Raw genomic sequence first — 72,089 nt, 5'->3', positions numbered from 1 at the left:
CTTCTAATTGAAGCAGTTTTTCACTACTCTCAGGCATTATTTACCAATTAAAAATGAGCTCATAAAACCCAATTCTCACCTACTTTTTTTTAAACTAATATTTAATACCCCCCTCTCCCCGCCCCCAATGAGTTCAACGTACTTATTCTACTAGCTTATGATAATGAGATTTATATGTATTTTGTTGTCCAATTTATCTATAACATACAACATTGGACATTCTAAACAATCTAATGGAGATCCTAAGTACCACCTAGGCTGTGGCAGTCTAAGACCTCTCTTCCTTGTAAAATAATCCTCATTATTGGCATATTTAAAGCAATGACTATTCACATGACAGTAATTCATAAGCGATTCCAGCTGTGACATTTCTCATTAGCCGTTAGCTTCGATTGAGAACATTAAGATTCCGCTATTGCTCAGATATCTGGTGAAAATCGAAGAGAATATGGTAGCCATGGATGACATTTTCATTGAGCCAAAACATGGTTCAAACTTCAAGAGCTAAATTGTCATCATTGATGTCAAATATAGTGTCAATTTGGCTAATGCTAAAATCTTTTGATATATTTAGAAAGGTGATTTTTCATGTGGACTTTGACGTGGATTGATTATGTGACAATTTTATTTAATGTGGCATATTTGGTGGCATTCCATTAGAGAGAGGGGCATTTTTTAGCCAAATATTTAATAGAGGGGTATTTTTGAGTCAAATATTTAACGGAGGGATATTTTTGAGCCAAAAAACTAACGAAATGGTATTTTTACTCCATTTTAAATAGTTCTAGGGTATTTGTAACCCATTTCCATTTAATTTATATATTAACAGGTATTTGTCATTTGTATTTACTTGAGTCTATCATATATAAATATAGATGTATCATTTGATGTAAATATATTACTCCCTCCATTTAAAAAAGAATAACCTACTTTGACTTGACACAAAGTTTAAAAAAATAAAGAAGACTTTCAAATCTTGTGGCTTTAAATTAAATTTGTGTCAAATGTATCAAAATACCTTTTAATCTTGTGGCCTTAAATTAAATTTTGTCAAATGTATCAAAATACCCTTTAATCTTGTGGTCCTAAACATGTCATGTGGAAAGTTGAAATTAAAGTACTGCCAAAAAAAGAAAGGGGTCAAACTTTTTGAAACAGACTAAAAAGGTGAATAGGTCATTCTTTTTAAAATGGAGGAAGTATTTGAATAATTTAATTTGTATCAACAAATATAGTTTATATTTTATAGAATTGTATAAATACAAAACGCGGAACATCAGTCTGAAATAATGTAGCCTGAAAGACTCTAACTGTTTGAACGTGGAGATGATGGGACAAGTCCCCAACTAACTCCAACTATTGAATATACTGAACTACTAAAATATTGAAATGATAACTTTAGCCTCGAACTTTTTTGGACTCACTGCTAAATGTACTGCTGATAGGCTGGGCTGCTAAGTACAGTCAGGAGCCCGTGTGTCTGAACCTATGATATAAGACATCATAGCGCAAAAGAAAGAGATTACATCAGTACTTTGAATATACTTATATGTTAAGTGAGGTAGGCTAATATGCAAGGGTATATATGCATGAACAATAACTAACTGAGTAACATGAGTATGACTGATTGCGAGTACATATATAATTGAAACTGCTATAAATACTGATTATGCAATGTAGCATGTAAATCTACGTACTGTAACTGAGATCGCTAATAACTGAATTACTGAGAACTGAGTTACTGATAACTGGATGACTATTTCTAACAGTCCTAATTCTGTACAACTAAACTGAATTCTATACTGAGCTGGGTGATTGTGTCTGACAATCCTGATTTTATAGAACTAAACTGAGTTCTATACTGAGTCTGAAACTGAAACTAAAACTGTGGAAGGTAATCATCTAACCGACATTCCCCTTTTTGAATAGATTGGGGTCTAACCTGTAACTCCAGCTGGAAGGGTGTCAGTACCGTGCCATGAGTAAAGACAAGTTGAAGAGTCACCCTCATCTGGTAGGTTCCCTAAATAAGAATGGTGGTACCCTTAACTGGCAGGTAAAACACCTTATCAACCCTCAACTGGCAGGTTGATATCTCAACCTCCGCTAGCTATGTAGTTCTAAAATGCAAGGACTGCTACTAGGGATCACACCCTCTACTAGCAGGTAGGCCCCCATCCTTGGGTTTACTCGGTGCTGATTCCTACTCCCCAATGGAATAGACACTGAACTAATTTCTAGACTGTACTAGGATTGACTGAACTATTACTGATTGTACTAACTAACTAAACTAGACTGAGTTCACTGAGTTTTGTTAACTGACTGAATACATTGTTTATGATACTGAGCTGAAATGGAATGATACTGAGTTTCACTAAGTTCTATAATTGACTGAGTACTACTGTTCGTGACATTACTGAGATTGTTCTGTAACTACTGTAGCTCTAGGTAAACACCTAGATTTTTGGATATTGAATACCCTCAGGACTCGAAAGCATGGAAAGTAAAGCATGAAATGATCTTGAAAAGCATAACAATAAATACTTGTTAACAATATATTCACCTAGGCATTTTATCAAACACTTGAGATACATGAACTTGTACATAAATGGGACCACATAATGACATATCATGATTTCACTGTTCAATTTACATAGGCATTCTATCAAACACTTGGGGAGCATGATTATTTCACATGAGGATAGTCAACACATGACATCATAGATACAATAATCAATTGAAATTTCAAGGGTTTGACATGCAAATCATATAATTCACCACACATGCTAATTTAATTTCATGAAACTTGTAGTATATCATCGATTAAAACCCAAATAATCTCATGAACATGAATACAATCAAATTCAACATGAAATTCATTAAAGCAATCAACTTGTAGTTTTAAAAGAGGTTCTTGAACTCCAAGGGTGGAAGGAAACTCTTAGATGAACACCTAACATACCTTGGTAATCAAATTTGTGAAGATTCATGGCATGATCTTGAAGCTTGAACTTGAAATTGAATGCCCTAGGATTTTGTTCTTTAGAGTATTTGAGAGAAAGTTAGTGATTTTTCTCCTTTGGATGATTAATTTCGTGTTTAGGGGATGATTAGGAGTGGGAAAAATGACTTAATTAACCCTCTAGATGCGAAATTAAATAAGCAAAAACCATTCCAAGTGACGCACTGGGCGCCACGCCGCATCGATAGTCGATGCGATAACCAACACGACACGTCGATATCACGTTGGCACACTGGATTTTTCACAGAAAGCTGGTGAAAAATCCTATTCGACGCGATGGGAGATGCAACACATCGAGATCGCATTGATCCACTATTTTGAACTCCCAAACATGCCTTAAACGATATCTAGAAAATTCAAAACTCACCCGAAGTGACCTATTGATACACCTGATCATGATTCAATCCAATAAGGGTTGTAAAAATAAGATCGCTAACATAAGAAGGCTAAAAAATTGTTCTAAGTATAAACACTTAGCTGAAATCTCTAAGTTTGGAACCTCTTTTCATGCTCTAAAGGACTGAGTTAAGCTAGGATTCTGCAGGGTCGTTCTATATCTTTCCCTTGGGAATATTCATCCTCAAATGATACTAACCAAGCTAAGAATATTGATAGACTGAGTCTACATATTGAACATGCACAACTGAAGCATGATTACATGACTGAAACTACTGATATGCTGAGTTTTTATACTGAACATGCATAACTGAAGTATGACTAAATTCTGAAGACATGACACATGACTGAGTTGTTTTATGATGGTATGCATGATATGAGAATGTTAAACAACTGGAACCAATACAGAGTTTGTAAAGGTAATCTGAGAATAGAACTGAGTAAATTCAAGGAAAATTGTTACCTTGAGTTAAGTCTGAGTTTGCGGAGAAGAGGTGAGGATACTTGGTCTGCATATCTGCTTCTGCTTCCCAAGTAGCTCTCTCAATGGACTGATTCCACCAATGAACTTTGACTAGAGAAACTTCTTTGTTCCCTAGTCTGCGAACTTGGTGATCAAGAATTTTGATTGGAACTTCTTTATAAGAGAGACTATTCAAATATTTATACCCTCTATAGGGATTACAATTGCTGGGTCACCAATGCATTTCTTAAGAAAGGAGACGTGAAGCACTGGGTGCACTAAAGCTAATTCTGAAGGCAACTTGAGCTCGTAAGATACTTTTCCAAAATAGCTGAGAATTTGGTAAGGACTGACATATCGAGGACTGAGCTTCCCCTTCTTACCAAACCTTTTCACTCCCTTCATATGAGAGATTTTCAAATACATATAATCACCAATCTCAAATTTGAGATCCCCTATTCCTACATCTACATACGATTTCTGTCAGCTCTGAGCTGTCTTAAGTCTTTTCCTAATTAACTGAACTTTTTCTAAGGTATGAAATACCAAGTCAGGACCTACCACTATGGCCTCACCTACTTCAAACCAACCAATTGGAGATCTACATCTCCTTTCATAGAGTACCTTAAATGGAGCCATTTGAATGCTGGAATGATAGCTGTTGTTATATGCAAACTCAATTAAAGGCAGGTGGCCATCCCAACTACCCTTAAATTCAATGGCACACACTCTTAACATATCTTCTAAAGTCTGAATGGTTCTTTCTGCTTGACCATCTGTCTGGGAATGAAAGGCTATACTGAGGTAAACTTGGGTACCAAAATCCTTTTGGAAGGCTTTCCAATAACGAGAGGTGAACTACGTACCTCAATCTGAAATGATAGACAACGAAACTCCATGCAATCTGACCAACTCTCTAACATAGAGCTTAGCATAATCCTCAGCTAAATAAGAGGTATGAATTGGTGAGAAATGAGCTGATTTGGTCATTCTATCTACAATGACCCAAATCGAATCATGCTAATGACGAGTATGGGGAAAACCCATCATAAAATCTATGTTCAGCTGCTCCCACTTCCAAGTGGGAATACTGAACTCCTACATAGATCCACTAGGCTTCTAATGTTTCATCTTAACCTACTGACATGTCGATTACTTAGCTACAAACTCTGCAATGTCTCTCTTTATCCCACCCCACCAATAGACTTCCCACAAGTCGCAGTAGATCTTGGTGGCCCCTGGGTGTATTGAGTAGCTTGCACCATGCACTTTTGCAATAATATGCTATCTCACACCATCCACACATGGCAGATATTGTCTACCCTGGCAGCGTAACACACCATCTCCCCCTTGGGAGAAAACCTCTACTTTCTGTTATCTGACTGACTCTTTTAGCTAAACTAGACTGGGATCCCTGTCCTGCTTTTCGTTTACTTCAAAAACTAGAGATGATTCTAAACTATTCTAAACCCATACGCTACCCTACGCTGAATCAACTAAGTGGACACCTAGTCGGGCAAGAAGATGAACTTCTTAAACTAACTTTTTCTTTCCATCCTCCACGTGAGTAACACTACCCATAGATATCCTACTGAGAGAATTAGCCACTACATTGGCCTTTCTTGGATAATACAAAACACTTATGTCATAGTATTTCAACAACTCTAACCATATTCTCTGATGTAAATTCAAACATTTCTGAGAGAATACATACTGTATGCTTTTGTGATCTGTGAACACATCAACATGTACTCCATACAAGTAATGCCTCCAAATCTTTAAGGAAAACACTACAACTGCTAATAAAAGATCATAAGTGGGATAGTTCTTTTCATGGGGCTTAAGCTGTCTAGAGGTATAGGCTATGACCTTACCTTTCTATATCAAAATACACCCCAAACCAACTCTAGAAGTATCGCAATATACCACAAACCCATCTCAACCATCTGGTAAAGTTAAAACTGGGGCTGTAGTGAGTCGAGTCTTCAACTCTTGAAAACTCTTCTCACAAAAATCTGACCATTGGAACTTGGCTTTTTTTTGTGTCAATCTAGACATGGGAGATACAATAGAAAAAATCCCTTAAAAAATCATCGGTAATAGCTATCCAAACCCAAAAAACTCCTAATATCTGATGGAGAGATGGGTTTGGGCCAGTTTCCCACTGCTTCAGACTTTTGAGGATCAACTCTAATACTATCACCAAAAACTATATGACCAAATAAAGCTACTGACCTTAGCGAAAATTAGTATTTACTAAATTTGGCAAACAACTGATGGGCTATGAGGGTCTATAACACTATTTTGAGATGGTCTACATGATCATGTTCACTGCGGGAGTAGAAAAGAATATCGTCAATGAAGACTATGATGAACATGTCCAAGTAATGCTTAAACACGCAGTTTATCAAGACCATGAACATTGTTGGGGCATTAGTAAGACCAAATGACATGACTAGGAATTTAAAGTGACCATATTGAGTTCTGAAGGCTATTTTCAAAAGTCACTTTCTCTGACTCTGAGTTGATGATAGCCTGATCTGAGGTCTATCTTAGAAAAGTAACTGGCACCCTAAAGTTGGTAAAACAAGTCATAGATTCTGGGAAGGGATACTTGTTCTTGATCATGACTTTGTTCAACTGACGGTAGTCAATACATATTCTGAGAGAACTATTTTTCTTATGCAAGAATAAGACTGGTACACCCTAAAGGGATACACTGGGTATGATAAATCCCTTTTATAGGAAATCCTTTAACTGTTCTTTTGGCTCTTTGAGTTTAGCTGGTGCCATTCTGTATGGTGGAATAGAGATAGGCTGAGTATCAGGAAGAAGGTCTATTCTGAAGTTAATTTCTCACTCGAGAGGGACTCCAGGAAGATCTTTGGGAAACACATCTAGAAATTCACATGCTACTGGAACTGACTCAAGACTAGGAGTCAAAACTAGAATCCTTAACTCGAACAAGATAGTAGACACACCCTTTAGATATCATTTTCTCGCCTTTAGGTAAGAAACAAACTGACCCCTAAGTGCTGAAGTACTACCCTTCCATTCAAGGATAGGTGTAACGCCCCAATTTTCTAAATCGAAATGCTACAGGTGCTCATGACCCCAAAGGACCACAAGCTAACCCATGACTGATATTTGTACCTGTAACTGCATAATATACATATAAAATGTGGAAACATGAACAAAGAGGGCGTTAGGTTCAATCTTGAATAATAAAATATCTAAAATAAGGTGGTATCACAATACCAAAACAAAACTGAAAATACTAAAGTCTAAATATGAAAAATCTATAAATGTTTGAAAGCCTCTAAACTGTCTGAATAAGGAGTTGAAGGAACATGTCTCCAACTAACTCCCTAAATTGAAAATAAACTGAAATACTAGAATAATAAATGTAATGATCATGTCCTCAAAAGATGAGGACTCACTGCTTACTGAACTGCTACTACTAATCTGGAATCTGCACCTCAGAACCTATGGTGTAACATAAAAAGAAAGCACCATAGCGCAAATGCATCAGTATAACTAAAATACTGAGTATACGTGGGGGTAGGCTAAATGCATGGGGTTTATATGCATGAACATGCTGACTAATATGAATGTGAGAATACATATATACATACATACAAAACTGCTACTGAACTCGTAGAGATACTGACTACTTGAGTTTGAACTCTGACAACATAAGTTTCGTGATACTAAGATACTGAATGACTGATAACATAGATGACTGTATCTAACAGTCCTAATTCTGAGGAAAACTATCTGAGTTTTAAATTGTATATGAATATCTAATTCTGAGATCAGTCCTAGCTAACGAGTGATCTTTGAAACTGATAATGAGAATACTTGACTGAATCTGAGATTGAGATCAAGCATGTCTACCGGGTGACCTCTAGATCTAATAATAATCATCTAAATATGGGACCAAGCCTATCTGACGGGATGGTTTAGGAATCAATGGAACTATCTGAGTTCCTTACTAGATCGATGATAGTATCTGATAGTCCTGGTTCCTGATTTCTACTTTGAAGACTGATACTGAAACTGTTACTGTAACTGTAACTGTGACTGTGGGAGGTAGTAACCTAACCGATATGCCCTGATACTATACTAGTGGGGTCCAATATTTGACTTGATTAGAAGGGTTTCAATACCGTGCCACGGGTAGAGACCTCTACTATGGTCAAGCCTCTCTGACGGGTGAACCTGAATAGGAAATCAAGCCTAAGGCAATATAATAGTCAATTATAGCCATAATCTGATGGGTGACTCCTTTCCTGCTCTGGCTACATAGTTATGGAGTACAGAGATTACTACTAACGACTCTGCCTTTATAACGGTAAAAACTGCCATCCCTGCACTCGCTCGGTGCTAGTCCCTACTCCCAACTGAAAGACTCTAAAAAGATTAACTGCGCTAAACTGACTAACTAAACTAAACTGATTTATAAACTGATTAACTGAGCTGATAATATTTTCTTAGCTGAACTAAGCTGAATTCACTAAGTTTCGTTGACTGATGAAAAATCTACTTGAGATCTGAGGTTTGACTGAGAGTACTGAAACTACTAGGACTACTAAACTACTGAGATTTCTGAGTTTTTCTAAGTCACATAACTAACTGAAATCTATGGAGCATAGCTTGACTGAGAATGTCTTGAAACATGACACTAGCTCTAGGCACACAACTATAGTTTTCGGGTACAAGTACCCCGAGGACTCGATGGAAGGAAACTAACACACATAACTGACTTGATCATAAGAGTAGAGTCCACAATTCACAATATCATAAGTAAGGATTTCATAATAAGAATGATTCTCAATAAACTATCACATGATCAGGAATGCACACAATATGTATATACTTGCATGGCTTCAATAACATAGTCATTCAATATCACAACAATATCATGAGCATCTCATACAACATCTTCAATTCAGGACAATAGCGTGGGGATCACGTTGAACATAAACTTAGAACATGGAATAGTCATTTAGGACTTATTATGTCATAAAAGCATGATTTCTATTCCCTTAGGTATTTTCACAAACACCTTACATGCACATCTTAGGCGTAGGTGGATTCATCAAGATTACAAATAGTCAACCACCAATTTCACATATTTATACATTAAATACCACCATATCCTCACACAAAATATACAAAGATCCCATCTTAGGCATCATCAAACTCCAACCATATGAATATCAACCACCAACAACATAAACATCATAATACATAATTTAGAAGATGGTTCTTGAGCTTCATGGATGAAAGGAGTCCATAAATCAACTCACGCATACCTTAGTAGGAAGATTCTTGATAATTGACGGAGGAATTTCCTTGAAATTAGATCTTCAAGCTTAATTATGCAACCCTAATTGTTTTTCTCTTTTAGTGCTCTTGGATGATGAACTTAAAATGTTAGTAGGGTTATAATATAATTAGGAGCTATATATTTTGTATGGTTAAGTTTAGGGACGTGTAAGAAGTGTTAAAAGACTTAATTACCCTCAAAATAACTCAAAGCGGAGTGTTTAAGTCACTTGAAACCATAAGATATCCGCGACATATGATATCGCCTATATCTACATAGGCGCCGCATATGCTATCACTTATATTTCCATAGGTGCTCTAGTGGCCATATGCGATTGGTTAGGCGACGCACTATACTTCACAAAGCCATAACTCCTAGCTCGGGTGTCAGATTTTGATGAAATTGGTATCGTTAGAAAGCTAATTCGACTCTATATAATTTGGTGGATAGAAATATGCAGAAATACCACATTAACAATGAATTATACTCATTCAAATATGACCCTTATGAAATCGAACACTAAAACTTGATGGATTCAAAAACTCTTAGCTTGTATTACCTTAAGTGACTCATATGAACATGCTTAATGCATCATAAGCTATCTTATCACTAGGATACTCATTGTAAGTCATGTACTCAAGTATGAATCACAGGATAAGAAATTTCATATGTAGGAAAAATGGTTTGTTTCCTAGCTTAGAAACATCGGGGTATTACAATAAGTTTATTCGAAAACTAAGAATAGACAATTCCATTTCTACAGTCAACTGAAGCATAGCATGAGTGAAGCTAATCCATGTTGAGAATGAAATCAAAATTTGTCATCTCTAGCTTTACTAAGTTTGCTGATGTAACTTTCTGAGATACCATAACTAGATAATTCCTGTATACCCATCAGGATATGATAGATTTACCCACTCGGGTAGAGATTGAGAAGGGTTCTGCTAGGATTTCATAACTGGCTCCAAAATCAACAACTATATAAGGAGTTATAAAGAACAAAGAAGCTCCTGGATCTAACAAAGCATAAATATTTAAATGAAAAATCTGTAACGTACCAGTGACCACATCAGGATAACTTTCCTAATCTTATTAAGACTTAAGTGTAAAAAGCCTATTTAGTCATTGCCCACTTGCGGCACTGGAAACGGCACCCTGCTGAGTTGGGTGATCGAACTGAGATGAAGGACGATTGCACTGACCTTAAAAACCCAACTGAGGACAATCTATGATTCTATGGCCTGTCTTTATAAATCCAAAATACTACCCACTACCATCCCTACATACATCCTGATGGTTTTTGCCATATTTCTAGCAAGGAGAATTTATTTGGCCACTCTTTGTCCTTGATGTTCTGACCCTCTTATTCTTTCTACCTTTTTCTTTGTGCCTTTCCTCCTTACTCTGTAGAGCATAAGACATAAGCCTAGATAGGATAATAAATAATTGATTATTCTGAGAAACTACTGAATAAGCTAAGGCAGTAAAAGTAGTCTTGAGCTCAGAGTAAGAGACATTCTCATTTAGGGGATCTACCTAAACGGGTGGAGGTTCTGGTTGATTTCTAGTTCTTCTTCTGTTAGTCTTTAAGAGAGTCATATTCTGTAAACGAAAGGGAAAATTGGATTATACAGAGAGTTTAACTTGATCTCATGCTCACTCGCATGACATAAATACTGAAAGAATGGAAACTTTTTCTTAAAACGTCTCATTGCCTCTTGTCAATAAGTGTGGTGCGCTGCACACCTATGGACAAGAATCTACTAGACGTGGATTTCAGACTCCCTAGGACTCTGTTGAACCTTAGGCTCTAATATCAAGTTTTTAATGACCCAGGTTTGCACCTCGGATGCCACAAGGTGCTCATGACCCCGAAGGACCACAACTAACCCATGAATGACACCTGCTGTGAGCACTAATTAATAATACTAAAATAATACAGAAAATAGGCTAAAATTTCATAAATTTCATAATCTAAAAACAAATACTAAATACTGATAAATAAATACTAAAAACTAAATATCTGTTTGAAATAATCTAGCTTGAAAGCCTCTAACTATTTGAACGTGGAGTTGATGAGACAAGTCCCTAACTATCTCCGACTATTGAATATACTGAACTACTTAAATACTGAAATGATAAATCTATCCTCGAACTATGAGGACTCACCACTAAATCTGCTGCTGATAGGCTTGGTTGCTAAGTACGGTCAGGAGCCTGTGCGTCTGAACCTATGATATATGACACCATAGCTCAAAAAAAAGAGTATGCGTCAGTACTTTGAATGTAATAGTATGCTAAGTGAGGTAGGCTGGTATGCAAGGGTTCATATGCATGAATAATAACTGACTGAATAACATGATTATGACTGAATGAGAGTACATATATAACTAAAACTGCTGTAAATACTGATTGTGGAATGTTGCATGTAAATCTAATTTACTGTAATTGAGATCACTGATAACTGAACTACTGAGAACTGAGTTACTAATAATTGGGTGACTATTTCTGACAGTCCTGATTCTGTAGAACTAAACTGAGTTTGGGGGAAATTCCCACATTTTGACTCAATTTAAAATTTTTAGGATAAGAATAAGTGAGATATTTGAGTTGGTTCTATTGTTGATTGCATGATGCAAGTGGTTTTTTTTGTATAAGATGTTTATTTGTGGAATTACTACTTTGAGACTCTTAGGCTCAAGTTTTTGACTCTTAAAATTTTTGGCTTAAATTTGAATTCATGCTATTGTTTGGTTGGGAGTCTATGATGATTCTATTGATTCAAGCATGTGACATGTGTGATGTGATTTTATTATATATTCCTTGTTGCATGTAATGTATAGAACTTGCCCGATGTGTATGCGAAGTAAAATAAAGAGTGTGAGTTTAGCAGATGATTTAGGCATTTCTTTGATAGCCTTATTTTATACCTTCTATTTGTCCTACCCATTATGCATTATCCTAGTTAAACCCCATTGACTCTTTAGCTTATTTTCTTTGGTAGCCTCATAAGTAGCCTAATCCCTTCTTTGATAGACCATAATTTGATCCAAAAAAAACTCCTAAGTGCTTTAATGAAAAATTGATTTGCTAAGGAGTTTGAGAAATTAAAGAAGAGAAAGGTGAAATTGATGCTCCAAGGCAAGAGTTATTAGTGTTTATAATTGAATTATGGTAGATTAATGTGATATAAATGATGTTATAAATATTGCCATAATAGAAAAGTAAGATAAAAATTAATTCTTGTGGTAGTAAACTATACGTCCACCAAGTGTTTGTGAAAATGCTTAAAAGAGATGGGATAAAAAAATAGAAGGTATGGGTGGATGAAAAAGTGTAATTTGGTTATTGGATATTGGTTTTAAATGTATGATGTAGTGTATAAAAGAGCTTAGAGAGGTTAATCACTATTTCCAAATAGTTCCCACCCATCCCTTAGCCTACATTACAACCAGAAAAAGCCCTAATTGATCCTAAACTTTACATTCGACTATTAGTGGAGCACTACACTAAGGGAAAGCCTATGGTTCATTGTATGTAACTTGTGAATTCTTTGTGAGAGTGAATGTAACTTGATTCCTATACCCATTATGTTATGAATTTCATAATTGTGAGTGATTATGGGTAACTCTCATGTTGTGAGGGGCACATGTTTGATGAATGTGGATTATTTTTATGATGTTCTTGATTGAACGATATGTATGATATTGCTACTTGTGGAGTCCATTCTTAAGGATAGGATGTTTTGGGAGTAGGATTCTTGAGCTTTCAATTGTGTATAACATGCTTAGTGTTGTGAACTTGCATTCCGTGTAGTCATTATAGTGCTAGCTTGAGTGTCTTACATGAAATAGAGGTTTGGAGTATCTTCATCTCATGGTGTTTATAGTTAAGAGTTGTTCAAGGACGAACAAGGCTTTAAGTGTGGGGTGGTGATGTTGGGTGTATATATGTATTCTAGCGTTAATATTCTTGCCTTTTTAGCCTTGCTTTGAGGATGATTCTTATGCTATATGTATTGATAATGATATAAATGAGAATTTATGTGTCCAAGTATGTGTTTACAATGTTCAATGGTGTTTTCACATGAGTTTTGATTCAATTTGAGCATTTAGAGTTAAACCGAGAAAACTAGTGTAACTAACTTGAGCTAGGTGTTTTTCTAGTCTATTATGTTGGGTTCTAATGTGTATTAATGAGTTCCTAAGGTTTTTATTATGTATTTATATGTGAAAAAACCTAGTTATAATGTTCAAGGGCTAATTGGATCAAGAAAAGAGTCAAAACAATGAGTTAACGCTCAATGTAAAATTAGCCTATGCTTAGCTCGTGTTTCTAGTCCATCATTGAGGATGTTGTGTTGTTTTGAGCTCTAAATTGTTGTGTTTAATGTTATATTATGCTTTTTTAATTTATTATGATGTTATATGAAGGATATAAAAGCTTCAAATCAAGTGGAAACAACTTAAAAGGGCTCGTAAATGACCACGGAAACACTAGATGGAAGCTGGATGTAATTTTGGACCCCTGAAAAGTATTGAGCGCGTGATGACTGTAGGAGAGTCTGATGGACTCATGAAAAATATCAATGAATTAAAGATATAACCAAATTTTTTAAACATAGGCACGTGTAGCCTATAATTGGGTTTAAGGAGGCTCCATGATGCATTGAAATAGTGATAAGCTACTGGAATTTGACAGATTTTTTGACAATTGTGAACTGGCATGTCACCGCGATGCGGAGGCCACCAAAATCGGGATAATTCTGCCCATCTGAAGGAAAACAGCGTGTAAACCCAATCCAAGTCGGTTTATAACTTGTATTCTATAAATATAACGTCCCAAATTCCGTTTTAAACATCTTGGGACATCTTGGAACACCCTAGATCACTTGGGACATCATTGGAGGCTACCACAACTTCTTTTTAGGTTTTATCATTCTTAAATTTAGTATTTTGTTATGGTTTGTATCATCATTCCAAGGGATTGGATGATGAATATTTTGCTAATTGTGCTACGTGACTGAACTGGATTGAGTTCACTGAGTTCTATTAACTAACTGAATACACTTTTCATGATACTGAGCTGAGCTAGACTGATACTGAGTTTCCCTGAGTTCTTTAACTGACTAAGTACTACTGTTTGTGACATTATTGAGACTATTCTATAAATACTGTAGCTCTAGGTAAATTGTTAGATTTTTAGGTATTGAATATCCCCAAGACTCGAAAGTATGGAAGGTAAATCATGGCATGATCATGAAAAGCATAACAATAAATACTTGTTAACAATACATACACCTAGGTATTTTGTCAAACACTTGAGATACATAAACTTGTACATGAATGGGACCACATGATGACATATCATGATTTCACAATTCAATTTACATAGGCATTCTATCAAACACTTGGGGAGCATGGTTATTTCACATGAGGATAGTCAACACATGACATCATGGGTACAATGATCAATTGAAATTTCAAGGGTTTGATATGCAAATCATATAATTCACCACACATGCTAATTTAATTTCATGAAACTTGTAGTAAATTATGGACTAAAACCCAAATAATATCATGAACATGAATAGAATTAAATTCAATATGAAATTCATGAAAGCAATCAACTTATAGTTTTAAAAGAGGTTCTTGAACTCCAAGGGTGGAAGGAAACCCTTAGATGAACACCTAATATACCTTCGTAATCAAATTCGTGAAGATTGATGGCGTGTTTTTGAAGCTTGAACTTGAAATTGAATGTCCTAGGATTTTGTTCTTGAGAGTATTTGAGAGAAAGTGAGTGATTTTGCTCTTTTGGATAATTAATTTCGTGTTTTGGGGCTGATTAAGAATGGAAAAAATGACTTAATTACCCCTATGGACGCAGAATTAAATGAGCAAAAATCGTGTCCAGTGATGCACTGGGCGCCGCATCGATGGTCGATGCGATAGCTAACACGATGCATCGATACCACGTTGGCTCACTAGAATTTGCACTGAAGGCTGGTGAAAAATCCTGGTCGATACGATGGGTGACGCGATACATCGAGATTGCGTTAATCCACTATTTTAGACTCCCAAACATACCTTAAAGGACTTCTGAAAAGTACAAAACTCACCTGAAGTGACCTATTGACATACCTGATCATGATTCAATCCAAAGATCGATAATCTAAGGTCATAAGGGTTGTAAAAATAAGATTGCCAACTTAAAAAGGCTAAAAAATAGTTCTAAGTATAAACACTTAGCTGAATCTAAGTCTGAAACCTTTTTTAATGCTCTAAAGGACAGAGTTAAGCTAGGATTCTGTAGGGTCTTACAATATCTCCCCCTTGGGAACATTTGTCCTCGAATAAGACTGACTAATACTGATAGACTGAGTCCACATATTGAACATGCACAAATGAAGCATGATTACATGACTGAAACTAATGATATGCTGAGTTTTCATACTGAACATGCATAACTGAAGCATGACTGAATTCTGAAGACATGACACATGACTGAGTTATTTCATGATGGTATGCATGTTTAACTCCTCGAGAGTACACTTTGGATGCTATACCGTGCTTATGACCCCAAAGGACCACAAGCTAACCCATGACTGATATCTGCTGTGAGCACTAAAACATGATATTGTAGTAAATGCGGAATAATAGGCTGAAATTCCATAAGGTTCAAAATCTGTAAATACTGATAACGTGTATCAACTTAAATAATAATCTATAAAATTAAACACTGTCTGAAAACTAGGCTAAAAAGCCTCTAAATAAAATTGTCTGAAAGTGGAGTTGATGTGATAATCCCCCAACTAACTCCATCTACTGAAATACTGAGTCTACTAAAATAATAAAATAAAAAAACATCCTTGAACGATGAGGACTCACTTCTAATCTATTTCTGCTAGCTGAATCTGAATCTATCTATGTGCAGTCGGGAACCTGAGCGTCCAAACCTATGATATGAGACATCGTAGAGCAAAGAAAGAGTATCGTCAGTACGTGGAATGTACTGGTATACTAGATAAGGTAAGGCTGAATGCTAGGGTTCATATACATGAACAATAACTAACTGTATGATATGGAGTAACTGAATGTGAGAGTACATGGATAACTGATACTACTATAAATACTGAGTATACACTAATGTGTATAAAAATAAATACTATGGCTAATCTTTTTTGAAGCTAAGTCCTAAATTCTGATACCGAGTAACTGATATCTGAAGTTGCTGATACTATTTGACTGTATCTGACAATTCTGATTTTGTAGAATTGAACTAAGTTCTATTCTAAAGACTGAAACTGAGACTGTGGGAGGTAATCATTTATCGACATGCCCTAAATAAGATAAATGAATTGGGATCCAACTTGTGACCCCAGTCAAAGGGTGTCAGTACTGTGCCACGGGTAAAGACACTGAAGAGTTACCCTCATTTGGAAGGTACTCTAATGAGAATGGTGGAACCCTCATCTGACAGGTTAAAACACCTCATCAACCCTCAATTGGTAGGTTTGATGTCTCAACCTGTGCTGGCTACATAGTTCTGGAATGCAAGGATTGCTTCTTCAGATCACATCCTCTTTTGGTAGGTGAGTCCCCACCTTGGGTTCACTCGGTGCTGAATCCTACTCCAACTGAAAGACACTGAATTAAGTATACTGAACTGGACTGAATAGATACTGAGTTTACTGAATTTTCCTGAGTTCTATAATAGACTAAGCTTTATAACTAACTGAGAGTACTACTGATCTTGACAAGACTGAGACTCTTCTGTAACTGACACTAGCTCTAGGTAAACAGCTAAATTGTCGGGTATTAAATACCCCCAGGACTAAATAGCATGAAAAATAAAGCATAATATACTCATAAAGATCATAACAATGTATACTTGTCTATAGTTCACTCATAGAGGCATTTAATCAAACACTTGTAATGCATCTACTTATACTTGAATGGGGAATACATGCTATCATGTTATAATTGAACTATTTCATTCACATAGGTATTTTATCAAACACATGGGGAGCATGCTTAGGTTATAAAATAATCAAAACATATAGTTATCATTGCTACATCAATCAACTTGCAAATTGAAGGGTTTATCATGAAGATCATGCAATTCAACATATACAATGATTAATTTCATAAAAGCATGTAATTTAATCATGGACTAAGACCCAACAATAACATGAACATAAATTCAATTCAATTCAAGCATGGAAGTCTATAATTCAACAATCTTGTATTTTGAAAATGGATTCGTGGACTCTATGGGTGAAAAAAACCCATAGATGAAGACCTAACATACCTTAATTTGTGAGTTTCTTGAAATTCTTGGTGAATCCTTTGAGATTGCTCTTGTTTTCTTGAATCTAGGGTTTGTAGTTTTGAGAGAAAATGCTTTTAATTTGGGGACAAATTGAGTGAGTAATGAATTAAAACATTTTTAGGGATTAAATCCCGTATTTGGGCATGTTAAAATCACGGGAAAAGACTATTTTAACCCTGGACAAAAAATTTAATTTCCGTCAAAATTTTTTGAAATAGGCACTTGGTGCGACGCGGAGCTATCGCATCGTGTCTCTAAAAATTGCCAACTAGAAAAATGCATGGTGGCGCTACGCGGTGGTATCGCATTGCCACTTTGGTTGAGACTTGGAAGTTCACCGCGATGCAGTGGAATTGCGTTGGTACATTGGAAATGGACAATGTGAAAATAAGTTGTGGCGCAATGCACCGATATCGTGGTACCTCACTAGAAACTGACAATTGCCATTTTGACATACTCCGTGATGCGCTACTGGCCTGAATGACTATGTTCAACGACTGAAACTTTAAATATCCATAACTTCTTACCTAGTTATCGGATTTAGGCAAATTTTATATCATTGGAAAGATAGCTTAATTTCCTACGCATTGACAGGCTCTAAACTAAAAAATACTGAATGTTTCAACAATTTTATATTGGATAACTCATGAACTAAGAGTTAAGTTAAGCTTGAGAAATGCAGGGTATTATAATATCTCCCCCTTGGAAACATTCATCCTCGAATGAGACTGATTAAGTTGAGACAATGATACACTGAATTTACACACTGATCATGCATATTTGATGCATGATTACATGAATAAACTACTGACAAATTGAGCTTTTACACTGAACATGCATATTTGATGTATGGAATACATAACTGAAGCTACTAATAAGCTGGGTTTTCATACTGAACATGCATATCTGATACATGAGTACATGACTGAACTGATTCATGAATGCATGACTGAATATGCAATGGTAATAGATACCAAGTCATAATTATAGCTTAACATGGAACTGAGTAAAGCTAAGGAAGATTGTTACCTTAACCAAGATCTGAGTTTGTGGAGAAGAGGTGAGAATACTTGGTCCACATATTTTCTTCTGCTTCCCAAGTAGCTCCCTCAAAGGATTGATTCCACCAAAGAACTTTGACTAAGGGAACTTTTTGTTGTTCCTTTGTCTGCGAACCTAATGATAGAGGATCTAGACTGGAACCTCTTCAAAAGAGAGATCATTCTGAATGTTTACATCCTCTAAGGGAACTATGACTGCTAGGTCACCAATACACTTCTTTATCAAGGAGACATGGAATACTGGATGTACTGAAGCTAGATCTGAAGGCAACTCACGTTTGTAAGTTACCTTTCTGAAATGACTGAAAATACTGTGAGGATTGATGTATCGAGGATGAGATTTCCCTTATTGTCGAACCTCTTTACTCCCTTCATGGGAGAGATTTTCAAGAAGATAGAATCACTGATCTTAACTCGAGATCATTTACTGGACACACATAAACGGGAATATGAAAACAAAACTAAGCCTGAAATGTTATACATGAACTGAACGGATTCCTTGAATACATGGTTTACGGTTGAGATTGGGACTTGAGTGTCAACTTGGGAGTACCCACTACTCCAAACTAGATTCATTATGTGAAAAGATTATGGAAGGCTTAGGTTATAAGAACTCAGAGGTTTATATTGTATCTCCCCCTTGGGACATTATGTCCCCCAAAGAATGCTGACTTGGCTAGGATTCTGAGGAAATTAAGACGATGCATGAGGCATCTACGAACTAAATCATGACTGAATATCTGAGATCTGAAACTGAGGCATGATACATAAATTGGCCTGAAATCATAATTACTAGGATGCTCCATCTTGGAATGGGCATATTCATGAGACTTCTGATAGGGAGACTAGGCAGAAAGATGGGAAAACCATACAAACTTGTCTGCCTGACTACTAAACTGAATTCTTGGCTTTATGGAATAACTCATTCTGAGAACTTATACTCAACTGGGGCATTTCTTAACACTCTTTCTATACAGTTCTACTGACTTTAGGGATCAAAAAAATATTAGCATGGTCTGAATAAGACATCTAAATAGGGAATATATGAGGCAACACCTACGAAATATCATCTAATATAGAGTGACTAAGCCTTATGCACTAAAACTATAAATTTTTAAGCTTAGAAATATTCCTCAAATACTATCTCAACTATACTCTCCATCTTAGTACAACACTTCACCTGAGGCTACTGAAAATGTCCACATAGGCGTTGAGTATGAATGCATAAACATATTAACTTATCTGATTAACTGAATGACTGATAGCTGGATGATGGTCATGTAAGATTGAACTGCACTTAACTTGAATAACTGGACTAAAACTCTAAAGTACTATACATCTGAGGTAAGGACTGACTGAGGAACATGAGGTAACTGAGAAAGAATTTATGGAAATGGTATTATCTAGGAATGTAAGACTAAGCACATGGAATGATTCTGAAATACTGAGATACTGACAACTGAATAACTGATAACCGTACACGTTGGTCAAGAAAACCTAGAACTGGATTGAGTTTGGAACTGAATGCTGAATTGAAGACACTATAAAGCATGAGTATATGAGTCATGAGCTGGATGACCTGAGTTTGGAGTTTCTATTTTCATGGAACATAATTCAAAATATTGAGTGAACGGGAACTCCTTAAACTAGGAACTATAAGCGTACATGATATTCGTTGATGTGCACGAATATAGGCTTGGATCATAAAGCTGACATGTACTGCATGAGTAGATATCATGATAGCTGAAGTGCAAAACTTTGCACTGAGGTAAGGATGGGTTGGGCATCAACCTCTCCTACTGCTTTTCTATACATACTGGCATTACTACTAAAATCTGAAAGCTTCACTTGGTTGCCTGTACTAACATCTCCTCCTTAGCTTAAAGCCATTATTCTAAGACCGTAAGGCACTTAATAAACTCTAAATCAAACTACAACCACTTTACTCTAGAATTTGAGATATGACAATACTCGTAAACACTAATCTCATTCTAAAGGACTACTCCTGATAATGTAAGATCCACTGCTAGTACTTCCTGCTGATAAATGATTCTTAGCTTTCTATTGCTCTAAAAATCACCATATAGCAACCTCAACACTAACTAAATTAGAATTCTCAACTTCTTTTTCTACTAGTTCAATCTAGAGATTTAAACTTAGACCAACTAAAATTGAGGTACTACCCCTTCATTTAATGATTGTTCCATCAGGAAACTAAAATTGAATGACTCCATTACTAAAATTAAATAAAGGATTTTTCTAACATACTGTAACCGAGTCATTTCTGTACACTCTTCTGGCTAGAATAGATTTACCTACTAAAGTAAGCGCTAAGAAAGGTCCTGTTAATATTTTCTAGTATGACTTAAAGTTGACTGCTATGCAAGGAGTTACAAAAGATAGAAAAGATCCTGAATCTAATAAGGCATGAATATGTAAATGGAAGATCTGTAATGTACTAATAACCACATCAGGAGAATTTTCCTGATCTTGTTTGGACTGAAGTACATAAAGCCTATTTAGGTGTTGCCTGTTGGTGGCGCTGGAAGCGGCTCCTTACTGATTTAGGAGACCTGACTGAGCTGAAGAATGATTATACTGATCCTGAGAACCTAACTGAGGAAAATCTCTAACTCTGTGGCCTAGTTTGTCACACCCAAAATAAACATCACTGCCATCTCTGCAGACACCCTTATGGTTTTTTCCATATGTCTAACAAAGAGGATTTGTTCGAGCACTACTGACACTACAATGAGATTTTGAGCCTGGATCCCTATCATAGTTACTATTTTTGAACTTAGGTACTGGAGCACTGGCTGAGGAAGGAGATGGAACTTAAGATTTTGGATGAAACTGGGAATGGTTACCGCCTTCTGACTTAGGCTAATTGAAATTGAAGCTACATGTTCTAGCTCTCTTGTTCTCCCTCTCTCTCTCTCTCTGTGATATTAGTCTCTTCTATCTGCTTAGCATAGACCATGGTCCTGGATATGTCTATCTCCTTAATCAACATCATTGTTCTGCACTCTTTAACCACACTATCTGATACCCCAGATACGAACTTGCTCATTCTGGACCTACTGTCTTCTACTACACGGGGAGCATATCTGGCTAACTGAGTAAACTTGAGAGAATACTCTTTTACACTCATACTACCTTTTTTGAGATTTATAAACTCTAATACCTTGGTTTTTCTTAGATCGAAGGAAAAAATCTCTCTAGAAAAGTAGTAGAAAACTCTTCCCACTCTATGGGCTCTGCATCTGCGCCCCTGTCTACCTTTCACTACTTAAACAATGTATGGGGTACGTCTTGTAGCTGATAGGTAGCTTACTCAGCACTCTTACTGGAAGTCACTCCCATGATATCCATGACTTTCTGAACCTGATCGAGAAACTTCTATGGATCCTTTTCTAACTTAGATCCTGGGAGTAAGGGAGGATTTATTTGGGTGAAGTCCCGAATCCTAGCTGCAGTAGTATTAGCCACTGGATTGGCCAAAACAACAGTTGTCCATTCATTTTGGACAGCTACTGAATTACCCAGAGTAGTGAATGCAGCTCTGAATTCTACATGAAAGACATGCTCATCGAGGGATCTGCCTGAATGGGCTGAGGTGCTTACTGATTTCTAGTTTTTTTTTGTTAGTCCTTTTGGGAGGCATGTTCTATAAACAAAAGGAAGTAACGAATTAGACTTGAGATTTTAACTTGAGCTCATGCTCACTCGCATGACATGAATACTAAAAGAAGGGAAACTTTTACTAAAACATCTTATAACCTTCTGTTCATAAGTGTGGTAAGCTACACACCCATGCACAAGACTTTACTAGATGTGACTTTCAGACTTTCTAGGACTCTTTTAAACCTTAGGCTATGATACCAAGTTTGTAATCCCCCGAGAGTACACTCTGGATGCTACACGGTGCTTACGGCCCCGAAGGACCACAAGTTAACCCATGACTAATATCTGCTATGAGTACTGAAACATGATACTATAGTAAATATGGAATAATAAGCTGAAATAACATAAGGTTCAAAATCTATAAATATTGATAATGTGTATCAACTAAAATAATAATCTGTAAAATTGAACACTATCTGAAAACTAGTTTGAAAAGCCTCTAACTGAAACTATTTGAAAGTGGAGTTGATGGGACAATCCCCCAACTAACTCCATCTACTGAAATAATGAATCTACTGAAATAATAAAATAAAAGAACATTCTCAAATGATAACAAATCACTGGTAATCTACTATTGTTGGATAAATCTGAATCTATCTATGTGCGGTCAGGAACCTGAGCGTTTGAACCTATGATATGAGATATCATAGCATAAAGAAAGAGTATGCGTCAGTAAGTGGAATGTAATGGTATGCTAGATGAGGTAAGGCTGAATGCAAGGGTTCATATGCATGAACAATAACTTACTACATGATATAGAGTAACTAAATATGAGAGTACATAGATAACTGATACTACTGTAAATACTGAGTATGCACTAATGTGCATATAAATAAATACTGTGGCTAAGCTTTTCTGAAGCTAAGTCCTGAGTAATTGATATCTGAAGTTACTGATAACTGATTTATGGATACTGGTTGACTGTATCTAATAGTCCTGATTCTGTAAAACTAAACTAAGTTCTATTTTGAAGACTAAAACTGAGACTGTAGGAGGTAATCATCTAACCGACATGCTCCAAATAAGATAACTGATTTGGGGTCCAACCTATGAACCCAGTTGGAAGGGTATCAGTACCGTACCATGGGTAAAGACTAAAGAGTTACCCTCATCTGGAAGGTACTCTAATGAGAATGATTGACCCCTCATCTGACAGGTAAAAAGCTTCATCAACCCTCAACTAGCAGGTTTGATGTCTCAACCTATGCTGTCTATGTATTTCTGGAATGCAAGGATTGCTTCTAAAGATCACACCCTCTTCTGGTAGGTGATCCCCCATCCTTGGGTTCACTCAGTGTTGAATCCTACTCCCAACTGAAAGACACTGAAATGACTATACTGAAATGGACAAAACTGATACTGATTTTACTAAATTTTCTTGAGTTTTGTAACTGACTGGGAGTACTAGAATTGTGACAGGATTGAGACTATTCTATAACTGGCACTGGCTCTAGATAAAAAGCTAAATTGTCGGGTATTTAATACCCCCAGGACTCGATAGCGTGAAAAATAAAGCATAATATACTCTTGAAAATCAAAACAATGTTTACTTGTCCATAGTTCACTCATAGAGGCATTTAATCAAACACTTGTAATGCATCTACTTATACATAAATGGGGAATACATTCAATCATGTTATAATGGCACTATTTCATTCACATAGGCATTTTATCAAACACATAGGGAGCATGCTTAGGTTATACAATAATAAAAACATATAGTTATCATGGCTACATCAATCAACTTGCAAATTGAAGGGTTTATTATAAAGATCATGCAATTCATCACATACAATGATTAATTTCATAAAAACATGTAATTTAATCATGCACTAAAACCCAACAATAACATGAACATGAATTCAATTAAATTAAAGCATGGAAGTCCATAATTCAACAATCTTGTATTTTGAAAATGGATTCGTGTACTCTATGGGTGAAAGGAACCCATAGATGAACACCTAACATACCTTAATTTGTGAGTTTCTTGAAGTTCTTGGTGAATCCTTTGAGATTGCTCTTGTTTTCTTGAAGCTAGGGTTTGTAGTTTTGAGAGAGAAAACTTTTAATTTGGAGATAAATTGAGTGAGTAATGACTTAAAAACATTTTTAGGCATTAAATCCTGTATTTGGGCATGTTAAAATTATGGAAAAAGACTATTTTAACCCTGGACAAAACCTTTAGTTGCCGTTGAAATTTTTCGAAATAGGCACCTGTCACGATGCGACACTATCGCGCCATATCTCTAAAAATTGCCAACTGGGAAAATGCATGGTGGCGTGATGTGGTGGTATCGCATTTCCACTTTGGTTGGGACCTGAAAGTTCACCGCGACCCAGTGGAATCACGTTGGTACACTAGAAATGGACAATTGTGAAAATAAGTTGTGGCGTGACGCACCGGTATTGTGGTACCTCACTGGAAATTGACAATTGCCATTTTGACATACTCCGCGATGTGCTACTGGCCTGAATGATGGTGTTTAATGACTGGAACTTAAAATAGCAATAACTTCTTACCCGGTTATCAGATTTAGGTGAATTTTATATCGTTGGAAAGATAACTGAAGTTCCTACTCATTAACAAGTTCAAAACTAAAAAATACTGAGCGTTTCAAAAATTTTATATTAAATAACTCATGAACTGAGAGTTAAGTTAATTTTGTGAAATATAGGGTATTACAGCTTAATATAAGGATGTTATGCAACTGGAACCGATACAGAGTTTGTAAAGGTAATCTAAGCATGGAACTGAGTAAATTCAAGAAAAACTATTACCTTAAGCTGAATCTGAGTTTGCTAAAAAGATGTGAGGATACTTGGTCCTCATATCTGCTTCTGCTTCCCAAGTAGCTCCCTCAACGGACTGATTCGGCCAAAGAACTTTGACTAGAGGAACTTCTTTGTTCCCTGGTCTGCGAACCTGATGATCAAGAATTTTGACTGAAACTTCTTCATAAGAGAGACTATTTTGAACATCTATACCCTCTACAGGGATTAGAACTGCTGGGTCAGTAATGCATTTCTTAAGCAAGGAGACGTGAAACACTGGGTGCATTGAAGCTAAGTCTGAAGGCAACTCGAGCTCGTAAGCTACCTTTTCCAAATGGTTGAGAATTAGGTAAGGATCGACATAGAGGGGACTGAGCTTACCCTTCTTGCCAAACCTCTTCACTCCCTTCATAGGAGAGATTTTCAAGTACACATAATCACTAATGTCAAACTCGAGATCCTTTCTACGTATATATGCATACAATTTCTGTCGGTTATGAGCTATCTTAAGCCATTCCCTGATTAACTAAACTTTTTCTAAGGTATCAAATACCAAGTTAGGCCCTACCACTATGGCCTCACCCACTTAAAACCAACCAATGAGAGATCTATATCTCCTTCTATAGAGCGCCTCAAAAGGAGCCATCTGAATACTGGAATGATAGTTGTTGCTATATGCGAACATAATCAAAGGCAAGTGGTCATCCCAACTACCCTTAAAGTCAATGGCACAGGCTCTTAACATATCTTCTAAAGTATGAATGGTCCTTTCTGCTTGACCATCTGTCTAGGGATGAAATGTTGTACTGAGGTGAACTGGGTACCAAAACCCTTTTGGAAGGCTTTCCAAAAATAAGAGGTGAACTGTGTACCTCTATCTAAAATGATGGACAGCAGAACTCTGTGAAATCTGACCAACTCTCTAACATAGACCTTGGTGTAATCCTCGGCTAAATAAGAGGTATGAACTGGTAAGAAATGAGCTGATTTCGTCATCCTATCCACAATGACCCAAATTGAATAATGTTGATGATGAGTATGGGGTAAACCTTTCACAAAATCCATGTTCACCTCCTCCCACTTCTAAGAGGGAATACTAAACTCCTGCATAGCTCACTAGGCTTCTAATGTTTTATCTTAACCTGCTGACATGTCGAGTACTTAGCTACAAACTCTATAATGTCTCTCTTCATCCCACTCCACCAATAGACTTCCCGCAAGTCACGGTACATCTTGGTGGTGCCCGGGTGAATCGAGTAGCATGCACCATGCACTTATATAAGAACCGCTATCTCACACCACCTACACATGGAACACATAGTCTACCATGGCAGCGTAACACACCATCTCCCCCTTGGAAGAAAACCTCTACTTTCTGATCTCTGACTGACTCTTTTAGATAAACTAGACTGGGATCCCTATCCTACTTTTCTTTTACTTCAAAAACAAGAGATGATTCCAAACTATTCTAAACCCATATGCCACCCTCTATTGAATCGACTAAGTGGAAACCTAGTTGGGCAAGAAGATGAACTTTCTTAACTAACTTCTTCTTTCCATCCTCTATATAAGTAACACTACCCATAGATATCCTATTGATAGCATTAGCCACTACATTGGCCATGTCGGAATGATACAAAACACTTATGTCATAGTCTTTCAACAACTCTAACAACCTTCTCTGAGGCAAATTCAAATGTTTTTGAGAGAATTCATACTATAAGTTTTTGTGATCTGTGAACACATCAACATGTACTCCATATAAGTAATGCCTCTGAATCTTTAAGGCAAATACTATAGCTGCTTACTTAAAATCATGAGTGGGATGGTTCTTTTCATGGAGATTAAGATGTCTAGAGGAATAGGCTATGACCTTACCTCTCTGTATCAAAACACACCCCAAACTAACTCTAGAAGCATCACAATATACCACAAACCCATTTAAACTATCTGGTAAAGTAAAAACTGGGGCTGTAGTGATTCGAGTCTTCAACTCCTGAAAACTCTTCTCATAAGAATCTGACCATGGGAACTTGGCTTACTTCTATGTCAATCTAGACATGGGGGATGTAATAAAGGAAAATCCCTCAACAAACCATCGATAATAGCCATCCAAACTCAAGAAAGTCCTGATATCTGATGGAGAGATAGGGCTGGGCTAATTTCTCACTACTTCAGTCTTTTGAGGATCAAATCTAATGCCATCACCGAAAACTATATGACCAAGAAAAGCTCCTGACCTTAGCCAAAATTAGAATTTACTGAATCAGGCGAACAACTGATGGGCTCTGAGGGTTTACAACATTTTTTTAGATGGTCAGCATAATCATGTTCACTACGGGAGTAGACAAGAATATCGTTAATGAATACTATGATAAACATGTCCAAGTAATACTTGAACACGCGATTTATAAAGACCATGAAAGTTGTTTGGGAATTGGTAAGACCAAATGACATGACTAGGAATTCAAAGTGACCATACCGAGTTCTGAAGGCTGTTTTTGGAATGTCACATTCTCTGACTCTGAGCTGATGATAGCCTAATCTGAGGTCTATCTTAGAAAATTAATTAGCACCCTGAAGTTGGTCAAACAAGTCATCAATTCTGGGATGTGGATACTTCTTATTGACCGTGACTTTGTTCAACTAACGGTATTCAATACACATTCTGAGTGAATCATCTTTCTTATGCACGAAAAAGACTGGTGCACCCCAAGGGGATACACTGGGTTTGATAAATCCCTTATCTAGGAGATCCTTTAACTGTTCTTTTAGCTCTCTAAGTTTAGCTGATGCCATTCTATATGGCGGAATAGAGATAGGATGGGTTTTGAGAAGAAGGTCTATTTCAAGGTCAATTTCCCACTTGAGAGGGACTCCAGGAAGATCTTTGAGAAACACATCTGGAAATTTACATGCTACTGGAACTGACTCAAGACTAGGAGTCTCGAAACTAGAATCCTTAACTTAAAAAAGATGTTAGACACACCCTTTAGATATCATTTTTCTCTCCCTTTGATAAGAAATAAGCTGACCCCTAAGTGCTAAAGTACTACCCCTCCATTAAAGGATAGGTTCATTTGGAAACTAAAAATAGACAATTTTGTTTCTGTAGTCAACTAAAGCATAACATGAGTGGATCCAAATCAAAATCCATCATCTCTAGCTCTACTAAGTCTGCTGATGTAACTTTCTGAGATACCATAACTAGACAGTTCCTGTATACCCATCGGGCTATGATAGATTTACCCACTAGGGTAGATATTGAGAAGGGATCTACTAGGATGACTCCAAAATAAACATCTATTTAAGGAGTTACAAAGGACAAAGAAGCTCCTGGATCTAGTAAAGCATAAACATATAAATGGAAAATCTGTAATTTACCAATGACCACATCAAGAGAACTTTCCTGATCTTGTCAAGACTGAAATGCATAAAGCCTGTTTAGGCATTGCCCACTGGTGGCACTAGAATTGGAACCCTACTAATTTGGGCAACTGGACTGAGCTGAAGGATAATTGTACTGACCCTGAGAACCTGACTGAGGACAATCTCTGATTCTATTACCTAGCTTGCCACATTCGAAACACAACCCACTACCAGCCCTACACACGTCCTGATAGTTTTTTCCATATTTTTGGCTAGGATGATTTTCTTGGCCACTCTTTGTCCTTGACGTTCTAGCCCTCTTATTCTCTTTTATTTTCTCTACACTTCTCCTTTTCACTCTGCAGAGCATGAGCCATAAGCCTAGATAGGATGATAGCCAGTTTATTGTTTTGAGAAACTACTAAATAAGCTAAGGCAGTGACAGCAGTCCTGAGTTTGGAGGGAGAAACATTCTCATTTAGGAGATGTACCTAAATGGGCGAAAGTGTTGGCTGATTTCCATTTCTTTTTTCGTTAGCCTTTTTAGGAGGCATATTCTATAAACAGAAGGGAAACTTAGATTATACAGAGAGTTTAACTTGATCTCATGCCCACTTGTACGACATGAATACTGATAGAAGGGAAATTTTTTCTAAAAATGTCTCATAGCCTCTTATCCATAAGTGTGGCCCACTACACACCCATGCACAAGACTCTACTAGATGTGGATTTTAGACTCCCTAGAACTCTATTGAACCTTAGGCTCTGATACCAAGTTTGTAATGCCCCAGGTCTGCTCCCTAGATGTCACACGGTGCTCATGACCCCGAAGGACCATAATCTAACCTATGACTGGCACCTGTTGTGACCACTGAATAATAATACTAAAATAATACAGAAAATAGGTTGAAATGACATAAGGTTCATGATCTAAAAATAAATAATGAATACTAATTAATAAATACCAAAAGTTAAACATCTATCTGAAATAATCTTGCTTGAAAACCTCAAACTGTCTGAACGTGGAGTTGATGGGATAAGTCCACAACTAACTCCAACTACTGAATATACAAAACTATTGAAATACTAAAATTATAACTCTATCCTCGAACTATAAGAACTCACCACTAAATCTGTTGCTGATAGGATGGGCTGCTAAGTACGGTCAGGAGCCCGTGTATCTAAACCTATGATATAAGACATCATAGTGTAAAATAAAGAGTATGTGTCAGTACTTTGAATGTACTGGTAAGCTAAGTATGTTAGGCTAATATGTAAGGGTTCATATGCATGAACAATAACTGACTGAGTAACATGTGTATAACTGAATGAGAGTACATATATAATTGAAATTACTGTAAATACTGATTATACAATGTTGCATTAAATCTAATTTACTGTATTTGAGATCACTGAATACTGAAATACTGAGAACTGAGTTACTAATAACTGGGTGACTATTTCTGACAGTCCTAATTCTGTATAACTAAACTGAGTTCTATACTGAGCTGGGTGACTGTGTCTGACAGTCCTAATTCTATAGAAATGAACTGAGTTCTATACTGAGTTTGAAACTAAAACTTAAACTGTGAAGGTAATCATCTAACCAAAATATCCCTCTTTGAATAGATTAGGGTCCAACCTGTAACCCCAGCTGAAAGGGTGTTAGTACCGTGCCACGGGTAAAGATAAGCTAAAGAGTCACCCTCATCTGGCAGGTACCATGAATGAGAATGGTGGTACCCTAACCTGGAAGGTAAAACACCTTATCAACCCTTAACTGGCAGGTTGATATCTCAACCTACACTGGCTACGTAGTTCTAGAATGCAAGGACTGCTACTAAGGATCACACCCTCTACTGGAAAGTGAGCGTTTATCCTTTGGTTCACTCGATGCTAATTCCTACTCCTAACTAAACTAATTTCTAGATTGTACTAGGCTTGACTGAACTGTTACTAATCTTGCTAACTGACTGAACTAGACTGAGTTCACTGAGTTTTGTTAACTAACTAAATACATTGTTCGTGATACTGAGCTGAGCTGGACTGATACTGAGTTTCACTAAGTTCTGCAACTGACTGAGTACTTTTATTTGTGACATTACTGAGACTGTTCTATAACTACTATAGCTCTAGGTAAACAATTATATTTTTGGGTATTAAATACCCCCAGGACTCGAAAGCATGGAAATTAAAGCATGGCATGATCTTGAAAAACATAACAATAAATACTTGTTAACAATACATTCACCTAGTCATTTTGTCAAACAATTGAGATACATGAACTTGTATATGAATGGGACCATATGCTGATATATCATGATTTCACTATTCAATTTACATAGGCATTCTATCAAACACTTGGAGAGCATAGTTATTTCACATAAGTATAGTCAACACATGACATCATGGATATAATAATCAATTGAAATTTCAAGGGTTTGACATGCAAATCATATAATTCACCACACATTCTAATTTAATTTCATGAAATTTGTAGTAAACCATAGATTAAAACCCATATAATATCATGAACATGAATACAATTAATTCAACATGAAATTCATGAAAACAATTAAATTATAGTTTTAAAAGAGGTTCTTGAACTCCAAGGGTGGATGGAAACCCTTAGATGAACACCTAATATACCTTCATAATCAAATTCGTGAAGATTGATGGCGTGTTCTTGGAGCTTGAACTTGAAATTGGATTCTCTAGGTTTTTGTTCTTGAGAGTATTTGAGAGAAAGTGAGTGATTTTGCTCTTTTGGATGATTAATTTCGTGTTTTGGGGCTGATAAGAAGTAGGGAAATGACTTAATTACCCCTCTGGATGCGAAATTAAATGTGCAGAGATCGTTCCCAATGACGCTCTGGGTGTCACATCGATGGTCGATGTGATAACCAATGTGACGCGTTGATATCACATTGGCTCACTAGAATTTGCACTGAAGGCTAGTGAAAAATCCAGTTCGACGCGATGGGCGATATGACGCATTAAGATCGCATTGATCCACTATTTTGGACTCCCAAACATGCCTTAAACTACATCCAAAAAATCCAAAACTCACCCAATGTGACCTATTAACACACCTGATCATGATTCAATCCAAAGATCGACATTCTAAGGTCATAAGGGTTTTAAAAATCAGATTGCCAACTTAAGAAGGCTAAAAAATAGTACTAAGAATAAATACTTAGCTGAAATCTCTTAGTCTGAAACCTCTTTTCATGCTCTAAAGGACTGAGTTAAGCTAGGATTCTGTGGGTCTTACATATGTAAAGTTGCCCAACATCACAATTTCTTTGGCTATAACCTCCTTATAACTATTTTAGTGTCATTTTGATAGTCTAGGGTTAGAGTCATATCTTATGTTAACTTAGTAAGGTATTCAATTCATCAATTGTATTCAAGAGAGCCCTTCACTCTGGTTCTTGTCCCATTCGATTAACCTCGTATATGAACTTTTTAAATTTCTTCTTATAAACTTGAGTAAATCATAAACCCTATGAAATCATGAAATGTTATGATCCCTTTTGAGACATATATGAAGTTCACGAATTTAATGGTGAATCAATTTTGAAAGTTCTAACCCATGAAGTTCCTTTTTTCTTAAAACCCCCTTTCTTTTTATATTTTTCAAGGAAGCATTTTGTGCTACCTTTCATAAATTGTCTAAGTACTATAATATTCCCACAACATTTATAAAGTTTATTTATGTTATGAACTCATGAATTTACTAGTATGATGTGAGGGCACTAATTTTATATGAACCTTTACAAATCTATTGGATGGTTTTATAATATGGACTTAAAAGAATTAGATGGTTAATTGAGAAGTTGTGAGTAAAAGGAACCTACTATTGGAAACTATGTTTACGGACGTAGGCATGGTTCATTCTATAATTTCTATGACTTCTCATATTCCCTCAGTGAGAATGATTTGGCATACCTTGATGATGTTATATACAGAAGGATACTAATTCATGCGATATATATGATTGGAGCTCAGTTGATCAGGTTTTGATCAGACCAATATAGCTCATGGCGTATTATGTATTGATGTTGGTTATACCATCCAATTCAATAGCTAATTAATGATGCTAACTTGTATTTTACCTTCATAATTGATGATTTATGTATATATTGTTCCATGTCCCTTTGTTATGAGTCTCTTGTTTCAGTTTCATACATGTATACTATGTTATGTTTCCCTTCCCAATTTTAGATACCAATACATTTCATGCATTGACGTCTCTTGTGTTGTGTCAATTCATGATGCAAGTTCAAGAATGTGCACACATGGCGCAACCCATCACTAAATTCATCTACTCCTGTTGGTAAGCCCTACTTTAATATGTTTAGCTCAATTCAATTATTAAGGTATGTTTGGGCCTTGTTCGAGTGAACATTGATTTGTTTTCTTAATGGCTTCATACACAAATATATATTGTAAAAGTTACATATATAACGATATATTTACCAGTATTTACAAAAAATTCCATCCTTTTTTAAAATTTTGTAAAATCAAAACTTTTGACCATTGAAGATACAAGTTAATTAACTTATATACATACTACGGATACATATTTTAATCAAACTAACTAGCACATTTTAAGGGATGTAACGGATAACCTAGCATTAAAACAACAATTAATCTAACTAATTATGATAAAAACAAAATAAAATTCCATGATTTATGGTAATTAGATTGTTATTTCACCATTCTAATAAAAAACCTATCACATAATCTATTTTGAAATAGCATAAACTTCCTATGGATTGTTCAAAAGTTTGGATGACCTCTACTTTTTTTTGATTTGTTAATTTTGTTGGTGTATTTGAAATTACTATTTCAGTGCTGTTACATCATTTCGGTGACTGGGTTGATGAAACCAATTATGTGGGATATAAGAGTGATGGAATTATGATCAGTGAACATGTAACTTAGAAAAAATTGATTGCAACAATTGCCAGAGAATTGGAAATAGACAAAACCAGGAAAAAAATTGAGGCTAGTTAGATTGTTGAAGGAAATGCTTGTCCGTTGTTAATTCATAACAAAATGAGTGTGGATCTGTATATCAAAATTAAGAAAACTGAGCGTGGTTTTGGAACCTATCCACTCATCATCACTACATTAGATATGTCTGGAAGTGAAATTTTGTTTGATGGAAACGTCGGAGCAGTAATGTGTTTGAAAAGTCCATCATAAAAAGTTGCGGAATTAATTAGTTACAAATATGATTCTTATGCTCCTTAGCCTTTGTTGGATAAGAAAGGGAACAAGATCATTACTTACTGCAAACATAGCGATGTTAAGGTTGGACAAATCTATAAGGATAAGGGTACTCTGATTTCTGTTATGACAAGGTTTACAATTAAGAATTCCTTTAATTTCTATGCTAAAAGATTGGACAAGAAAAGGTATGTTATGGTTTTTTATGTATCAATTGTGGTTAATAATCTGCACCTTAATTGAATTTTGTATCTAATTTTTGTCGATTATTGTTTAACATAAATTTTTGACAACAAATTAATAAAGTCGAGATACATTTTTTTATGCTAAAGATATATTTTTCTCATCTTGCATCTTGGTTTATATATTTATGTTTAATGATGTATCTCATTGTGTTTTAGTTTAATCTATATCAACATATGAAGCAAACATAATATTTTTATACTAGATACATGTTGTACAATTTTTTGTGGTTTATGTATCTATTAATCTGTTTTTGGCAGTAAGTGAAGGAAAAAAGTTTGAAGTTTTGTTTTAATTGATTCAGCTATGTCCTACGATGTTGTTAAGAGGATTGTGTTTGGATATATAAAGCATCATATCGGCGGGGGACTAAAATTTTAAAAGTTAGAACTTTCTCAAATATCCACACATGCTCGTTGAAAGATCGAGTTTTTACTCAACTTAAAGCTACAGTTGGGTTTGATAGTGGTTTTGCTTCTCCAAAACATGTCAATTACAAGAGAATACACACTCCGAATGATATAATTGAAGATATTAAAAATGCTTTTGGTGTAGACATTAACTCTTAGAAGGCTTGGAGGGCTAAAGAACGTGCGATTGAGATGATAAGTGAGAAACCCGCGGATGGTTAACGACAAATGGATAGATATGTATACATTTTAAATTATGTATATCCAGGTTCACATATTAGAATGCATAAAGCAGAGGATAATAAATTCATGTATTTTTTCATTGCATTGCAACCTTTGAAGATTGGATTCAAGTATTGCAGGCCTGTAGTTGTTGGTGGTGGTGCGCAATTGAGTGGAGCTTATAAAGGTACATTTGTTTCCGCAAGCACACTTGATGGAGAAGTTAATTCAATTTTACTTTTATGTATAGTTATTCTGTGATGTCATTCATTCAAATAATAATCTTTATTATTTGTTATGTTTTTTTTATTTGAGAAATTGTGTACTTGTATCAGCGTCGTGAGTTTTTTTATTATCAAAATTGTAGGATGCATTCTTCCGCTAGCGTATGGTGTGGTTGACATGAAAATGAAAATTCATGGACTTGGTTTTTTGAGAATTTTAGAATTGCTTTTGGAGAGCGCGACAGTATGTGTGTTGTGTCCTACCATCATGAAAGCATAATAAAGGCTGTCAGCATTGTATATTCGAATGTGCCGCACCTTGCCTGCATTTGGCACTTGTGGAAGAATGTTTACACAAACTTCAGGAAGAGTAAAGATAGACTTAGCGATATTTACTATGCTATGGCCAAGGCATACCGTAAAGATGATTTTGATTTTTTTTAATCAAGTTGGAAAGATTGATCAGAGGATAAAGTCTTATCTTGAGGATACAGGATTAGAAAAGTGGGCATGCATGCATACACCTGTTAACAGAGGTAGGATAATGACTTCAAATATAGCAGAGTGTATAAATGGTTGTATAAATGGTAAACTTAAGCTAGTACGTGAGTTACTGATAATTGAATTTCTAAAGAAGGCTAGAAAATTGTTTGGAAAGTGTAACTGCAAGAATAGAGAAAGAGCATCTTATACAAACATATCACTTGGTAGTAGATTCGAAGGAATTCTTTAGCTAAATACTTCAAAATCTTCAAGGTTTAAGGTTAGTTTAGATACTTATTTCTGTTTGACATATTATATAATATTTGATTAATGTTAGAAGAGGCTATTTGTTTTATAATCTTGTTTTGAAAAATGTTACAGTAAATGCATCAATTATTTTGTTTGAAGTGATACAAAAATATTATACAGAAGATCGATATGTATCTATGTGTTAACATACTATGATTAATATTATAGGTTAGTGCTTCATCAACATATGTGTATTCAGTTTACGATGACGGCAAGAAGTACATAGTAGTCTTGATAGGAGGACTTGCAGTTGTGGGAGATTCCAATTGGACGAGATAACTTGTGAACATGAAATTGCAGTTCTAAAAAGCAAGCGCGTAGTTGATATGAAGCTTTATTGCTCCGAATATTACTATCCTGAAACATTAAGAAAGACGCATCAAGAATCGAAGTTTCCAATGCCCGATAATAAGGACTGGATTGTGCCACAAGAAGTTATGGACGAAGTTGTGTTACCACCAAACTACAAACATCCACTTGGAAGGCCAAAGAAAAATAGGCACAAGAAATCAAGTGAAACAATCACATCCAGTAGGAATTATTGTGGGAGATGTGGTTATGAAGGTCACAACAGACATACTTGCAACTTTTTTCCAAAGGATGAGTGACCATGTAATTGTCTAATGAATAATGTTGAAATGTTTCTTTGCTTGTTGCTGGATTTTTTATTTGTTTGATTCAACATTTTAATTGATGTTACTACTGATTTTGTTAAAATTTTTTAGGATTAACAATTACCAAAATAAACAGCTTTTATGTTCCTTTGTTAATTTGTTATATATCTATTTTTTATGATGTATTTTGGAGTTACACATCAGATAGAAATTAAGATATATTGAACTGACAATGTTATTAAATTGTATATTAGTAATTCTGCCATATTAAGTGATTGAAAAGTTGCACATTCTTATAGGATGTATCTTCCATAAATTTATAGATACAAGTTTTAATAATTTGTATCAATTGTGAAATATAATTTTTTTGCATTATTAAGATGTAGTCATATAAGTTCTGCTTTAATTTGTTATGCAGGGTATAGTCAAACATGTATTCCGATAAACAAAAAATAGTTACAGATACATAAAAATTTAATAATTTGTTGGTTACTGTCATTATATAGTAAAATATGTTTCCTTATAATAGACACATACAATATGATAGATATATCTCATATAAAATAATAGATACGAGTTTAAATAATTTGTATCACTTGTAAACTCTAATATGTCAATAGTTTTAAGAGTTAGCTCTATTAAGTTCTGCTATAAATTGTTATGCACGTTAGAGACAACATGTATTAGAAGGAACAAAAAATGCTATATATATACAATAATGCAATATTGTGATGGTTAGTACCATTATATTGTAATAAATGTTTCTTTATTTTAGATACGTACAATTGTAAAATATTTTAAAATATGTATCTAATACAATGTCTGTAAAAAGTGTAAGAAAAACATATAAAAAAACATAAATATATATTTAAATGCTTTAGCATTGCGTTATAATGGATGACAAAATATAAGTATTTAATCATTAAAGAAAATAATATATGTTTATCTAAACATCACTTTCATCATCAAAGTTTCTAACATCATCAACGCTTTTAATATCCAATTAGATAACAAATAAACAACTACTGAATATTCAAAACACGGTATGTTTCTTTTTGTGCAAGCTTTCTCCTTGGCCTTGGTGGATCGTCATTCTCACTAAAATAGTCATGCTCTGCTTTTTCAGATCCATACTTGCACAAAAGACTAGCATATATCAGATGATGTTCTTAAGAATCAATACCCAAAGATGGAATGCCTAATCCCTTGCATAGATACTCAACATAGAAAACTACAAATACACCACAATCCCTGCATAACAATTACTAATTTAATTAAAAAGACCAATATACACGTATACGATAATGAAAACAACGAAAAGAAATGTAATACTTACAAACTTCCTAAATCTTTTTGTGCTATCTCGGATACGTATTCCACTTGAAATGGATCACGTTTGATCTTTCCTTTGTAGGATGCCAATGTAGTCCAGTTAGGTGGTACCTTTTGCTTAAAAAAATCACTATACTGAAGGTAAGTCAGAATCATTACAGCCAACTTCTCAATCACTCTTGTTTTTGTTCTTTTTCGTGAAGAGGTCATTGAATCGTACACATGAATGCATTGATCCTTTAAATCAATGACTGTCAATAGCCAGTGAAAGGCACTAACACAGTTAATGGGTATAAAGAACTCATTAACCAGATGACAAGGATGGCCTGCGCGTGGACTAAACCCCTTGATGGTGTTAATCAATGACATCTCCATATCAGCAACCTCATCAGTCTTTGCAGACGCATCTTGAGTTGCAAAATCCTTACCAACGTCAGCTTTATAGTAATTTACATATGCCTTATCGATGTACACTTTGAAAAAGCAATCTGCTATAGTGTATCTGTTGATTGGAAAATTCTTGTTCTTATACTTCTTCCACAAGTGGTACATGATGACATCCACATACTATTCAAAATACAATAAAATGGAATACATATTAGAGCAGGCAACTGTAATGATTAAAACTAAAAGAGATATAGATTAAATTCTTTATATATCTAAGGTAATTAGAGGGAAAATACAGGAAATTGAAATAGAAAAAAATGAACAAGATACATATTCATATAGAATGATACATGTTTTGTTGTTATGTATCTAATACAAAATACATTCAGGCAAAAACATACCAAAAATATCTTTACTGTCAGGACATCATCAAGATTTGACAAATACAAGTTAATATTGCATGATCTTTAGCTTACACAATTATTCTAACTTAGGTAGTCAATGTAACAACCTCATGTGATAGTCTATAACACATCATCGTAGATATCACAAATTCGAAATGCATATCATACAGTCTGAAATAAATATACTAATGGAAATGTACTTTCACGATGTCACAAAGTTTGAATTTGGATGTCCATTATGAAAATATCTCATCATTCCAGCACTTGTTTTGTTGGTACATTAGGTAGAGCCAGTTATTGGATTTTGGAAAAGCAACTACGAAATCTTGTTGACAAAATCTAAGATTTAGAATGAGCAAGTTTGTGTCTGGGGTGCCAGAAAGTATGGTTAAGAAGTGCAGAACAATGATGTTAATTAAGGATATGGACATATCCAGGCTCATGGTCCATGCTCAGCAGATAGAAGAAGCTAAGAATACGAAAAAATAGAAAGCGAGAGAGAATAAGAAAGATAGAACAGATAGTTTCAATTTCACTCAACCTAAGTTAAAGGGTGGTAATTGTTCTCAATTTCTCCCAAAATCTTTGGTTCCAACTTCGTCCTCCACTAGTGCTCCGGTACCTAAGTTCAGAAACGGTAACAAGGGTAGAGCTCCAGGCTCTAAATCTCAGGGTAGTGTCAGCAGTGCTCAAACAAATCCCCTATGATATAAATGCGACAGAAATCATCAGAGTATCTGCAGGGCTGGCAGTGATGTTTATTTTGGGTGTGGAAAGCCAGGCCATATAATCAGAGATTATCCTCAGCCAGGTTCTCAGGGTCAGTATAATTGTCCCCAGCTCAGTTCGGTCACCTAAATCACCAGGGTGCCGCTTCCAGTGCCACCAGTGGGCAACGCCCAAATAGGTTTTATGCACTTCAACCTAGACAAGATCAGGAAAATTCTCCTGATGTGGTTACTAGAACGTTACAGGTCTTCCATTTATATTTTTATTCCTTGCTAGATACAGGAGCTTCTTTGTCTTTCGCAACTTCTTATATAGACATTAACTTCGGAGTCAGTCTAGAAATCCTAGAAGAGCCTTTCTAAGTTTCTACACAAGTGGGTAAATCTATCATATCCTGATGGGTATACAAGAACTATCCGATTATGATATCTCAAAAAGTTATGTCATTCTCGACATAGATTGGCACTATTCATGCTATGCCTCAGTTCATTGTAGGAACAGAATTGTTCATTTTTAGTTTCCAAATGAATCAATCCTTGAATCAAGAGGTAGTACCCCAACGCTGAAGGGTCAGTTGATTTCATAACTTAGAGTGAGAAAAATGATATCCAAGGGATGCGTTTATCATCTTGTGTGAGTGAAAGAATCTAGTTTAGAGACTCCCAATCTTGATTTAGTTTTGGTAATGAATTCTCTGATGTGTTTCCTGAAGATCTTCTTGGAGTTCTCCCATAAGGTAAATCGACTTCAAAATAGACCTTCTTCCAGACACTCAGCCTATATCTATTCCACTATATAGAATGGCACCAGATAAACTTAGAGAGTTAAAAGAATAGTTAAAGAAACTATTAGATAAGGGGTTCATCAGACCTAACATTTCCCCATAGGGTGCACCAATCTTATTCGTGCATAAGAAAGACGATTCCCTCAGATTGTGTATAGACTACCATCAGTTGAACAAACTAATAGTCAAGAATAAATACCCAATTCCTAGAATCGATGACTTGTTTGACCAACTTTTGGGCGTCAGTTACTTTTCTAAGATAGACCTCAGATCAGGCTATCATCAGCTCAGGGTTGGAGAATGTGACATTCTGAAAGTAGCTTTCCGAACTCAGTATGGTCACTTCAAATTTCTAGTCATGTCTTTGGTCTTACTAATGCCCTATCAGATTTCATGGACTTAATGAATCGCGTGTTCAAGTAGTACTTGGACATGTTCGTTATAGTCTTCATCGATGACATACTTATCTATTCCCATAGTGAGAATGATCACGCAGATCATCTTAGAATCGTACTTCAGACTCTCAAAGCTCATCAGTTGTTCACCAAATTCAGTAAGTGTGAATTTTAGCTAAGGTCAATAGCATTCCTTGGTTATATTATTTTCAGTTATGGTGTTAGAGTTGATCCTCAAAAGACTGAAGTAGTGAGTAACTGGCCTAGACCTATTTCTCCATCAAATATCAGGAGTTTCTTAGGTTTAGATAGATATTACCATCGGTTCGTTGAAGGGGTTTCATCTATTGCATCCCCCATGTCCAGATTGACTCAGAATAAAGTCAAGTTCCGATGGTCAGATTCTTACAAGAAGAGTTTTCAGGAGTTAAAGACTCGACTCACCTTATGCCTAGTTTTAACTCTACCAGATGGTTTAGATGGGTTTGTTCTGTAGTATGATGCATCCAGAGTAGGTTTAGTTTATGTCCTCATGTAGAGAGGTAAGGTTATAGCCTACACTTCTAGATAGCTTAATCCCCATTAGAAGGATTACCCTACCCATGATCTTGAGTTAGCAGCTATAGTGTTTGCCTTAAATATTTGGAGTCACTATTTATATGGGGTGCATGTGGATGTGTTCACATATCACAAGAGCCTCCAGTATGTATTTTATCATAAAGATTTGAATCTACATCAGAAGAGGTGGTTAGAATTACTAAAAGATTATAACATGAGTATTTTGTATCACCCGGGCAAGGCCAATGTAGTGGCAGATGCTCTCAGTAGGTTGTCTATGGGTAGTATGGCTCATTTTGAGAATGGTAAGAAGAAGTTAGCTCGGGAAGTTCATCAGCTTTCCTGACTAGGTGTCCACTTAGTCGATTCAACATAAGGTACTGTATGGGTGCAGAATAGTTCAGAATTATCTCTGGTTTTTGATGTAAAGGAAAAGCAGGATAGAAATCCCATCCTTATTAAGTTGAAAGAGTTAGTCAGAGGTTATAAAGTAGAGGTTTTCTCCCAAGAGGGAGATGGTGTGTTGCATTTCCAGGGTTGGCTATGCGTGCTAGGTGTAGATGACTTGAGGCAATGAATTCTTACAGAAATACACGATACGCATTACTCTATTCATCCAGGGGACACTAAGATGTATCGTAATTTATGGGAGGTCTATTGGTAGAGTAGGATGAAGAGAGATATTATGGAGTTTGTAGCTAAGTGCTCAACGTGTCAGCAGGTTAAGATTGAGCACCAGAAACCTAGTAGGTCCTTGTAGGAGTTCAATATTCCCATATGGAAATGGAAAGAAGTGAATATGGACTTTGTGATAGGATTGCCTTGTACTCATCATCAGCGTGATTCTATTTGGGTCATTGTAGACAGGATGACCAAATCAGCTCACTTCTTGCCAGTTCATACTTCCTATTTATTTGAGGACTACGCCAAACTCTATATCAGAGTGTTGTTCAAGTTACACAGAGTTCCAATTTCTATCATCTCATATAGAGGTACCTATTTTACCTCTCACTTCTGTAAAGCATTCTAAAAAGGTCTTGGTACCTAAGTTCACCTCAGTACAGCCTTCCACCCTCAGACAGATGGTCAAGCAGAAAGGACTATTCAGACTCTAAAAGATATTTTAAGTGCCTGTGTTGTTGATTTTAAAGGTAGTTTGGATGACCACTTTTCTTTTATCGAATTCATATATTATAACAGTTACTATTCCAGTATTCAGATGGCTCTGTTTAAGGCTTTTTATGATAGGATATGCAAAACTCTAATTGGTTGGTTGAGGCGGGTGAAGTCGTAGTAGTAGGGCCTGACTTAGTGTTTGATTCCTTATAGAAGGTTCAGTTGATCAGGGAAAGTCTTAGGGCTGCCCAGGGCCGATAAAAGTCATACGCAGATGTGGGGAGAAAAGATCTCAAGCTTGATATTAGTGATAATTATTCTTAAAAATTTCTCCCATGAAGGGGGTAAAGAGGTTCGGCAAGAAGGGAAAGCTCAGTCCTTGATATGTCAATCCTTACAGAATTCCTAGTCATTTCAGAAAGGTAGCTTACGAGCTTGAGTTGCCTTCATATCTAGCTTTTGTACATCCAGTGTTCCACGTCTCCTTGCTAAAGAAATGCATTGGTGACCCAGTAGTCATAGTTCCTTTATAGGGCGTAAATATTTAGAATAATCTCTCTTTTAAAGAGGTTCCAGTCTGGATCCTCGATCATTAGATTCGCAGACTGAGGAACAAAGAAGTTCCCTTGGTCAAAGTTCTTTGGTGGAATTAGTCCATTGAGAGAGCTACTTGGGAAGAAGAAGCAGATATGCGAACCCAGTATCCTCATCTCTTCTCTGCAAATTCAGATTCAACTTAAGGTAAGAGTCTTCCATAGATTTACTAAGTTCCATGTTTACTTACAGTTATAAACTTGGTATTCTTTACTGTTGCATATTCAGTCATGCATTCATTAATCAGTTTAGCCATGTACTCATGCATCAGATATGCAAATTCAGCATGAAAACTCAGCTTATCAGTAGTTTCAGTCATATATTCCATGAATTAGATATTCATGTTCTATGTAAAAACTTAGTCTATCAGTGTTTCTTAACTTAATCAGTCTCATTCGAGGATGAATGTTCCCAAGGGAGAGATATTGTAATACCTCGTATTTCCCTAGCTTAATTTAACTCTCAGTACATGAGTTATTCTATACAAATTTTTCAAAATACTCATTATTTTTTAGTTTAGAGCTTACCATTGCATGGGAAATTCAGTCAGCTTTCCAATGATATAAAATTCGCCCAAATTCGATACCCGGGTAAAGAGTTATAGCATATTTGGTAAAGCAGTGTGCCAACAGATACTTCACCGCATCGTGGAAGCCAGCCAAATGGCAGTTGTGAAATTCTAGTGTTGCTCCGCGATAATGGCGCGTAACGCCATAGACCCAGTTCACAATTGTCCTTTTTTCCAGTGAAGTTACGCGATTTCACTGCATCACGATGAGTCCCAAATTCGTATCTAGTATGACAATGTGATTCCACCACGTCGCGCCACTAGCCAATTTACCAGTTGTCAATTTCCAGTGACACGGCATGATAGCACCACATCGCGCCAAGGGCCCGGGTTGAAAAATTTTAACATAAATTAAAAGTTTCAACCAGGGTTAAACTAGTCTTTTCCCATGATTTTAAAACCCCCAGATATGGGATTTAATCCCTAAAAACATTTTAAAACCCATTATTTATTAACTTTTCCCACAAAATCAACAAGCTCTCGTTCAATTAGCAAACCCTAATCTTCAAGCAACCAAGAGCAAATCTCAAGAAACTCACCAAGAACTACAAGAACTTATCAATTCAGGTATGTTAGGTGTTCATCTATGGGTTCCTTACACCCATAGAGTCCAAGAATCCATTTTTATAACTACAAGATGATTGATTCATTATTTACATACTTGAAATTGGATTGTATTCATATTCATGATATTAATTGAGTTTCAATCCATGATTAATTATAGATTCCATGAAATTGAAATAGCATGTATGTTGAATTGCATAGTTCCCATGTTATAGTCCTTGAATTTGCAAGTTTCTGTGTTGTAGTTACAATGTTTACATACTTCCCATGATTATATGCATTAAGTTGTGCTCTCCATGTGGATAATAGAATGTCCATCTGAATTAAATAGTGTAATCATGACATGCTAGCATATGTACAAGTTTATGCTCTACAAGTGTTTGATAAAATGTCTCTATTAATGAATTATGAACAAGTGGACATTGCTATGCTTTTCAAGATTATGTTATGCTTGACTTTCATGCTATTGAGTCCTGGGAGTATTCAATACCTGAAAATCTAGTTGTTACCTAGAGCTACAATAGTTATAGAATAGTCCCAGTTATGACACGAAATAGTAGTACTAAGCCAGTTAACAGAACTCAGTGAACTCAGTCAGTTATAGAACTCAGTATTAGTCTACTTCAGCTCAGTATAATTAGTTCAGTATCTATTCAGTTAGGAGTAGGATTCAACATCGAGTGAATCCAAGGGTGGGGGCTCACCTGCCAGTAGAGGGTGTGATCCTTAGAAGCAGTCCTTATGTTCTAGAACTACGTATCCAGCGTAGGTTGAGACATCAACCTTCCAGTTGAGTGTTGATGAGGTATATCAACCTGCCAGCTGAGGGTTCCATTATTCTCATTATAGTTCCTGCTAGATGAGGGTAACTCAACAACTTATCTTTACCCATGGCACGGTACTGACACTTTTCCAACTGGGGTTACAAGTTGGACCCCAATCAATTCAGAAAGAGCCATGTCGGTTAGATGATTACCTCCCACAGTCTCAGTTCTAGTCTCAATATAGAACTCAGTTCAGTTCTATAGAATCAGGACAGTTAGATATAGTCAATCAGTGTCAGTAACTTAGTTATTAGTAATTTTAGATATCAGTTACTCACTTATCAAAACTTAGAACTCAGCTTCAATAAAAGTTCAGTTACAGTATACACGTATATGTAAAGTATTGCATACTCAGTATTTATAGCAGTTTCAGTTATCCATGTATCATTTAGTCAATTATTGTTCATGCATATAAATCCTTGAATTCAGCCTTACCTCATCTAGCATACCAGTACATTCCATGTACTGACGCATACTTTCTCTTTGCTCTATGATGTCTTATATCATAGGTTTGGATACTCAGATTCCCGACTACGCATATACAGATTCAGCCAGCAGTATCAGATTTAGTAGTGAGTCCTTACCTATTGAGGATATGTCTTTATTTCAGTAGCTTTAATATTTTAGTAGTCGGAGTTAGCTAGGGGATTGTCCCATCAACTCCACTTTTAGACAGTTCAGTTAGAGGCTTTTAATACTAGATTATCAGATATTATTCAGTTTTGCAAATTATTATTATATTGATATTCTTTATCAGTATTCAAATTTTGAACCTTATGGCATTTCAGCCTATTTTCCACATTATTACAGCATTATGATTCAGTACTCATAGCATATATCCGTCATGGGTTAGCTTGTGGTCCCTTGGGGTTATAAGCACTGTGTAGCATCCGAGGTATAGATTCGGGGTGTTACATGTTGAGATAACATCCAAAAATAGTCTTCTCAAACAAGTGTAAAACTTCTTGGCCGACAACTTCTTTAATTTCATCCTTAAATCTTAAATTGCATGAACTTACAAATCTAAGAGGATGAGTTGGAATTTCATAATAACGTAACTCAATTCCTAAAAACAAAAACAAATTACAATAAAGATAAAATTAGTTGAGATGCAACAAATCTACATTTAGACACTACAATATAGACAAAAATTCTAAGAACATCATAATTTAGATACAATTTAATACAAGATATATGTATGTAGTTATAAACTTTTATCTTTTGTAATACAACTTTCAATAACAATTATACAACACTAGATACATTTCAAGACATTAACAGTAAGTCATAGATACAAGTTAACACAACATGTATCTATGAAGTTATAACTTGTATCTCTTATAATAAGACTTTTAGTAAAATTTAAAAACAATAGATACATATCAAAGCATTAACAATAACTCACAGATACAAGTCAACATAACATGTGTCTATGTACTTATAAACCTGTATCTTTTGTTATATTAATTTCATTATAAAAAAATACAAGATACATATAAAATTGGCAATAAAGAATCAGATAAACAATGAATTTCTAAACGTATCATCCAAGTCAAAATATGTATCTCGGCCTAGTATTCAACAGATATAAAAATGCAATTACCTTAGAAAGCTCATCTCTGCAAATTGCTTTGACAATTCTTCTTCTCTTGGCGGGAGCTTTACTTGCAGAACTGTTGGATCCTCTTTTCTTAGAACCAGTTTCTTTTTTCTTGTCCTTCTTAGCATGTTTTTGCCGTAATTTCTTCACAGTTTGGGGATCGTTTCTATGTTTTAACCTATTTTCATCAAAACCAACAAAGTCATAGCCAATATTTCTAAGAACGAAGTTTACAAGTTGTTGAGATTCTTTGATACTTTCTAGCTGAGAAAACCCAAGACTAAACGAAGGTCCAGAATCTCTATTCATAATGGTAATTCAAAAAATAAAATCTAAAAAGGTATAATCAAAGAAATCACTCAACCAAAACACTCAAAATTTTAGACTACTTTACTTGCGCAAAATATTTTTTTTGAAAAAAAAAAAGTAAAAAGGGAATAGAAGAAATTGAAGCTAATTTTATGGGGGAAAATTACCTTACTTGAAATTTTTGAATTAGATGGAGAAATTAGATTAGAAACCACCCATGATTCAACGGTGTACAGAGAGGATAAATGGATTATTTTTTGGCACACAATCCACTTCTTAGTAGGAGGTTAAAACTTGTATCTCAACTTTACCAAAAAGTGGTAAATATTGGGATTTAAGTAATATTTTAGAAGTGGGGGGATTTTTAGTAGTTTAAAAACTTAAGTTGTTTATTCAAGTAATTTTCCATAAAAGTTACATATATAACGACATGTTTACCAGTATTTACAAAAAATCTCATCTTTTTTATAAATCTCATAAAATCCTAACTTTTGACCATTGAAGAAATAAGTTAATTAACTTAGATACATATTATGGATACATGTTTTAATCAAACTAACTAGCATGTTTTAAGGGATGTAACGAATAACCTAGCATTAAAAAAGAATTGTTTGGGTTGACGTAATTAACATAATCTCATCTGGTGTTTGGGTTGACGTAATCAACTCTGTGGGATATAAGAGCGATGGAATTATGATAAGTGAACATGTAACTTATGAAAAACTGATTGCAACAATTGTCGAAGAATTGGAAATAGATAAAACCAGGAAAAAAATTGAGACTCGTTACATTCTTGAAGGAAATGTTTGTCCATTGTTAATTCGTAACGAAATGTGTGTGAAGCTGTATATCAAAATTAAGAAAACTGAGCGTGGTTCTGGAATCTATCCACTCATCTTCACTACATTATATAAGTATACAAGTTAATTACTGTTGGATGGGAATGTGGGAGCAATAATGTGTTTGGAAAGTCCATCAGAAAAAGTTGTGAAATTAATTAGTTACAAACCTGATCATCTGCTCCTTTGCCTTTGTTGGATAGGAAGGGGAACAAGATCATGATTGACTGTAAACATAGTGATGTTAAGGTTGGACAAATCTATAAGGATAAGGGTACTCTAATTTCGGTTATGGCAAGATTTGCAATTGAGCATTTCTTCAATTTCTATGCTAAAAGATCAGACAAGAAAAGGTATGTTATGGTTCTTTATGTATCAGTTGTCGTTAATAATCTGCACCTTTATTTAATTTTGTATCTAAGATTTGTTGATTATTGTTTCACATAAATTTTTGACAGTAGACTAATAAAGCTAAGATATATTTTTGTATGCTAAAGATACATTTTGATCATCTTGCATCTCAGTTTATATATTTATGTTTAATTATGCATCTCGTTGTGTTTTAGTTTTATCTATATCAACATACGAAGCAAACATAATAGTTTTATATTAGATATATGTTGTACAATTTTTTGTGGTTTATGTATCTATTAATCTATTTTTTGGCAGTAAGTGAAGGAAAAATATTTGAAGTGTTTTTTTCATTGATTCAACTATGTCCTACGATTCCATTCGGAGGATTGTGTTTGGATATTTAAAGCATCATGTCAGCAGGGGACTGAACTTTTTAAAGTTAGAGCTTTCTAAAATGTCCACACATGTCCGTTAAAAGATCAAGTTTTTACTCAACTTTAAGCTATAGTTGGGTTTGTTAGTATTTTTACTGCTCTAAAACTTGTAAATTACAATAGAATACACACTTTGAATAATAATCGAAGATATTAAAAATGCTTTTGGTGTAGACATTAACTATCAGAAGACTTGGAGGGCTAAAGAACGTGTGATTGAGATGATAAGGGAGAAACATGTGGATGGTTATCGACAAATGGTTAGATATGCATACATGTTAAATTCTGTATATCCTGGTTCACATATTAGAATGCATAAAGCAGAGGATAATAAATTCATGTATTTTTTCATTGCGTTGCAACCTTTGAAGATTGGATTCGAGTATTACAGGACTGTAGTTGTTGTTGATGGTGCGCATTTGAGTAGAGCATATAAAGGTACATTTGTTTCCACAAGCATGCTTGATGGAGTAGGTAATTAAATTTTACTTTTACATATAGTTATTCTATGATGTTATTCAGATAATAATCTTTTTTATCTCTTATATTTTTTTTGTTTGATAAATTGTGTACTTGTATCAGTGTCGTGAGTTTTTTTATTATCAAAATTGTAGGACGCCTTCTTCCGATAGCGTATGGTGTGGTTGATAGTGAAAATGACAATTCATGGACTTGGTTTTTCAAAAATTTCAGAATTGCTTTTGGAGAGCGCAACTGTATGTGTGGTGTGTCCGATCGTCATGAAAGAATAATAAAGGTTGTCGACATTGTATATCTGAATGTGTCACATCTTGCCTACATTTGGCATTTGTGGAAGAATTTTTGCTCAAACTTTAGGAAGAGTAAAGATAGACTTAGCGATATTTACTAAGCTATGGACAAGGCATACCGTAAAGATGATTTTGATTTTTTTAATCAAGTTGGGAAGATTAATCAGAGGATAAAGTCTTATCTTGAGAATGCAGGATTTGAAATGTGGGCACACGTGTATGCACCTGTTAACAGAGGTAGGACGATGACTTCAAATATAGCAGAGTGTATAAATGGTAAACTGAAGTTAGCACGTGAGTTGCCGATAATCGAATTTCTAGAGCAGGCTAGAAAATTATTTGGAAAGTGGAACTGCAAGAATAGAGAAAGAGCATCTTATACAAACACGTCACTTGGTAGTAGATTCGAAGGAATTCTTCAGCTAAATACTTCAGAATCTTCAAGGCTTAAGGTTAGTTTAGATGTTTATTTTTGTTTGACATACTATATAATATTTGATTGATGGTAGAAGAGGCTATTTGTTTTATAATCTTGTTTTGAAAAATGTTACAGTAAATGCATCAATTATTTTGTTTGAAGTGATATAAAAATATTATACAAAAGATCGATATATATATATGTGTGTGTGTGTGTGTATTAACATATTACAATTAATATTGTAGGTTAGTGATTCATCAACATATGTGTATTCGGTTTACGATGACGGAAGTAAGTACATTGTATGTCTTGATAGAAGGACTTGCAGTTGTGGGAGATTCCAATTGGACGAGATAACTTGTGAACACGCGATTGCAGTTCTAAAAAGAAAGCGTGTAGTTGATATGAAGTCTTATTGCTCTGAGTTTTACTATCCTAAACATTAAGGAAGATGTATCAAGAATCGATATTTCCAATGCCCGATAAGGACTGGATTGTGCCACGAGAAGTTATGGACGAAGTTGTGTTACCACCAAAATATAAACATCCACCTGGAAGGCCTTTTCTCTTTGTATTTTTTCATATAGATCTTTTAGTATTTGTAATTCTTTTTCTAACTCAGTAATCCTATTATTTTTTATTTCTTCTATTTTTCGTATTTCATCCGTAGTTTGTTGTTTTATATTTTCTATTTCTTTTTTCCTGTCTATTTCTTCATTTTCTTTTGTTATTCTTACCATAGCTGTTAGTTTATCTTCTAATTTTAATTCTTCTTTTTCTAACATTAAATATAAATGTTCACCTATTTTCTTATATCTTCTTCCTAAATTAGAAAATACTATTCTTACTTTTAACCATACCAATTTTATTTTTATTTTTTTTGGGGGGTAGGGGGTGTACTTGGATTATATTTTTTCATAATATATAAATATAGATATAGACCAATATCTGTTAGATAAATACCAATTAACTTGGATACTGCTTCTATCATGTGTGTTGAAATGCTATGTCATAGCATTCTTTAGTTATTTGTTTTAACCTTATTAATTCTTCTATATTACTTTTAAGGTATACTATATGTTCCATATTTCTAGTTTTTATGTAGTCAAGCAGATCTTTTTCATAAGTATTTCTACCAATCTTATTTGCTCCATATCTCTCCTCCAATATTCTAAGTATTCATAATTTATCATTTTAGTCTGAGTAATACCAATCTGAATAATAATATCTACCATCAAAATCTACATTTTCTAACTCGTGTTCTATCCATTCAGTATTTAGTAACTCATCTTCAAAATCAAGTATCTTTTCCCATATGATTTTTCTTATATCTATTATTTCTATATCCTTAAGTATATACAAAATAAGTATCTTGACCCTATCTATCATTTCATCCGATAAGTAGTTAGTCATTTTATTTCATATGATGCTTATTTCAAAATATTCCCTTCAATCATATACATAAAAAAATATGATCATCTTAGATCACTATGTACTAGATTATCCTTAGATAATTATGCTCCTCTGTCACTATTAGCATGGAACGTTTGAATACTTCTTCCCTAAACATCGCCTCAACTCTGGTTACTACCCTATCACGGCTTCTCTGCCTTACTGGTTTCACCTTTAGGATGGCATAGTTCTGGGAATTTTTCTCTTTTTCTTCTTTGCTAATAAACTTCAAAACATATTATCCTTCAAATAATTCTACTATATAGTAACTAACATGAACTTATTTTATTATATCATGATTGTCAGAAATTTATGAATTTAGCTATTCATAATTATAAATGAAAATACCTATTTTTGTAGATTTGATGATTCTGGGCTTTGATTTTCCATAGCTGATTATAAAACTGAATATCTTTATTGAATATTTAAGAAAATTTTGGTTGTGTACAAGGAGGCTTGCTTTCCGTGTAGAAAGTCTTGCCTTAGATTGCCAACGGCTTTTCTATTTATAATCTACAAAATGAAAATCCTAAAACTATTCATATTCTACACTTGTCGAAAAAGTCAAAAACTAATAATGGCTATACAATAATTTACATCTTAAAAGTCAAAAAGTAAACCTAACTTTTCACTAAAATACAAAAATAATTTACATGTAGCTTTCTTCTTGTCTTCTCCTTTATCTTTTTATTGGACCGTCCTTCTTTATGTCGCTTTCTGCTTTATGTCAATTTCCTTATCTCATGTTGTCTATCTTCCAGCTGGATCCTTATCTTCTTGGTTGATTTTTCTTCGTTTATTGTATCTATTTTTATTTTGTACCTACCTTGATTAATTTTTATCCTTTATTCTAATTGGACTTCTGGGATAATATTATCTTCTCTATTACATCTCGAACATAAATGATCTGGATATTTATGACCTATTAATTTGTAATATCTTGTTAATAGCTCTTCTAAAATAAATTCCTTTTTAATTGATCTTGCAGTCGGTTGTCTTTCTGGATAGAGTAATGTCATTATCCATTTTTGGAATTCTTCCATATCTGACTGTCGTAGCTCTCTTGAATTTGAATAGATCATTTGCTAGTCTCGCGAATAGTAGCTCCATATAGGGTTTCTATTAAGATAATTATTTGCTAGCTCTTGAATAATCGTAAATATCCCAATAACTCATTTATTTGCGTAGAAATTTGGTATTTCTACCTTAGGTATTTCTGGTTGTTATCCAATATCTTCTGGTATAATCATATCTCTGGTTAATCTGATCTTTACAACCTGTATAACTAGTTTAATTTCATCATATAATATCTCTGCTGGTGCAGTATAAAACTTTATAAAAAATAGGTTTCCTTTGGTTATTTTTTTGTAAATGGTGAATGCTCTGTATATCTCTGGTATGGCTGTTAATTCGTTTCCATCTTGGGTATATACGGTATTTAGTAGTCCGTAACTAAAACAAGTTCTAACTAGGTTTGGATTGGTTTTTGGTATTGCAATTAAATTGTTGAATCCTTGTAATTTTTGGGTTATATAGTCTGTGTTTGGTTCTTGAATATTTATAGCTCTGGATTTAAGATTTAAATAAGTTCATATCTTGTGGATATTTTCTATATATGACCTGGTTATATGGTTATAGGACTTTTGTCTTGGTTAAGACTTTCTAGATATATGGTAGTTTGTGGGGGTACGAATAAAGGGTCTTTTTGTATTTTTGGTATAAATGGTTTATCAAATATTTTGTTTAGATTCAATCATTGTTTGCTAAATCCTTTTCTTGTACCTGCAGATGTAGATTGATAAAGGTTATGGGTTTTATGGAGTGTCCCAACATCTCCTTTTAGCTCTAGATTTTTGATGTCTTCTGATCGACATAGCTCTGCTTTTTCATAGTCATGCGGCTGACTTGTAGCTTTAGACTTCAGTTTACCTTCATTAGCCTTTAGCTTTTCTACCTCATTGCCTATAGTGTCCACTTTCATTGAAAGGGTAGTTAGGGTTTGAGTATTTCTTCTAGTGTATCATTTTCTATTATATCAATCTGTGTAGCTTTGTCTTGATATGTAATCTACAATAATATTCTTGTTAGTATTAATTATTTCAAATGTAAATGTAAAGTTCAATATATTTAATACCAATCTCCGTATTTCTTTTGTTGTAACTGAATTTTGTATTTTCTTAGTTAGCCACTATCGTACCTGTGTATTATTTGTTCATACAATAAATTTGTTATATACAATATATGGTTCAAATGCTAATAAACATTTATATAATGAACATAATTCTTTCCTATTTATTTCTCATTTTACTTCAATTTCATTAAATGTCCTGAATAATATCTACAATGATGTTCTATTTTTTCGTTTTCATACCTGTATTTGAGTACTCCACCATAGCTATACTCACTTGCATGTACTTCTACTATATATGTAAAATTCTTATTTTCATCTGAAAATGTAATTTAGGTAGTTTTTTACAAAGTATTTTTATTTTTTGTACTTTTTTTTATCTTCTTCACTATAGTTGTATTCTACATCCTTTTTTAATTTTTTTTTGTAATGGTTTTAAATTCTCTGCTAGTTTTGGTAAATATGCTCTTACCTGGTTTACTAATCCTAAAAATGATTGTAATTTCTTTTTTGTATCTAATTCTTCTTTTGAATTTATTATTTTTTGTACTATATTTTATTGCATCTTTACTCCGTTTTTATCTATTTGTATTCCTAAGAATTCTATCTGGTTTTTCATTATTTCTGCCTTTTTCTCACTTAGGCTTATTCCTGAATTTTTTATTATATTTGTAAATTGTTCTAATAACTTTAGGTGTTCATGTTTAGTTTTCGAATATAGTAATATATCGTCTATATATACTATACAGTTAGGTAGTTGTTTAAAATAATTATTCATAAAATGTTGATACTTACCTGGTGCATTTTTATATCCAAATAGTAACACATTCCATTCATAAAATCCTTGCAACACTGTAAATGCAATTAGCTTTTTAGATTCTTCTAGTTTTAAATGGTAAAATCCTGATTTATAATCAAATTTACTAAAATAATTATATCCTTGTATTTGTTGTATTTTAGTATTTTGTTTGGTATTGGGTAATTATATGTTATAGTTTTTGCATTTAGATTCCTATAGTCAATAACCATTATACTTTTTTCTATTTTTTGTTCACTATATTTAGTTACTATAAATGCTGGGCTAGTGTATTTGCTATTACTTTTTTTCTATATATTGTTTTTCTAATAGTTCATTTATATGCATTTCAAATTCTTTTAGATCATCAAAATTATATGTTAGTGGTTTTTGGGTTATTGTACTATCCTTATTTATTAACTCAATTTTTATAGTAGCTTTATGTTTTTTCCATCCTTTTAGTGGATCTTCATTATACAGTTGCTTTAATATATTCTTAATTATTTCTACCTTATCTATTGAAAATATGGTCATTTCTTCCTTATTTATTGAGAATATGATTAATTCTATTGTGTCTTCAGTAGTTTTTATATTTTCTAATTTTTGTGTAATGTTTTCACTTTCTTTTATCCAATATGTTTTCTTTCTTATTTTATTAATAACTCTTTTTGCTCTTACCTTTTGTTAACATAGTGTTGTAAACCACCAGTGTGTTTTAGTTATTATGTGTGGATATAGTTTATCTAAGAATGACATTCCTAAAAGCATATCTTTTGATGTTAGTTTGTAATTATAAATTTCTTTTGTTTTTAATATTTTATCCCATATTTTTATTTTTACATTCCTAGCTTTATATGTAATTAGACTTCCTTCATTATTAAATCCTTTAACTACAATTGGTGTTTTTAGCTTATCCCATTTACTTTCTGGTAAACAAATATATCTACATAAATTGACTTCTGCTCCTGTATCTATCATTGGCGTATAATATCTATTATAATATCCTTCTACTATTATCTTCATGAGTACAAATATTTTCATATTAAAGCTCGTTTTATTAACAATTTTTCTTTATTATACGTTATGGTTAATTGGGTATGTTCTATATTGTATGGTTTTACTTGTTCCAACCATTTTATTCCTAATGTTATATCTGCTTTTTGTATTGCTTCTTTTACTTCAAATTCAATTTTTATCTTTCTGACTCCTATTATAATTTCTTTCTCAGTCATATTTTTAATAATTATTAGGTATCTTGGTAAGTTTGGAAATTTATCATTATTTGTTTTAATTTTTTCAGCTTTTACTAAGTATTTCATTATATAATTATCTTCCTGTCCTGTGTTTATTATTATTAAATATTCTTTTTCATCTATTGTTCCTATTATATAATATTGAGTTAGGTTAGGTTTTGGAGTTATCTCATATGCTATTATTTTTTATGGTTCTGCTTTTTCATAAGATATTCTTCTTGATGTTCCTATTCTTTCATTTACGATTTCTAAATCTTCTTCTATATCTATATTTTGGTAGCTATAATCATTATTATCTATTATTTTTACAAATTGCTCAAAAGAGCTTTCTATTTGTATTTTATTTATTTTATTTTTTCCAGTTATTTTTTGCTTTGTTGTTAATACATATAAATTTTTACATCTTGCTGTAAATATTTTACTTCCTGGAGTTAACTCTATTCCTGATATTTTCCAATATAGTACTAATTACTTATCTATATTTTTATCTGTTATTGGTACTGAATAATTTGCACTTATTATACTTTTTTTCTATAGATTTTACGATCGTATCATCCGCTAAATATAGTTCTATTGGTGTATCTGTTGTGTCTATGCTATTATCTAGTAATCATTTTGATATATATCCTACTCATAATTGTATCATCTTATTTGTGTCTATTACACAGTCTAAATCTAAGAAGTTGTAATTTTTATTAACTATTTATTTTGGTGTCCATCTATATTCATTTTTTGGGTTGTACTTATTTTTGTAACTATATTTTGATTTTCTTATTTCTGATGTACTAGATATTATGTTTTTGTCTTCTTTTGTATCAAAAGTATTTACTTCTGTGTTTGTTTCTTCTAATTTTTTAGTAATTGCTTTTTCTTTTTCTTTAATTTCTAGATCTTCTATTTTTTCTAAAATTTCTGTATATACCCCACATTTTGGACTAGAATGAAAATCCATCATTCATATGCGTAGACATTTCAAAAGCCTCGAATCCTATGTAAATTTAGTGTGTTAATCAATTATGTAGTGTAGGAATCTATTTGAGCATGAATATAGATCATAGAAGTACCCTAACTCAAGTACAAGTTGAAAGTTTTCCTATCGTTCAAGTTTTAGTGAGAGTCAAAACTTGGGTCAACTTCAATCAATCATAACTACTTGTATATATTGAATTAGAGGACATACTCTATATCAAATGAAAGATCTTTGAATTATCTTTCCAACGATATAAATTTTGCTCAAATCTGACACCCGACCAAGAATTTATGACTTTCCAAAGTGGAGTACATCGTCTAACGTAAGGTGTGCGACGCACAACCTAAAGTATGTCATAAGGTGTGCGACGCACAACCTAATGTGTGCGATAAGGTGTGCGACGCACACCCTAATGTGTGCGATAAAGTGTGCACCACACATGTTGTAGTCCAGGTGACTTAAACAATCCATTTTTGGGGCAAAATGGTTCTTTTCCCACCCCTATATAATGCCTAAACACGGAATTAAGTCCTTATTTCATCAAAACATATTCTTTCTCTCAAAATCCTCTCAAGAACACAAGCTAGGGTTTTCATATAAGATTCAACTTCAAGCAATTGTCTCCATCAATCTTCATGTAATTAAGAAATAATGTATCCGTAGTGTTCATCCACGGATCCCTTTCATCCGTGGAGCTCAAGAACCATGTTTTAAATAATAAATTATGATCTTTATGTTGTTGTGTGATTATGTTCATGTTGATGGTTGTTAATTGTATTTTAAGATGGTATCTAAATGTGTTTCCATGAAATGTATAAGCATGTTAGTTGGAAACCCATGAATTTAGGTGGTTCAAGATTTCTAAATTTGTTAAGTACACCTATGCTCAAGATTGTGCATGTAAGGTGTTTGATAAAATGCCTAGAATGATAGAAATCATGTATTATAACTTAGAGGTGAACTATATGATAATTTCATGCTAGTCTATTATGTTCAAAGAGCTCACTTGTCATTTTTGTGCAATATATGTGTTAATGAAATGTACATGATGATTGGGGAATGTATTCATAGTGTGTCTATATGTCTTCCATGCTATGAACAAGATCATGATTTTGAAGTATCACATAAGTTATCTCCAAATTATTACAATATGAACTAAATGTTACATGTTTGCATTCCCTTATGCTTAAATGGTTACCATGCTATTGTTATGAATAGTATATGTTGTCGAAATGCCCATGATATTAGAATATGAGATTCATGACTTGATTATAAACATTCCTATTCATGTTAGATATTACGATGACCATGTACTTCATGAAATCCCTCACTCATGTATTATAGATTGTTATTGATGGTCATGTACTCAAGAAAGTCAAGTTGTGTCAGTTTCCTTCCATCGAGTCCTGGGGATACTTGTACCCGAAAAATGTAGTTGTGTGCCTAGAGCCATGTCATGTTATCATGATACTCTCAGTTGAGCCATGATCTATAGAATTCAGTCAGCCACGTGACTCAGGAAAACTCAGTAATCTCAGTAAGTTTAGTAGTCCAGTAATCTTAGTAATCTCAGTGCTAGTAACCTCAACAATCTCAGTATTCACAGTTAATCTTAGTAATTTTAGTACTCTCAACCATTCCTCGAAACTCAGTACATTCCATCAGTCATCAGAATCCAGTAAACTTAGTTTAAATTCGCTAAGCAATACCACTAGTATTAGTCTAATTAATCAGTATCAGTTCAGCTAATTAGTTCAGTTCAGTTATTCAGTTCAGCTTAGTTATTCAGTTCAGTATCCTTCAGATAGGAGTAGAAGTTAGCACCGAGTGAACCTAAGAATGGGAACTCACCTGCCAGTTCAGGGTGTGATTTTTAGCAGTCATCCTTGTGTTCCAGAACTACGTAGCTAGCGTAGGTTGAGACATCTTAACCTGTCAGATTAGGGTTGATAAGGTGGCTTAACCTGTCAGTTTAGGGTTCCCACCGTTCTTATTTGAGTACTTGCCTGATAAGGGTCACTCGCAGCTGTCCTTACCAGTGGCGCGGTATTAACACCCCTCCAGTTGGAGCAGAGACTGGACCCTAACTTAGTTATATGCGTTATTGCGGTATGTCGGTTAGACAACTACTTCCCACATTTTCAGTCCCAATCTCAGTAAAAGAACTCAGATAGTTCTTCAAATTTCAGGACTGTCAGATATAGTCAAATCAGAAATAGAACAAAACTCAGATAGTTCCTTCAAATTTATGGACTGTTAGATACAGTCACTTATGCTATTAGTTATATCAGTTCTTAGAACTCATGTTATCAGTCACATCAGTTATCAGAATTCATGATATCAGTATTCAGCTTCAGGACTGTCAAACACAGTCAACCAAACCAGTTCTTTATAATCAGAACTGTCATATACAGTTATTCTTGTATCAGTAACATAGTACTAGTCCCTCAGTATTTAGTAATACAGTATCAATTCCTCACTTATTAGTGATTTACATACTCAGTATTCAGTTTCAAGACTGTTAGGCACAGTCAATCAGACCAGTTCTTCATAATTCGAATTGTCAGAATTAGTCGTTCATATATTCAGTATCTCAGTATCAGTACACTCATGTTGTCAGTATTTAGACTCAGTAGTCAGTATCCACAAGTTCAGTTACAGTTACGTATGCATGTATGTATTCTCGCGTTCATATCAGCCAGTATTGTTCATGCACATAACTCTTTGCATTTAGCCTACCTCACTCGTATACTCAGTACATTCATACGTACTGACACATTTGCACTATGGTGCTTTCTCTTATATTACACCATAGGTTCATAGGCACGAGCTCTAGATCAGCAGTAGCATTCCAGTGTTCAGAGTTCGCAGTGAGTCCTTCTCATTCGAGGACGATATGATTATTGCTTTATTTACTACTTTAGTTCAGTTGCTAGATGGAGTTAGTTGGGGACATGTCCCACTAACTCCTTATTCAGACAGTTTAGAGGCTTTCCAGACTATAGCATGTTAGATAGTAATTTCAGATTTTTTTTTGGTATTGTTATACCATTTTCAGACATTGTTCTTATCAGATACTTTATTTAGTTGAACCTTATGGCCTATTTTTCATGTTTTCTGCATTTTATACGTATATTATGCAGTTTACAGGTACAGATATCAGTCATGGGTTTATTTATGGTCCTTCGGGGTCATGAGCACCTGTAGCATTCCGATTCAGAAAATTGGGGTGTTACAGTATAGGTGTCACTATCTTCTGAATCATAATCATTTATTTTTTTCAGTATCTATTGTATTTATTTCTAATTCATTGGTCTTTAATTCTTTATTTTTATTTGTAATGTTTCTTTAAATTGGTTTATTTCATCTAGTAGTTTTTGTTCTTTATCCTTTTCGTCTTTTTCTCTTTGTCTTTTTTCATATAGATCTTTTAGTACTTGTAATTCTTTTTCTAACTCAGTAATCCTATTATTTTTTATTTCTTCTATTTTTCGTATTTCATCCGTAGTTTGTTGTTTTATTTTTTCTATTTATTTTTTCCTGTCTATTTCTTCATTTTCTTTTGTTATTCTTACCATAGCTGTTAATTTATCTTCTAATTTTAATTCTTTTTTTTCCTAACATTAAATATAAATGTTCACCTATTTTCTTATATCTTCTTCCTAAATTAGAAAATACTATTCTTATTTTTAACCCTTCGTGATTTTCATATATTTTTTCATCTATTATAAATTCTTCTTTATTCATTTTATCTATTTGATTGTATATAAGTCATGTTGATGTATGTATTCTAGGTTATCTATTAGAGCTTCTAAATATGATATTTCTCTTTTTTGTGCTTTTATTGATTTTTGACATACTCCAACAATTAAATTATACTGTAGTCTTTCTTTTCTTATTTTTAATTCTCTTCGTTTCTTAGATAATATTTGTTTTAGTTCCTTATGTTTTGAGATTGGTCTATTTTATTCATTAGTATTTATAATAATGAATAAAAAGTTGGAATGAAGCAAAAATAGTAGATACTCTAGGTGCAAGGATAAAATTTTTACAACAATGGTATAGGAATATATGTGAAAAATATAGGGAAGAATTAAAAATGAAAAAAACATTAATAAAGAATTTAGCATGTTGCAAAGATAAAATAGCACCCCAATTTGAATGTGAAGAAAAAATATTACAAGAAAAGAAAAAGACATAAGAAATATAATAAATATAAGATATCCCAATCTAAATATAAAAAACCAAGAAAAGAAGACAAGAAAAAAGCTACATGTAAAATATTTTTGTATTTTGGTGAAAAGTTAGGTTTACTTTTTGACTTTTAAGATGTAAATTATTGTATAGCCATTTTTAGTTTTTTGACTTTTTTGATAAGTGTAGAATAGGAATAGTTTTGTTTTGTTCAAATGCTAATAAACATTTATATAATGAACATAATTCTTTCCTATTTATTTCCCATTTTACTTCTATTTTATTAAATGTTCCTGAATAATATCTACAATACTATTCTATATTTTTGTTTTCATACCTGTATTTGAGTACTCCTCCATAGCTATACTCACTTGCTTCTGCTTCTACTATGTATGTAAAATTCCTATTTTCATCTGAAAATTGTAATTTAGGTAGTTTTTTACAAAGTATTTTTATTTTTTGTACTTGTTTTTTATCTTCTTCACAATAATTATATTCTACGTCCTTTTTTAATTTCTTTTGTAATGTTTTTAAAAAGGCACAAAAAATCAAGTGAAACAATCACATCCAGTAGGAATTGTTGCGGGAGATGTGGTTATGAAGGTCACAACAGGCGTACTTGTAACTTTTTTTCAAAGGATGGGTGACCATGTAGTTGGCTAATGAATTATGTTGAAATGTTTCTCAGCTTGTTGCTGGATTTTTTATTTGTTTGATTCGACATTTTAATTGATGTTACTGTTGTTTTTGTTAATTTTTTTAGGAATGACAGTTACCGAAATAAATAGATTTTTTGTTCCTTTGTTAATTTGTTATATATATTTATTATGATGTATTTTGGAGTTACACATCATATAGAAATTAAGATATATCGAACTGACAATGTTATTAAATTGTATATTAGTAATTTTGCCATATTAAGTGATTGAAAAGTTGCACATTCTTATAGGATGTATCTTCCATAAATTTATAGGTACAAGTTTTAATAATTTGTATCAATTGTAAAATATAATTTGTCTGCATTATTAAGATGTAGTCATATAAGTTCTGCTTTAATTTGTTATGCAGGGTATAGTCAAACATGTATTCCGATTAACAAAAAACAGTTATAGATACATAAAAATTTAATAATTTGTTGGTCACTATCATTATATAGTAAAACATGTTTCCTTATAATAGATGCATACAATTTGATAGATGTATCTCATATAAAATAATAGATATAAGTTCAAATAATTTGTATCACTTGTAAACTCTAATATGTCAATAGTTTTAACAGTTAGATCTATTAAGTGCTGCAATAAATTGTTATGCACGTTAGAGATAGCATGTATTAGTAGGAACAAAAAATGTTATATATACACAATAATGCAATATTGTGATAGTTAGTACCATTATATTGTAATCTATGTTTCTTTATTTTAGATACATACAATTGTAAAATATTTTAAAATATGTATCTAATACAATGTCTGTAAAAAGTGTAAGAAAAACATATAACGAAACATAAATATATATTTAAATACTTTATCATTGTGTTATAATGGATGACAAAATATAAGTACTTAATCATTAAAGAAAGATAATATATGTTTATCTAAAATCACCTTCATCATCAAAGTTTCTAACATCATCAATATTTTTAATAGTCAACTAGCTAACAAATAAACAACTAGTGAATATGCAAAACACGATATGTTTCTTTTGGTGCGAACTTGCTCCTTGGACTTGGTGGATTGTCATTCTCACTAAAATAGTCATGCTCTGCTTTTTCAAATCCATACTTGCAAAGAGTAGCATATCTCAGACGATGGTATTGGGCATTAATAACCAAAGATGGAATGCCCAATCCCTCACTTAGATACTCAGCATAGACAGCTACAAATATTCCACAATTACTAATTTAATTAAAAACACCAATATACACGTATACGCTAATGAAACCAACCAAAAAGAAATGTAATACTTACAAACTTCCAGAATCTTGTTGTGCTACCTCAGATATGTATTCCACTTGAAATGGATCACGTTCGGTCTTTCCCTTGTAGGTTGCCAGTGCAGTACAATCAATTGGTACTTTTTGCTAAAAAAAATCATTGTACTAAAGGTAAGTCGGAATTGTTACAACCAACTTCTCAATCTCACTTGTTTCTAGTCTTTTCCATGAAGAGGCCATTGAATCGTACACATGAATGGATCGATCCTTTAAACCAATAACTGCCAATACCTAGTGAAAGGCACCATCATAGTTAATGGGTATAAGGACCTCATTAACCAGATGTCAAGGTTGTCCTGCATGTGGACTCAACCCATTTATGGTGTTAATCAATGACATCTCCATATCAGCAACCTCATCAGTCTTTACAGATGCATCTTAAGTTGCAAGATTCTTACCAACTTTAGCTTCATAGTAATTCACATGTGCCTTATCGATGAACACTTTGAAAAAGCAATCTATTGTAGTGTATCTGTTGATTGGAAAATTCTTGTTCTTGTACTTATTTTGTAAGTACTACATGATGACATCAACATGTTGTTTAAAATGCAATAAAATGGAATACATATTAGAGCAAACAACTCTAATGATTAAAATTGAAAGAGATACAAATTAAATTATTTATATATCCGAGGTAATTAGAGAAAAAATACAGGAAACTGAAATAGAAAAAAATGAACAAGATACATATTCATATAGAATGATACATGTTTTGTTGTTATCTATCTAATACAAAATACATTTAGGTAAAAACATCCCAAAAATATCTTTACTGTCAGGACATCATTAGGATTTGACAGATACAAGGTAACATTGCATGATCTTTAGCTTAAACAATTATTCTAACTTAGGCAGTCAAAGTAACAATCTCATGTGATAGTCTGTAACACATCATCATAGATATCATACAAACTAAAATGCACATCATATACTAATGAAAATGTACTTTCACGATGTCACAAAATTAGAATTTGGATATCCATTATGAAAATACCTCATCATTCCAGCACTTGTTTGGTTGGTACATCAGGTAGAACCAGTTCTTGGATTTTGGAAAAGCAACTAAGAAATCTAGTTGACAAAATCCAAGATTTGAACATTTAACCTTATAGTGATCGTTCTTATCTTTCCTGTAACATAAGAGTATAATATATTTCAAAAAAAAGTAATCAACTTTATATTATGAATGAATTTATAATAAAAAATTGTGTACTTACTTTTTCATGTGTTGCATGTAAAGGCCTTCTTTAAACCATTCTTCAAAAACTTTCATTTCTACATTTGGTGAATCCCCATTAATTTCATAACCTTCAAATGGATATTTTTTCTCTTTGTAAAAGGAAATTTTTTCTTTCCTTTTGAACTTGATCCAAAATGGGTCAAGAAAGGTGAATGGTAAATCATTGACGGCTTCCTATTCCATTTCTCAAGTGTCTTTTTAACTTCTGACATAACCTTTTTGGTGTAGGAAAGGCAGATAAAATTGCGGTGTCACTAATCATATGCTCATCAGGAGTTTTGGGTGGAGGCTTGTAAATTGTCAATGTCATATCAAGCTCTCAAACTGGAAAAATCTTATCTATTGGTTTTATTTCTTCAACCACAATCTCACTTTATTTTTCAATTTCAGCATCGTAAATATAATTTGAAACAGTAACATTATATTTCATTTTAAATCATGAGATATATATTTAAGAACTGTCATTATTTTTTTAATTGTATTAGATTCTTACTACTAAATTGATTTAACTGTACTAGATACATAAATGTTAAATTAGATATAAAAAGTAAAAAATGTATCTCTCATTGAATAAATTATGACAAGCATAAACCTATTACATGTATGTCTTAGTTAACATTTTATCGTTTCAAACATGAAACAAAGGTCATATTAATTAGAAAACACATAATGAATGTTAATTACCTTGTCTTGTTGTTCACACCTTTTGAAAGGTGATGGTACTTGATTGAATTTATCCTCCTTCATTTCAACTGATTTATCCATTTCTTTCACTGGACTGTCTGCACTAGTTGGTACCATAATATGAACAACGTCATCTGAAGGCTCACCATCTTGCCGAATCTACTGTACAATGTTTTCCTGCAGATTTTTTATCAACGAAAAAGATTATTCAATACAATATTAGTTTAAAAAATAAAAAACAATATAATTAATACTCATGCAAAGTCAGTAAACACTGAGATATATAAACAGTGTATGATATATAAAATAGTAAATATGTATCCAAGGCCACCTTCATTTCCTCTATTTTTTCCCAGATAAAATGTGGACTGATGGGATTACTATAACCTTCAAAAACAGCAACATCTTCTGAAGATTGACCCACTTTGGGGCTTTGTTTTGCAACATTTTCCTACAATGTATGGATGAGCAGCAAGAATTAATTCAATATAGTATTGATTAACTGTGTGTTGTTTTAAATTATGTTACCTTCTCCACATTTTTATTTTTCGACTACAATGACATCAAAACTTCAAAGAATCTGTCATTCATCGCACGCTCCAAATCATTCAATTTTATATCAATCTAATAAATATGCATAGTTGGTTAGTTAAAATGTATACTAACGAAAAATTTATACGACTTTAAAATATAGATCCTTACGTATGTCTTCACATATGTCTTTATGTTGGACTCTAATGAATCTAAGTCAACTTTAACCAAAAGCTCCTTCCTATTTGTGAATGTATAGTCATCAACCTATTTACTCTTTGTTCTGCATTTGTTCGATTCACCATTATTTTGTTAAGTATGAAAAAGAGCACGATATAGAAACATTTTCATTATGAAAAGACTATAACAGATGTTGATATAGAAATACCTGTCGCCTATTTTTCTTTTGAGGCCCAACTCTGACTTTGTTCTTTACTTTTTGATCTTCGTCCTACAGGAACATCTTTTCTACTCTTTGACAGAGAAGCAGATACTGTACCAGATACGTGTATCGATTCTTTCATAAAAAATTGTTGATGTGTCATACTAAAGTCATCAAAACTGTCATGATCTTTGAAAACTTGGGGTAAATTGACTTATTAACTCCTCTTGTCAGGATTTCCAGTTGATGATGGCATCGAAGATGTGCCAGGGTGATCAGATGGAAAACTAATTGTCAGAAAATCAAGTTTATCCAACTCCTCGGCCATAGGAACAATGTTGGAATATGAACACTATGTACCAAAATTTTATACAGTAAAAATGATTACGATAACAACTAAAAATAATATAATGAAATATATGAAAAAAATTCAATTAGTATCATACCTTGATAAATATTCTGATCATAAACTAATTATACTGAGGCCGGACCGCAACAACCCTCCAATTCAATACACGAGGTATGTTATTACCCTCTTTCACATCAACTTTGGTATCAACATTTGAAAATAGTTCAAACATCCACACATTAAGAACCTGAGGGATTCCACCCAACCTATAAAGCTGCTTCTCCATAAAAAATTCTTTCCTAAGTGAGGCCATCAACCTATAGAAATAAAATTTACCCCAAGGAAAGAATTAATATATTTTATCTTCAACCATTTTGAAATCAGAAAATGGAACGGGAGAAGCATTCATCTATGAGTAAATGAATGTATGGATGAAGCATAGGATTGCCATCTGAAGGGAATCCTCTTTGTTTTTAAAATTTCCCTTCAGAAAACGTTCCACTAATGCCTCCTTATCAACCCCATTTGTTAATTGAGGAAAATGCCTTCACATAAGCCAACTCGGAGAAGAATCATCATATTTGAAATCATCAACATTACCAAAACAGTTTAAGCCAGTTATCAAAGAAAATTCAGAGATGGAAAATCTAAGAATCTGGCCTTTTGACAAACACATGTATCTCTTCTTGATTTGGTTGCTTGATCTCGAGTATAAAAAGATATTTTGTTATTTGTCCAATATAATTGGAAAGAGGTATGTCGAGATAACATCAAAAATAGTCTTCTCAAATAAGTTAAAAACTTCTTGGCCGACAACTTCTTTAATTTCATCCTTAAATCTTAAATTGCATGAACTTACAAATCTAAGAGGATGAGTTGGAATTTCCTTTATAATGTAAGTCAATTCCTAAAATTATAAAAAAGCAATAATGATAAAATTAGTTGAGATGCAACAAATTTGTATTTAGACAGTACAATATATACAAAAACTATAAGAACATCATACTTTAGATACAAGTTAATACAAGATGTATTTATGTAGTTATAAACTTGTGTAATACGAATTTCAATAACAATTAAACAACACTGGTTACATTTCAAGACATTAACAGTAAGTCACAGATATAAATTAACACAACATGTATCTATTAAGTTATAACTTGTATCTCTTATAATAAGAATTTCAGTAAAATTTAAACAACAATATATACATATCAAAACATTAACAATAACTCATAGATACAAGTCAACATAACATGTATCTATGTACTTATGAACCTGTATCTTTTGTTATATTAATTTCATTATAAAAAGAAAACACAAGACACATATAAAATTAGCAACAAAGAACCAGATAAACAATGAATTTCTAAATGTATCGTCCAAGTCAATATATGTATCTCGGACTAATATTCAACAGATCTGAACATGCAATTACCTTAGGAAGCTCATCTCTACAAATTGCTTCGACAATTCTTCTTCTCTTGGCGGGAGCTTTACTTGCAGAACTGTTGGGTCCTCTTTTCTTAGAACCACTTTCTTTTTTCTTGTCCTTCTTAGCATGATTTTTTCGTAATTTTTTCATAGTTTGGGGATTTTTTTTATGTTTTGATCTATTTTCATCAAAACCAACAAATTCATAGTCAAAATTTCTAGGAACGAAGTTTACAAGTTGTTGAGATTCTTTGATACTTTCTAATTGAGAAAACCCAATACTAAAAGAAGGGCTAGAATCTCTATTCATAATGGTAATTCAAAAAATGAAGCCTAAAAAAGTATAATCGAAGAAACACTCAAAATTTCAGATAGCTTTAATTATGTGAAATATTTTTTTTGAAAAAAAAACGTAAAAAAGGAATAGAAGAAATTGAAGATGATTTCATGGGGGGAAATTACCTTAATTGAAAGTTTTGAATTGAATTAGAAATCGCCTGTCACGACCCGAACTAGGGCCTGGCCGTGACGGATATCCCGAACCAAGAAGGTCCAGGCGTCCTACTCTATCTGGTAATTATGCACAACATTCACATAATAAAAGAAGTTGCAAAAATATAATCTGATACGAAAACATGGTCATACTCTGGACTAAGTTTAACAATGAGGAATGAAATCCAAAAATCACTAAGAACATCTGGAACAGTCTGCGAAATCTCTACTACATAAAAATCTAAAGACTATCTAAAAACTGGGACAAGGCCCCCAGTAGACCAAAACTGTAATAGATGACAAAATCTGATAGGGGCAGGCCTTCTGGAATAGAGAAGGCTCACCACTGCATATACTGATCTGCTGTCTGAATTATCTACAGTTTATTTGGACCCCTAAACTGAGCCTCAGAACCTGAAACGTAGGGGAGGGGGGTCAATACAGATGTACTGGTACGCAGAGCAAATCCAAAATAATTATTTATATTCAATATATATGAGAGAAATTTAAAGAAGTTCATACACATACCATATAGTAAGAAATCACATGGGCATTTTAAAAGACTTGGCGAAATCATCTAAAATCTGTGACACTCTTTGTCTTACTTCTGCGCTAGGTGGTGTACCCTACAATCTGTAATCCCATGGGCTATATGGGATCTTCCATTAATTCGGCAGCCAAGCCCCCAACCCAAGTGTGCCGCAAGGGTCGGAGTCTCTGAGTCTACTATGCGACACAGCCGTCGCGAGCATACAATAATAATATACCCGTATCGAAAAATACGGTTTCAGGCTAAGAGTTTCTTGAACTCATTCCTTATTCAGGTAACCACCTACCCCTTTTTATGCCTATTTTTAGTTCTTTAAACATGCATGCTCTGAAAACATACTTTGAAATCTTTAACTTTGTCATGGCATAGACACATATATGGTATCGTCATACCATTGACTTGCAAATCACATTCTTTGAGCCATTTATAGTAATTTATATCTCTGTTTTCAAATCTTGAAGTTTAAGACCACCATATCAACAATTCTTTGAAGAAACTCATGTAAAACTTTGCAGTTAATTCTCTTTATCAATGATTCAATAAACAAAGGTGGTCATGTTAAAAGTCTCGATCTCATGCAATTCTTTCTCTTTAACATCACATAGTTATATGAAGAAACACCCTCTCAACAATTTGAAATCATATTCAAATACAAGGACATTGAGAAAACATCTTTCAAATCATAAAATGTGCATTTCAACTTGTATCCAATGAAACCATAAAGTTTAATCCAATACAAGAGAGGGAGTTCATAATTTATGCTCTCAAACAATGGTAAATCTCAAAACCCATACATATACATATACATGTAAATAAATTTGAGGGATAAGACCACAAGGTCAAAACAATAGTAACATTAAAACGTTCGGAGTATGTAAATTAGAACATAGTTTCCAAAACCCTTTTGAAATTCATGCATAAAATCTTAAAAATCATGCTCTAATGGTTTTAAGCCCTTGTAGTTTTTAGGGTAAACCCCACGTACCTCTATTTAGGAAATTAAAGGATGATTCTTGGTGCCCATGGCTTGGGAATTCCAAATCTTCAATCACTTTAAAAATCCACGGTTGAATCTTGAGTTGTTTGGGTTTTTTTGTTTGAAACCCTAAGGAGTATTCTTGATGGTTTTTGATGAAAATATCAATAATGAGGTCATTTGGGATTAAAATCCCATGTTTAAGTTGAAAAGAGGGTAGAAAATACCTAATGTACCCTTAATTAGACGGAATAAAAATATAACTGGGAGCCCAATTTTATGGGCCACCACAACGTGCCACAATCTCGATGGCTCACTAGAAATTAACGAATGGGATTCTTAGGATCACCGTAATGCGAAGCCATCGCGTTGTCCCATTGGTTGGGACCTGTAGCTTCAGCGCGATGTGCCACAATTGTGCTAGGCTACTGAAATTTGACAATTGCTAAATAGACCCACTCCACGATGCACCAAGCACCAAAATTATAGTGTTTTATGATTAGGGCTTAAATTAGCCATAACTTCTTGCCCGGGTATCGAATTTGGGTGAATCTTATATTGACGGAAAGTCATTAAATTTCCCACATGATCAAAAGTTGAAATTAGGTAAATTATATATGGTTTAAACTTTACTCATTTTGGAATCCAAAAATGAGACTAAGTCTCTTTGACACTATTCTAGTCTTTTAAATCTAAGAGCATATTACCACAAGCTAATGCATTGACAATTTTGTGGGGTGTTACGTTATCCCCCCTTGGGATCATTCATCCCCGAATGATGACGCAGAACACAAACAACCACGATTTAAAGTATAATAAAGCCATAAAGAAATAAGACAAGGATTGTACCTTTCATTTTGTCATTCACCGGATCAAATAATTCTGGGTATCTATCTCTCATGTCATTTTCTGATTCCTAAGTTGCTTCCTCAACTTTCTAATTTTTCCACAATACTTTGACCGAGGTTATTTCTTTTCTCCTCAGTTTCCTAACTTGGTGATCCAAGACTCTATGAGCTCTTCTTTATAGGATAAAGAGTCTGTCACTTTGATCTCCTCTACAGGCAACACTAATGAAAGGTCTCCAATATATTTCTTTAACATAGATATGTGAAATACTGAATGAACAGAACCCAAACTTGCTAGCAACTCTAACTCATACGCAACCCCACCTATACTTCTCAAAGTCTAGTATGGCCCTATATAGCAAGGACTTAGCTTATCTTTCTTCCCAAATCGCATAACTCCCTTCAAAAGAGAGACTTTGAGAAACACCCAATCACCAACCTCATACTCTAGGTCTCTTGTTCTAATAGTGGCATAGGATTTTTGTCTACTCTAGGCTATTTTAAGTCGTTCTCTAATAATTTTCATGTCCTCCATCACCTGATAAACAAGATCTGGCCCAAACAACTGAGTCTCACCTACTTCATACCACCTTATTGATGATCTACATCTTCTCCCATACAAACCTTCAAACGAAGCCATCTTAATACTTGCATGGTAGCATTATTATAATCAAACTATATTAATGGAAAGTGATCTACCCATCTACCTTTGAAGTCAATTACACAAGCCTTCAACATATACTCAAGGGTCTGAATGGTGCGTTCAGTTTGCCCATCAGTCTAAGGGTGGAAAGTGATGTGTGAGATAATGCTAACATATTTGAGGCTTTAAACTAAGAATAATTGCAATGTATTAAGAAACTTTTGTCATTTTTGATTGTTTTATGCTTGATTTTATAGTAGAATCTATTATGCTAGAGAACAAACAAGGATGGAAGTAAAGGATTTAAAATCTGAAGTAATTCAAAAAAAGTGTGGCTGACGACATTTTTGATAAATCGTCAACCATGTGATAAGTTATCAGTTTCATCGTCAGCCCCAGATAAAGAATGCACCTGAGTTGAGAGTTATGATGATATTTTGTGATAATCCATCAAGGAGCTAATAGGTCGTCAAAATTATCTTCATCCCAAGGCAGAACATGAGAGCTAAGGTAGAGACTTGACGACATTTGTGATAAGTTATCAAGAAGTTGATAGAACATCACAGTTTGTCGTCAGCCTAAAGCAGCGAGTATTAAAAGCAAAGAGGAGCTAACGACATTTGTGATAAGTCGTCAGCCTCCTGATAGGTTGTCACGAATGTCGTCACCTAATTCGACGGATTATTAAACTCTGTGATTTTGTTTCCTTATTTAGTTTGAACTATTTAAAGTCTTGTTTAGGGTTTTCTTGAGAGTTTGGAATATCTTTTGGAGACACGTATTTTGACATTTTCTCTCTCTAGTTTCTTGACTTGAACAAGCAATTATTTTGAAGAGATTATCATCATTATTTTGGGATTACTATTATAATCTAATCTGAGAATCTCTAGTTTCTATTCATCTTGTGGTAAGTTTATCTTTCAAATCATGAATATAACTAGTTGTTTCAATTATTACACCATGAGCAGCTAAATTCCTTTAACTTGAATTATGGGATCTAGGGTTAAGTCTTGATAAGGTTCTAAGTGTTCAAGATTCAAAAGGTGGTAGGACTCCTTGATAATTCTGAGGTTTTAATTATCGTCTATTGGTTGTAAATAATAGATAACACCTGCTTTGATTTGCTTGAGAAAGAAATCAAATATAATGGGAAGTGAATTATCAACAGGGACTTGGAACCACTAAAACTTCCATTTAATAATTGACGTTGTAACAAGGTTGATTAATCTGAGGTAAAATCTAGTCATGAATATAAATTCCCTAAGTCCAAGAGGATTAGGTAATTAAATGCATAAGTAGGTCGAGAGACATTTAGGCATAACTTCGGTAAAGATAACTTGTTGTCCTACCTACTATGAGAATCTTGAACCACCATTAGCATCTTTCAAGTACCAAAACCCCTAGTGAACATAATTATGGTTTTTCTATAAACTCTTGATTACAAACACTGTAACTAAAGTGACCAACAATTACTTGCTAAACTAAAAACCCCTATTTCAGGAAACATCCAGCTATCAGTTGATTAAATTGCTAACGACTTAAGTTCACACCATATTCCCTGTGGGATTCGACCCCAACCTAGTTGGGTTTTATATTGTCAACGATCACTTACATTCTCATTAGAGAGGTGTAGTTTGAGCATTATCAAAAATGGAACCGTTGCCAGGGAATACGGTAGTAAATTAAAGTCGAGTGTGCTAACTGATTGTTAGTCAAGTTTTTTAGTTTTACATTTATTTGTTGTTTTTGTTTATTGCAGGATCTTTGTAGTGTATGCCAAGCACCAGAAGTTCCATAGAACCATTATTACCACTTAATCTGAAACCACAACTAATTAGAAAAATGGCAGAACAGTAAGAGGCTGACAGATTGGCAGCCTTAGCTAGAGCTCAGGTGAATGTGCAAAATGTTGGTTAACAAGCACGACATCAAAATCCTGAGTATGAAGATTTAGGAGATGAGGAGTTGCTAAACCCTGGTAACCCAAGGCGTGCAGAGCAAGTAGCTGCACCAGTA

At 33.9% G+C, this 72,089-nt stretch overlaps 2 protein-coding genes across 2 annotated transcripts; one reads left to right on the top strand and one right to left on the bottom strand.

Moving 5' to 3' along the window:
• Window positions 1–36,925: 36,925 nt before the first annotated feature.
• Window positions 36,926–51,096, bottom strand: LOC124898986. Its single transcript, XM_047413334.1, has 4 exons — window positions 50,956–51,096; window positions 46,035–46,209; window positions 37,513–38,075; window positions 36,926–37,427 (listed from the first exon to the last, which is right to left on the bottom strand). Exons 3-4 carry the CDS (start codon window positions 38,058–38,060, stop codon window positions 37,346–37,348), a joined length of 630 nt encoding a protein of 209 aa, XP_047269290.1. The 5' UTR covers window positions 38,061–38,075; window positions 46,035–46,209; window positions 50,956–51,096; the 3' UTR covers window positions 36,926–37,345.
• LOC124898606 lies at window positions 48,842–49,601 on the top strand. Its single transcript, XM_047412240.1, has 2 exons — window positions 48,842–49,189; window positions 49,401–49,601. Exons 1-2 carry the CDS (start codon window positions 48,842–48,844, stop codon window positions 49,599–49,601), a joined length of 549 nt encoding a protein of 182 aa, XP_047268196.1.
• Window positions 51,097–72,089: the final 20,993 nt, after the last annotated feature.

This window comes from Capsicum annuum, chromosome 5 (assembly GCF_002878395.1).
Source record: "Capsicum annuum cultivar UCD-10X-F1 chromosome 5, UCD10Xv1.1, whole genome shotgun sequence".
Taxonomy (NCBI): Eukaryota; Viridiplantae; Streptophyta; class Magnoliopsida; order Solanales; family Solanaceae; genus Capsicum; species Capsicum annuum.
This window is presented reverse-complemented; position numbering and strand designations above follow the sequence as displayed.

What these genes read in the sequence shown, in the direction of transcription:
- LOC124898986 (XM_047413334.1), bottom strand. Translation starts at nt 38,060, where the DNA reads ATGTACCACTTGTGGAAGAAGTATAAGAACAAGAATTTTCCAATCAAC. An exon ending in CAAAAAGATTTAGGAAGTTT is followed by an intron (nt 37,428 to 37,512) that starts GTAAGTATTACA and finishes ATTGTTATGCAG; the next exon opens with GGATTGTGGTGTATTTGTAG.
- LOC124898606 (XM_047412240.1), top strand. Translation starts at nt 48,842, where the DNA reads ATGGACAAGGCATACCGTAAAGATGATTTTGATTTTTTTAATCAAGTT. An exon ending in CAGAATCTTCAAGGCTTAAG is followed by an intron (nt 49,190 to 49,400) that starts GTTAGTTTAGAT and finishes TTAATATTGTAG; the next exon opens with GTTAGTGATTCATCAACATA.